The 70,761-nt window shown below is 35.1% G+C and overlaps 4 protein-coding genes across 4 annotated transcripts in view; 2 read left to right on the top strand and 2 right to left on the bottom strand.

Moving 5' to 3' along the window:
- The window catches only part of LOC126821582 (uncharacterized), a 9,807-nt gene extending 3,531 nt beyond the window's left edge, over positions 1–6,276 (top strand). Inside the window, exon 2 of the mRNA XM_050550039.2 lies at positions 3,502–6,276. Within this exon, the coding sequence (XP_050405996.1) occupies positions 3,559–4,872 (1,314 nt within the window). The 5' untranslated portion in view covers positions 3,502–3,558 and the 3' untranslated portion in view covers positions 4,873–6,276. The remainder of the gene's footprint in view (positions 1–3,501) is intronic.
- A 3,815-nt stretch (positions 6,277–10,091) lies between these two features.
- LOC126821529 (uncharacterized) lies at positions 10,092–33,081 on the bottom strand. The gene is made up of 9 exons (XM_050549979.2): positions 32,562–33,081; positions 17,971–18,058; positions 16,377–16,531; positions 15,467–15,776; positions 14,669–14,758; positions 13,450–13,571; positions 12,201–12,869; positions 11,500–11,630; positions 10,092–10,975 (listed from the first exon to the last, which is right to left on the bottom strand). Exons 1-9 carry the CDS (start codon positions 32,692–32,694, stop codon positions 10,832–10,834), a joined length of 1,842 nt encoding a protein of 613 aa, XP_050405936.1. The 5' UTR covers positions 32,695–33,081; the 3' UTR covers positions 10,092–10,831.
- A 5,632-nt stretch (positions 33,082–38,713) lies between these two features.
- LOC126821700 (uncharacterized) lies at positions 38,714–48,507 on the top strand. Its single transcript, XM_050550187.1, has 4 exons — positions 38,714–39,079; positions 39,843–39,977; positions 42,307–42,510; positions 44,761–48,507. Exons 1-4 carry the CDS (start codon positions 38,821–38,823, stop codon positions 44,922–44,924), a joined length of 762 nt encoding a protein of 253 aa, XP_050406144.1. The 5' UTR covers positions 38,714–38,820; the 3' UTR covers positions 44,925–48,507.
- Positions 48,508–50,890: 2,383 nt separating this feature from the next.
- Positions 50,891–65,517, bottom strand: LOC126809936 (M-phase inducer phosphatase 1-A-like). The gene is made up of 6 exons (XM_056098649.1): positions 65,371–65,517; positions 65,106–65,210; positions 64,725–64,814; positions 51,570–51,787; positions 51,302–51,419; positions 50,891–51,040 (listed from the first exon to the last, which is right to left on the bottom strand). The coding sequence occupies exons 1-6, from the start codon at positions 65,515–65,517 to the stop codon at positions 50,891–50,893; spliced, it is 828 nt and encodes a 275-aa protein (XP_055954624.1).
- Positions 65,518–70,761: the final 5,244 nt, after the last annotated feature.

Below are 70,761 nucleotides of genomic sequence, written 5' to 3'. Positions count from 1 at the left end.
TCAGCTTGTTATGGGCAGAGTTCTAGCAAATCGATGCCTGAAACACGCTGGTGGGTATGGACATCTAAAAGTCATCATCCCCACTTAAACATGGTAGTCTTGCTCAATGAATGATGCATTTACAGGGAACGTAAAAAGAGCTCATCAACAAGCCATCCAACTTACTCCGGGGTCTGTCATGTGTCTCATCAGATGCGCATACAAGAATGACACCTCATGCAGTACGCTTGCTTGTAGATGCACTACGGATGGCTTAGAATGTACAGTATTTTGTGCTTGTACTGTTTTAGGTTGCAGCCAGAAATACGACCAAAGGATTAAACTGGATATTGCCTAGTTTTGTGGGGGTTATTTTCGTGTTTTGTGGGTAGAATTTGTTTGTTTAAATGTTCACAAAACAGCCTGTGCCCTCCACCCTTTTAAGGGCCGGTTCATGTGGCCCTGGAGCCCATAATAGGCATGTATGTGATGTTATCACATCACTCATATGCTCCTTTATCCAGAAATATGTAGCGTGTCTCTAGATATAGTTTGGTTTGGTGAAATAATGGCCCTCAGCCGCCGCTAACGAGTTAAAGGGCCATATTGTTTGGCATTTTAGATTTTACTATCATCTAATCACCCCACAACATAATGAATGATTTCAGTGTATTCCTTGACCCGAGTAACATACATTTTTTAGACACCAAAATTATCGTCCTAGAATAAATACTATGGGAGTTATGGGGGATTATTTGAATTTCGCAAAACGCTCAAAGGTGACCAGAGTTCGTCCGGCAGAATCTGAAAAAGAACACCATAGCCATAGGCTACTAAAATCAATCCTAAAAAAAAGCTTTATAGACAATTTCCAGATTCACTCGCAATATTGAGGTTTGACGACCGGACTAACTGCTTTGATACCGAATAAGCGGGTTTGACGTGAGTTCTGGTGTCTTAGAGAACTAAGAATAAGCGGGCTGAGAACTAGTTTGTTTTTGTAACACTGACTGACTGGACATCAGAACTCACGTCAAACCCGCTTATTCAGTATCAAAGCAGTGTTTTGACGTCAAAATAACGGCAGTGTGACGTCATGACGTAATTGTGACGTCAGGACGTCACACCATGACCTGCTGGAAGTTGTTATGATAATTTTATTTTCCGATTCGTTGATATCACTTTTGTATCTAATGATAATACATTTATTGCTCTAAAACGAGCCGTTTCCAAGATATGGAAGCCAGAAAGTCCAATTGGCGGCCATCTTGGATTTATGCTAATTATGAAAAACGCTACAGGGTTCCAGCGGACAATTTTGAGTTGGGAGTCCTTTAGACACCTCTTTACTAGATTCCAGTGAAAGAAATTCTTGTTTTTTATTTCTCTCCGTCTAATAAGCGAACACGTCATTGTATGATATCTGTCTGAACAGTAGAAGGATACAGGACGTCAAACACAATTTTGCAGTTTTTATTCTGCAGTTTAAGCTAGCTTGTTGTATAGCTACGCCATTGTATTAATCGCTGAAGGGCACACTGACCAGGAGTGAACATTCGATAGGCCGCTACAATCACTGCTAGGGATGGCATCGGTGCGGCGGGTTAATTATCTCGCAATATCAACTTTTTTCCTTCTGCAAATTAATTCTATAACCTTTTTTTTTTTTTTTTTTGTTAAAGTTTTAGAATATTGAATAAAGGTGTTTGAAGTATTGAGGGTAAATGGGTATATAAAATGAACAAAAGGAACTATTCTGCCCGGCCCGTTAATGTGCAGAAACGTCTGTCTATTTCATTCATTCATTACCTCCAGCTAATGAAAAAACTGTGATTCAATAAAACTATAAATAACGAGTTATATAAATCCCTTTAGAATGGATAATTTGGTATTTTGTATGCAATGGTCGAACAACGAATCAATTCTTCAATCGGGAAAGAATTAAAGTACAATCGATTAGATATTTCGGAGATCATTAATGGAATATATTGCATTGGTTTCTATCATGTCAACCAAATTACATATCAGGAGCTAATCGATTGAATATTTAAATGGGTTCTTTCTAAGAATAATGAATAGTAAAGGTATCTTCGTAGTATTTGTTATTTCAAGATGCATTATGTAAGATTTAGATGAGTTCACCTTACTTATTATAATGGTCAAAAGTAGACAATGAAAAGGGAATGTATAGAAAATTTCAGACAAATTACTTTATACTGAGTTAATTAACCGATTATATTGTGCGGATGGTCTAATCCATTTACTACCTCGTGGTCTAAATGTCGATTTTGGGCTTGTCATGTGAATTATTTAGTGTCTAAATAATAATTCTTTAAACATTTAAAGCGAGAAAAAGACCTACAACAGGCATATTTTGTTCTTGCATAATGCATTTTTAAGTGTGCTCAAATGTCATTTACACCAGAAACATGAACGATATTCGTACACAAATATTTAGACCTACACTACTAACAGTGGCTCGATCAACCACTTGAATTAAGAGCTATATTTATTCAACTGCATATCTTATAGTAGATTTTAAATGTATAAAGATCTATGGTTTAATTCATCGACACATACTACTAACAAGTTGATATTTGTCATTTTTACCAGCTTACATGACTTTGTTTCAAAGTCTCGTCGACCAGTAGAGTGATAATTAACACGCTAGGGAATTCACATAAAGTTATGAATATTGTTATTATGGACATGCATAAAGGTTACTCATTGGCACACCTACTATTGTCTTGTATTGATAATGACACTGTAGATTTTTTTATATACGTTAATGCAAATATACCTATTTTTCTAAGTAACCTTTGTAACTGTTTTACGCGTGTTGTCCTTTTTGATTAAGTGTTTTGTTGACCTTGGGATTAACAATTGACAATTGCTTCATAACAGATGTGTTGATAAACATCTATCTTTTGTACTCTTATTGGGGTTTTCTGTTACTACTCTAGATTTAATGGAAATGTACTCAATAATAGAATACTAAATTAATAATTCAGATATATTATATTTTTCTACGCCAATGAAAAGTGTGACTAAATTAGTAATTTCTTTTTTTTTTAATCGTAACAATTAGAAATATTTTTACAATAAGTATGGAAATGTATACTTTTATTTTATTAGTTTTTTCATGCGAATAATCATGAATAACTAGAGTGCGCTTTAACTTTAGGATTTTGTACGATTTAATCTTTCAATTGGATTTGTCAACCATCCTACACAATGTTATCAATAAAATATATTGATAAGAGGAGATTGCGTTATTCCGTATTTAGTTGGTTAAACTTGCTTAGAGAAATAACTCCCCAACAATGGAAGTGGCATCATGTGCCGGATGCTTAAGCTTTATTTGGGAGTAGTCTTATGGCCTATAATGTTCGGGCTTTTGTCTTTTCCGTGTATTACCTAGGGGTCTAGTTTGTGGTTGTTTTGTGAGATACCGTTGTCATGCTATATACTATTAGAATCATTCAATAGGTATAACTATTAAAACTTAAATTTATATTTCAGGGAAAGATGAATATTTGCTGAAGGTCACATTGTCAAACTACTGACGAACAAAACAACATGTTTTGGTACGAAACCCAGTTCCGACATGCCGAGGCTGCTAGACAACGAAACAAGAGAGAGGAGAGGAAGCTCAAGATTGAAATTGAGAGAAAAAATGGAATGCAGGCTATATACAAAAGTGAGGTAGACGCCGTGTCAAAGGAACAGAGACGTATCAAACGTGAATTAGACAGAATACGTAAAAGCTCCGTGGGTCCGATAAACGTGTTCAATAAGAACACAAAGCCATACCCTATACATTCAAAAATGCCTGTACGTGCATCTAGATCAGTGAAACGTAAAATTTCTCGAATCGAACAAAGATTTCAATTCTTATCAGGTGAATGCGATCACGGGAAAAATGAACTTGAGAACGACTTAATGCGTGCTATTATGTTCATTGATTGTAAAAAGAACAGAAGCGAAAATAATGCCGTTTTTAGTCAGGACACAAAAAGTCATTTTAATGACCTAACAACAACCGACGATTCATCGAGCACTTCACAAAGACTTGTATTGGGCAATGATATTACGACGGGTGACAATAGCATTACACAGAGTGAAGTAGATAATACTTTACACGATACACAATCCATATCTAACGATACAAACGTACTCAAAGTGCTATCTTCAGAACGCTCAGTCTCGCCTGCACATTCGTGTATGTCAACTGAAGAATTGTCAAATATTGAACATTTGGACAACGATCAACTGACGCAGTTAAAGACCGACTATCATTCCTACAGAGAACCTGAAAGTGGCAGAACTACGGAATACGTAACAAAGCACCGTATTAAAAGCTTGGATTTGTCTCAGTTAGCCAGTTTGGATATGAAATCTGTGAAATCAAATGTTTCTCAGCGGCTTTTAGGAGCAAATCCACCGTCACAGGCAGATTTATCTCGAAGACGCGTTTCGGATGGAAGTTATTCTATTTCCAAAACTTCTTCAAGGGTAAAACAACCTACCACTGTGCCAAAGAGGCGTATTTCGGATGGAAATGTGCTTCCCAAATCTACAACTTCCGCCGTAATTGGATCATCTGTGTCAGTGGATGGCGAAACCAAACACCATACTCCGGAAGAACACCCGAAAGACAAAGATCGCCAGACACCATTAAAGAAGAAAGTTCCAAAACAGCCGAAACTTCTGTCACCAAAACTTGATGTAGAAGATGAAGGGGAAGATGAACGCGATGGAAGCTCGCCCAGAATCCTGGGGTCAACAGATGAGGCTTGGGAAATGGCACGAAAGGCTAGATATCTTCGCACGAATGATCCACGTCAGTTGGAACAGGAGCGGGAATTAAGTTTGAAGGAAATTTTTGACTGACAAGGGAAAATCTTTTGCCAAAACGACAGTGCTGTGATAAGTATGTTTGAATTATTATTATTAAGAGGGACAATTTTATCTGTTTCTGGTTGCATATGAAGGGGAGGAGAATCTTTTTCGTAAAACGGCAGCTTTTAACCAACAGCATACCCAAAAGCTACAAGGAATATATGAAGACGTTGTTTAATCTAAACATACTTAATTTAGTGTTGGAACATCCAGTGTTTGTTCAGACTTCAGGAAAGATAACAGAACTATTGTAAATAACAGGTATCATTTAGAGACCAACGCGTTTAAATAAATCATTTTTATCTTCTTGTTTCGTTTGATATTGATTTACCCTTTGAATATGTCCGGTCAAGTATGTAGGCTAATTAATAGTTAGTTTGAATGACCAACATATAGTTCAGACAATAATTGTGTAATCTTTCACGATCTAAATTATCAACATGGCGGTGTTAATAATAGTTATTTGGCTCAGCTCTTACTGTTGATCAAAATCAGAAAATTCTACAATTGTATGTTGCTAATTTTAGAATATAGCTCGTTCTATAAAAATAAAAATACAATTGTTTGTATTTGTTCATTTGGGCTTTTTATATTTCGAGACTAACTACCTATAAATGTCCAACTCTTTTGTAACTCTGCATTTGTTAGTAGATAAAGGTAATTCTGAAGAAGCCCATAGATTAACTTAACATGGTCTATGCATGCATGACTTTAGTTCATGTACACAAAGTTGTCAAATCTGTGAGTTTAAGTTTTATAAATAAGCCCTGGGTTAGGATTTTATATAAAAATGGGATTAATGCAACTCAACTACCCTTGAAGATTGCCAAGTGAACAAGAGTGATAAATTTAAGTAGACTCTTAATATATATATCTTATGCTCACTAAGGTTACTTGGTTAAAATACATCTCAGAACATAGCGAACTAACTGGTTGGTACATTTTATGAAATATTTATTACTTAGCTACGCCACTTTAAATAATTATTTAACCACCTAGTATAGAATATGATGAATACGTGTAGGTTAGTACGTATCTATATAACATAGCGTAAACATAAACATATAACTATTAAATATTACAATTTTAAACCTGATAAGGGGTTTAAGATACTCACCACTCGAAGTGCATATGATTTAAAACATTATAAATGGATTTTATAAAAGGAATAGTTATATCACTATGTAACAAACCCTTTATTTGTGTTATATCTTAGTCTTTGCTTTACGATTAATGAGTTTGTTTTGTATATAAAATTTATGCCGTCCTTATCAAATGTACATAGAATATCATTTATAATTGTTATTGTATATGATATATATTTTTATCATCAGTGTTTATATAAACTCAGTTTTTCTAATTTGTTAATCTTTATAAATAAAAATTACACCTATTTTTATGTATCCTTTTTATAAAAGCATAAGTACAGGTACTTGACGACCTGTTAGACATCAGATTTAAAAAGCGATTCTGAAGCCGTGGTGGCTAACCAGGAAGTATTGTGTTCGCTCCAGGTTTTGGGGGGAAAAGTTCCTGGCAAGGTCTGTGTATTATCGTTGGGATGGGATCAAAACACCAAGGTACAGTGTACACATTGGCGTGTACGTAAAAGAACCCTTGAATGTTGGAATTCGATATAAGAGTAAGCTGTAGCCCCGCCATCCAAACAGCATTTTCCTCATATCACACTGTATAACGTATGCCCGTCTTCATAAGCCAGGTCGTCGTCGGTTAAGAAAAGTAGGACGTTAAACCCCATTTCATTTCATTATACTGCAACTAGACCAAACTGTTACATTGCGGCCAATCGAATATTTATTGTGGATCAGTTGCAACTAGACTAGGCAATGGAGACTGCTATAGAAACAGAAGCACTCGGATTAACCCAAACGGTCTTCTCGGTTGGTAAAGGTTTGGGAGACAGCAAACCATAATGGCACATAACACAATTTGGATTTCGCATCGATGTGTGTTTTATTTGTGAGGTGGTTACCGTTTGTAATACGGGTTTTAAGTCATCAGATATAGCTTACGTTGAAAACAAGATTGGTTCAAAGCGTACACTACCACAATCAACATTTAACAACGCATTGGGGTGAGAGGGTGCAGGTCTCACAGAAGTACGTGTCCCTTCAAGGAGCTTGAGTTACCCAAAAATTTGAAATTTGAAAAGCATTTTTTACCCCCGCAGATTTAAAACCCCTAAATGTAGCGTATATGTGTACAAAGGGCGATAACTTCATTTTTGTTGGATGTAGACCATAATTATTTGTCCATTGATAGCAGTGTTTCTCCAGCTGTGGCACCTTCCTAATCTTTTGTCAGAAACTACGCTTTGCAACGCATGTCCTAAGTGGATCATAGTTTTGGATGTGCATGACCATCTGAAATCCGAGGCACCGCCATCCATGGTTTTGTTACTTTAAATTCCTAAATGAGTCGAATTTTCACACTCTTTTCAGATACTTTGCAAAAAGCTAACGCGAAACTGTTTCGAGATAATCTGACATAAACTGGCTATCACTTTAATTTTCTTATCTGAAGCGTATTGTAGACGTGACAAGATATCGGACTATAAGATATGGATTTAATTTTGAATAGCACGTTTGGTTTAATGTCATGTAACACATCCCCATAGTTCTGGACGTGTTTGATTTGATTAAAAATCCAGCTTTGGCTTTAAGTACAGCAATGGCTGAAGAAGGATTTCTCGAGCCCTTACTTCAGAAATATGAAAAATTTGTTACTTTCAGACAGATAACTCTGATTAAAATACAGATCTATATTTCGTTTCGGTTTTTTTTTATACTTTCGATGGCCTACACTACATGAAGATCTGACCGGTTGTAGCGATAAGTCGCATCAGAGGTCATAAGAGTGGATTTTGACCCTATGACGTCAGACATTTGATTAACCAATCAGCATTGATGTAACTAGTGGATTACTCACAGTTCCGTGCAAAACACGCCTAAAGCTCGCCGTAACAGACCGTTTCATTGGCTAATGGCTCACATCATTCAGAACACGTCAATGATAACAACTCTTCCAGATCCTATTTTGAACTATAAAAACGAAAGGAAATAGGATCTGTGTTTTACATGTAATTGGATAACTGTGTGCAATGCGATGTAGAAGATATCCGACCCAGAAGTATTTAGTCTAGTGTCTTGAAGTCGCCGGTTTACGTACAACTACAGATAAGATTTTGCATAGCACGCTTGTGCGCAAGTAAACAGACGTTGATTATTTATTGAAATAAATGATCTACAGTACAGATGAAATTAAATAAAATGGGATAAAACGTCTTACATTCGGGGCTAATGAAGTTTTGCACGGGCAGCGACACCACTGCCTATTCTTATTTCGAATTCTTATTTCGAAACTGTCAGGGTTTTTTTTTATGTAAACACGGGAACTTGGTCAGCAACGATATCAAACCCGGGACCTCACTCACTGAGCCATCCTTGCTCCTAAAATGCAGGTGGGCTTACAAACTCAAAGAAATTTGTACATTGAGTGGCATACTCCTCGCAGTGTTTCGTTTGATTAGACCTAATCCCACTCAAACACTGCTGTAACGAAAGCAAATTTCTCTTCCAAATTATGACTGGTCAATAGTCCGATTAATAACCAATACCCATCTGCGTAACAATATCATTCGAGTTTAAAGTAGCTAAGTCTCTAACTCAATATCATCCAAAGTCTTACACGTTGAAAACGCGAATTATTTGTTAATTCCAATCAATATTGATGTTTTGGTCTTACCGGGAAAAGGTAGGCTTCTGATATCCAATATTTAAGACAAAATAAACATTTTACCAATGGTACACGAATCGTGTACCATAGTGCGTTTCAGCGTCAGCGTCTCATGTCAAACGGTCACGCCATATCTTATCTGGAGAATATGCGCAATATACTGAAATAACCAGACGCTAGAAATTGCCATTCGGTTCAGATTCATGCCGTATTTCGCTGGACGTAACTGTTGTGAAATTAGAGTCAAAACGGAAACAATTGAATGTAAATCAGTTTATATACAATCAGATTGCATTATTATATAATTACTGCAACGAATATTCGATATTTTGCAGCATATATGTTTAACCATATCGTAATTTGGTCACTTGAATCGTGAGAGAAGAATTCGGTGATTTCGTTTTTAATGGTGTTCTAGCAGAACACTGAGTTCTAATGTCAGACACTGAAGATATAGGCATTGCGGCCTTTTCACTTGATTCGTGAGGAAGAATTCGGTAATTTCGTTTTTAATGTTGTTCTAGTAGTTTAGACATTGCGTTCTACTCTCAGACACTGGAGATACAGGCATTGCGGCCTTTTCACTTGATTCGTGATGAAGAATTCGGTGATTACGTTTTTAATCATAGGTTATCGCACTGTATAAGATCGATGAATCTATTCACCACAGTGGGTTAAATTTTATGATTTCTATTTAGTATTTCATTTGAGAAATTAAGGGCACACGTCACTTTTCCAGAATCCATTGTTGTTTAATTTATAATAAAAAGTATCAAATTATATCTTGTTTATTTTTTGTTTCATGACATTGGCTGCCGCTGCATCTAGTATCCGAACCCTGTCCTACTACATAAACAATATTGCTTGGAGACGAACAATACTTTCGCCGTTTTTAATACCTTAAATCACTGTCCAAAGACCAAAGTTTTAGGGAAGACCCCAGATTAAACGAAGGGCTGTCATGTTGCTGTAGGGGAAGAATAGACACACTGCCTCCAAAAGCTCAAAGTGATGCAATGTAACAAATCAATGTTCATTAATAGGAGTTATTTTCCTTGAATAGGACGACTCCCACCCCACCTCCTCTTTCAAGGCGTATTAGAATTTACTGCCTACATTCCTACATGTCTTCTCCAGGTGGGCTAATAAAAACGAGCATACGGCATGAAGTGTATTATGGAGGGAAAGGGGGATTGGCCCGAACAGCAACTGAACTGCGACTGTCAAGAGCCATAAGATCCCAGCGAAGTTTCTGGGCCAACACCGAGATCGAACTCCGGACCTCCTGATTAGCTAGTGAGCCAGCGCCTTATCCAACATGGCCCGTGGGATTCTTTTGTCTTTGTCAAGCATGCTATAGAATTGTGTCCTGTGGACATTTGAATGAAATGGAGAGGTCTGCAAAAGGTGTTGTATAATATAATTCAAAGATCAACAAAAGCACTCATGAAATAGATTAACAATATTTAATAATATACATATAATAGTTTAGTGTATGGGCAATTATAAAAAACGATTCCTACACAATAATATAGTAATATATACTAGGGCTATAGGACAACAATCAGCTAAGAATGTTCATATATGATAGAACTAGTAAAAACAAAAACAGCTGCGAGGAACGGATTAAAAACCCAGGAAAACTTTTTAAAACCCGTCGAATCCCGTAGTTTTACCATATTAATACCAAAACAGGCATATCCAAAACACACATCAAACGTAAGTTTTATTATTCAATATTCCTCTACAAAAGTATGACAATTTCTTGATCGGAACACGCAGTCAATATCCGGTTAGTAGCAGCGGTCGGAGGTCGAATTATTCGGGGCGTCGAAAATTATGAGACTACATTTACACCCAGTTTGATCGACACCCTATGTATTCGAAATAATCGCCAGTCATTTATATTTGACAGATTAGCTATAACACTTACATTGGCACCAATTTTATTCAAATATATCTACCGTTGCTGCCGTCATTTAAGTCAACCGAATAGGCATTATTGGTAACAACAGCCCGTCAACCAAGAGTTTGAAATGGCCTGAAGAAGAAATAAAGCAAAGGATTGTCAATTTGGGGGGCTGCAGAATGGGCTTTCGGAGATAGAAGCCCCGGGTTTTGATTTTTTAATTATTCCGAGAAGAAGGGCGAATTTGGAATTGGTATTTATTACATTCATTCTGTAGAGTAAAAATCATCGTGGAGCTATTAGAACTTTTAAATGGTCTAATTTATCAGGTTTTGGTGTGATGTAGCCGCCTTCATTTAACGAGTTTGTCAATGGCTTCTTTCTCTTCACATGCACACTACTACCGCGTTTAACTTGTAGTTGTAGATGCTGAAATAAAAAAGACAAGAAGAATATGTTATAACTCATCAAATAACAAGAATATTGTAAGCTGTCCTTGGACTCTATAGCATTTTGGACCTCAATATAATAATGATACATTAATTTTTAACACTCTGAATTCCACATCATCATTTTTAGGAAACTACAACCCCAACTTCTCTGGAAAATCCCGGTTAGCTCCCTTTACGCCTGAGTAATTTCCTATCACCCCAACCCGAACGGCACAACTCTTGAATGTTTATGCATACACAATCCACCCTGTCGGCACCTAGTTAAAGTTGGGTAAAATGAGATGCCGAGATAAACTGCCTTATTCAGCTGGCAATCGTGGGATCAAACACACAACCGTTCGGTTAGAGATCTAAGTCGCTAAAGCTATCGAACTTTCCTTGCTTGTGAATAAATTGCAGTTTAAACATAGGTCTTGTTATTTTCAGCGTCCATAGTTACCATTATATCCAACGTGTGAATAGATTTTTACGGTTGATATTCTATGAGAAAAATTAAGTTACCTCTAAATCAAGACGTTTCAACGGAGCTACTTGTGGGCCACCTTTAGGATTATCATAAGCCAGCCATTCTCTAATTCTTTCTTCTAATCCTATTAAAGCTTCATCATGTTCAGCTTTCCTTTCATAGTATTCTTTAAGAGATAATGAGAAAGTGACGTTCAGATAATAACATTTATTATCAATACAGAACACATTGGTAGTTTTAAAATAAGCTATCGCTTAGCTCTGAAACTACTTCTGCTAATAGTTACATGGGGTATTACATTGTATACCTTTTAAGGGTGTTTACTATTACATATTTTTTGCGGGATAGAAAGTGACACAAGTTTTTCAAAGACCCCTCACCACCCCCCCCCCAAAAAAAAAAACCACCAACCCCGCCGCCCACCTCCCACAAGTCGAAAATAAATTGCCGGAAGTTTTCGAAATTAGACCTGCGTCATAACCCGAGTAATGTGTATTTGGACTAGTTCAAATATTGACGAAAATAATGTCATAAATAAATATATAGAAAACAATGCCGTTTCCAAAGGCTTCGAATTTAGCAATCATTTCGCACACATTCCTTGCCACCAAATTCGCACTTTTTGTGAGGAGTACCGTTTCCAGTCACGCCCATTCCTGGTTGACTGAAATTTCAAATATGAAAACGAAACGAAATATTGATAATCAAACCGACTAGGGCTAGTGTCTTTACTCACCTAAAGCTTCTGGTGAATTTTTACGATCATAATCCTCATCATAATCCATAGGATTAACAAAGTTCCTGTACGAGGCGTTATCCATGAAATTTGGTGTTGCTAATTGTACAGAGCGACTTGATTTAGCGGCACTCGCCGGGCGTTGGCCATAGTTACTCTCCGATGCCGACCCACTTTGATATTGTGATGTTAAAAGTAATGTAGGGGGTATAGCACCGTGACCTTGTATTCGTTCCAAATCTTTCATCTGTTTAGAACGCAATTCATTTCTAGTTTTCTCTTTCCGAATACGAATCAACCGGAAAACGCTCCCAGGCCCAAAAATATCTATTAAAGGTCCTTTGTGGTTTAGGAATTCTCTCTCTGCCTCAGCCACTGTGATGTCTTTAAATTCTCGTTCTACCTCTCTAACTGGAGGTGGTCTGTTGCGAGATTTGAGTTTATCATAAAGATATGTTAATAAAGGTATTTCCTCTTTATTTTTTAACAATGAAATTCGTGTTTTTAGTTTCACAGCTAGTTGGTTTGTCATTCGATCTATAGTTTTTGGATGTTTCTTCGAAAATAATCGTTCATAGTGTTTAAGTTCAAGAACAAGTACTTCCGTTTTTTCTTTACAAACCGCCGTTTGCATGTAGGTATCTAGTTCCATTAATATCTCTACGTCACCTGAATATTAAAGCCATATAAATGTATCGGTAAGAGTACGAAATATGAAACCAAAAACACAAAAACTATCTGATAAAACTTACTATGCCTGCAATCTAATGAATTACTCCAGGAAATTAGATGCTGTAATTTTGACAAAAACAAAACAATCAGAACCTAATAAAGTTGGAGCCTTTCAAAGTTTCGGCGGAAGGGGTGTTAAATTATCTGACAAAGGGCATTATTTAATAAATCGGTAAGATTAAATACGACCAGTTTTGATAGAAAAATAAATTCCGACAAAAAGTTAAAAAAATTATTACACTTCGAGAGCGGTCAAGATTTCAGTCAGGGGAAGTAACCCTTGTAGCGATGGGGGTGGGGTGTTTTTTTTATATACAAATCAGTAACCTTGAATATACTGTAATGAATTTTGTTCAAACAAACCGGATTATGAATAGTCAGCAACAGATCAAGAGGTTGTTTGTTATTAAAGGAATATCAGATAAGGGGGTTAAAAGCTCGATTATATTAAAGAGCCACAGAACTCACACGAAGATATGATCTGTTGCTATGTAAATAGTAGTTTAAGTCAACTTACCAACGCTTTCATTTATTCCAAGATAGCATAGCTTCATTGTTTTAGGATTATCTCGTCGTTTTATATGACTCGAGTATTGAACTTCGGTTGGAGGTCGAACTTTCCCAACTTTTTGTATTAATCTATTAAAATAACAAGAAAATTACTAGTTTATTTATCAATATTTCATAGGAATAAATGATAGATAATAATAGGTATAATACAGATATTAACATTTATAGATGTTCAAAGATGCAATTTTCAAAAACCTAGCGTTGTAATACTAGTCGAGGCATCGTGTATTTTTTATCCTAATTCATTCTTACTCATACGCGGCTCATTTCGTAGCACTACCCTGTGCCACATATCTTTAATTTTGGTCTGATCGTCTAGTGGTTTGTTTCAATGTGGCGTGGATATTATTGTAACGTACTTTTAGGCTACACTTTGACTTCAACATTGTGTTTTCCCACGATACCCAAATCATATTTATGTAGCATCAATAACAATAGTTTTGATATACATTTTATGTCAATGCAGTTAAACAATAGTCTACATTACACTGCCTAAAGTAGCTAAGTCTCTAACTCATTATCATCCAAAGTCTTACACGTTGAAAATACGAATTATTTGTCAATTCAAATCAACATTGATGTTGTGATCTTACCAGGAAAAGGCAGGCTTCAGATATCCAATATTTAAGACAAAATAAACATTTTACCATTGGTACACGAATCGTGTACCATAGTGCGTTTTAGCGTCATTGGCAACAAGTGACCAGAAAGAACGAGGATTGACATACTCAACTGGAGAGCCTGCTTAATAGACTGGAATAACTAGACGCTAGAAATTGCTATAGGGATAAGACACATGGCTTATTTCGCCGAACATAACTGATTTGAAATTAGAGTCAAAATGGAAACAATTGAATGTAAATCAGTTTATATACAATCAGATTACATTATTACATTGCGACACATTTGGTCAATTTCTATTTCCCAAATATTAGCGATTTAGCTCCTTTAAAATTATCATTTTTTTTCACAGAGGAATTACTTGCCCTTTAATTTTTTTTTAAACACCCGTTGGCTGTTCGAATATTTTTCATTTAGTGCAATCGACGAACATCATGGTCACCGACTAAGAAAACTAAAATTTAAAAATCATCATCACAAAATATATGTGATTAGTTATTGATGTGATACGTTACTGTGAAGTAAAATTTCAAAAGAAAGCATACCTCTCTGCTTCATTGTCGTTAGCCTCCATGAACAGCTTCTTGTATTGGGAGGGATGTAAAGATGGATCCATCTGAATTTCAACCTGACCACTATGAAAAACAAAAAAGAGCTATGAAACTTTAAAAAAAAACAAGCTAATTTATTTTATACTAACATCTCATAGATTCTATATGAAGCTGGAAACGTTTTCTAGATTCCTAGGGCTTTTATCGTTGATGTCTGCAGTTTCTTACATAATTAGGTATCAACAGAATGCATTAGCTGTGTGAACTACCCAAACAGAAGTGCTCTAGAAATAGTTAACATACCATATCTCTGTCAAAGAAACCATCCATTTTAGTTAATAAGTTCAAACGCCGGATGCTTTTTTAGTCAAAATTATGAACGTCGTTACATGTGTAGTGTTGGTTATTAAAACAAACACAACCATAATATCTATAACAACTGGAACCACTTTTGTATTTAAAATGTTAGCATAGCTAGCAACTGTTGTTGTGCATGTAATTAAAACCGTCTACTCAGTTAGCATCGACTTACAATTCTAACTCATTGTATCATTTAGCTATAAAAGTAGCACTAGATCTCTCATTCTTTTGAAATATTCATATAACTCTATTTATCCAGAATTTCGAAACTTCCCAAAAACCCATTTCCCATACCAAATTGGAATTGGGATTACAATTATCCTTGAGGCTCCATAAAGTTATGACGGTTATCACTTCAGCTCGTCGACCACAGGTCAATTTTTTAATTCTTTTAGATTAAAATGGGTTGTCATCCTTAATGCGGGTACTTACCTTATTATAAAATAAAGTATATCTACTGGATCACCTTGTCTAACTAAAACGCTGTCGTAACTAAACGTCTGGGTATACAATGCCATAGACAGCTGTACACGGTATTTAGGAGCCCAGCTTCTGAACACTGAATTCATCTTGATGAAATCTGATTTCTTTTTTCTTTCTTGGAAGATGACATCCCTGATAGATCTGTTATATAAAGCTCTATCTATAATAACTAGATCTGTTGGTACATCTGCTATAATGGAAGCCGTTCTGAGCAAACCTTCCCGTTCCATCGCAACCTCCCCCACCGGTACTCCACCCCCTGTGGAAAAATCATTAATTCTAATTATGACCTTTTTTCTAAATCTACATTGATAATGATGCTGGTATTAATGAAAGTTTTTTTTTAAATTATTACAAAATAAATGTTGTATTTTTTCGACGAAATTAAAACCCCTAATTGATCTACCCAAAGTTAAAATTTTGTGGATAATCACCAATTATACATAACGCAGCATCACTATTTGTAACGTATGCAAATGAAATGAAATGAAATGATATGGGGTTTAACGTCCTACTGTTTTGCTCCGACTGGGCTAATGAAGTAACATATTCAAGTTTGCCTCACATATTAATAAATTATTTAATAATGGCATGTTTTGTAGTAGTAAGGAGACTTCCTCATTCCCAGATTTTGCATATCTAAATGTTATTTTAACATTCTTTACAGAATGTAGACTTGCTGTTTCATCCGATGCGGTTGGCCCATTGATTCTTTATGAGTGTTTCGTAGGGTAACATTTCTACTGTGCTTTTATCTTACTGAAGTGGGATGGATTGTGATCAAATGTATTATTCGTTTAAAACATAGCAAAACATTCCTGATCAAATTCGATATAAATGGTTAGTATTGAGATCTTACCAAGACGTACAGCACACAAGCCCAGTTTACTTCGGTCCAGTTTCCCTCCTTCTTTGTAAACAAACTGAACTTCGACCTCATTGTTCTCATCATCGACATCCTTATCTTTATTTAAAATATAGATAGCTAATTGACCATCTAATATTAAATAACAACTAAAATAGAAAAAAAAATAAAACGATGAACGTCGGATATATTTCAAGCAAGGAACGGAGCTACAATTGTTACTCATCATGTTGTTCTTGTTATTTTCATCTTTGGGCGATAGTGGGGGGTTGGCTGGCCGAATGGTTAGCAGGTGCGCGTTGCATCAGAAGGTCTGCCATTGAGACAACTGGCGTTGTTTCGGTTGTACGTAACAAAAAGTACCGGTGCCTGTACAATCTCTCGGTCCCCTGGTCCCCGCCCCCACTGCTAAAGACCCTTACGCGCAAGCGAATTATTGAAATAAAATTGAACCATATGTTAGTCCAGAATGGCCTAGATTGTGTCGAGTGGACATTAAAAACTCTCTCTTTGGGCGATATTCCGCCAATTCATATACGATCGACATGTAACTTATTCCTTGGAAAATTTCGCATCGATGGACCCACTTCGATTTTTGAAATGAATTCACAATTCCAAGATGGATGAGACGACGTCATACTCGCTTCCTGGTCTATAGTAACGAGTGTTAAATACTAAAGCGTTTGGGGTAAAATTTAAAAACGTATGGTTTGTAGTTTTTACACAATCTTAACCCACAACTCAACGAGTGTCGTGCACCATGGTGTTAGTTTAGGTATATTCAATGGACCCGATATTTCATATTAGACTTTAGATAATGTTGGTGATAGAAATTTAAGTGGTAGATTTGGTTTCTGTGATTGCTTGGTTGATATCAGTTATATTTCAGTAAATAAAATTGGTTATTTCTGAGTGGAATGCTATTAGATACCATTATTCTCGTCCTGTGCAACTATCTGAAACTCTTTGATACATTTCGTACTAGCTGTTTGGAATCTTTAATATTCAACTTAGGCTATACCTTCGATTTCTGTATAACCCATCAGATCGTATATTGAAATAAGGTTGGGACTGAAAACCCGCATTCAACACTCCATTTTTAGTTAAATAAAAGAGGTCCAGCTTTTTGAAGTTCTTGTTTTGTGGCTGGAGTGTTTTGTTGGGGGGGGGGGGTATATTTGACAGTTGTGTATCAATGAGTGAGTTGTTTATCAATGAAATGAAATGAAATGGGGTTTAACGTCCTACTGCTCTGCTCCGAACAGTGTGCTATAAGGGAATGTTGCCCGGACAGCCTACTCTTATATCGAATTCCAACTGTCAAAAGATCTTTTGCGTGCACGCCAATTGTACACGGAATCTCGGGTTTTCGTCCCATCCGAACATCACTGACAAGGGGGGGGGGGCACGCCGGGAAATCTGGATGAACTTTCTCCGCCTGTGCAGGGATCGAACACCCGACCTCCAGGCTAGCGAGCCAGCGTCTTACCCACTTAGCCACTGTGACCACCGTTGTTTATCAAATGGAGGTAAAGTGGGTGAGTACTGTTTGTTTGAAATAATTTATATTATCTATCTGGATACTCACCAGTCTCCGACTTCTCCTTGTTTACATATAATATCATCAACTTTTTTTCTTTCAAACCGACAATTTTTTATTATATCCTTTACAGATTCTGAAAAAAAATAAAATCATAAAGTATAATGAACATTATTTCAACCACTCCAAGATGCCAGAGGATCTATCAATAATTCTCGCAGATGGAATACTGTACATATTGGTGGAAATTGTGACCTTTATAATTAAACCAAAATGTAATTTGAAATAAGTTTCTTAAACTAATTTTAAAAAATATATCTTAATGTCGTTTCGTCTGAGTTTCTAAATCGAGTCAGGTAAAATATAAAATCTGGGATATAAAACGAAATTGACACCGCAAAATTATTTGACCCAAACGTTATTCAAATTAATAGAATTGATATCTGTAGATTTCATTCCGTATTATTAATTCTGCTATATCATTTTTACAAACGAGCCCATTCTTTAAGAAAGTAGTTTTATACCCATATGTGCTTTTAAAATTACATAGTAACAACAGTCTTTAAAGGGACCATCTCGATTTAACAAAGTTTAAAAAAAAAAATTCGTGTACGTATGAAATTTAAGCGCCAAAATATAGAGGAATGGTGTATTTGCCGTGTCTCAAAATTTCCACTCAGAATATTGAGTCGTTTGGACGTGAACTTCAAAACCGCTTATTCGGACACGTAACCCTTTTAAAGTTTCGGGTGATCTTTTTGTTGGGTCACCTGATAATCCATTGCCGTCCCTTTAGAGGTCTATACAGTGCATGGCCCACGTGATGTACTTGATAACGAAAGGTAAATTTCACCTACACGTTATTTTTATAAAATAAAAGTCTATCCAGACACCGTATAATACAGCTTGGGACACCATTCTGCATTTCCAGATGAAGACTGACGGGTTTAAGTTGTTTGAAAACGTATCACTTATATTGAGTTAGTTGCTCGGCCCTCAGGTAGAGGGTTGTAAGGGCTTTTAACACAAAATTAAGCAGTTTTAATTTCCAACAAATATAGCTTTTGGTGATTGCTCGGAAAGTCTGGGTGAGCTCTAATGAATTTCGCCCAACACGCCCTTTTTTTATAACGACCCAATTCTTTTACGTCATAGACTGAAATTATAATGCTACATTCTCATCGGACTCACTGGTTTCGTTATCTGAGCTAGAATCTGAGATCGATGGATCATCTACATATTGCGCTTTTCGCAGTAACTTTTCCTTATCGGGTTGTCTTTCCGGAATTTGCCAATTGTCAAGTTTTTCTAAACGCAGATCTTGTGCATGCGACTTTGTTGTTTGGCCTGTTAGGTTTTATGTATTGAACGTTTGTTCAATTATCCGATAATATGGAGTCCATCTTTCATGTAATTTATGTTTCCGAAGATGACTTTTATAATACAACGTTTTTACACTGCGTTTTCCTTAAGCTTTTGTTAACTAAAAGAAGAGCTTGATACTGATTTTGCAAGGCTATTTCGTGGGGATATACGTCGAGGTTTCAAAATACAGGATCACGATTATACAATAAGTAAAAAGGGGAAAACTTTGTAGATTCATTTAAATTAAGTCGAATAGCTGCAAAAGTTTGATTTAAATATAAATCCCAAGTGTTATAATTTTCTGCGATCTTTTTAGACAATACATCCCGAAGTGTACGATGAAAACGTTCTACTTTCACATTACTTTGCGGTTGATAAAACGAGCTAAGGACATGTTTAATATACTTTATTCCTTAAGCGTGTTATTAATAACCTTATTTACGCTGCCGTTGTCTGTAACCAATTTCAACAGACGATATCATAGAACTGCATAGGTGGAATTTGTTTAGTTAAAGACCTCGGTTGACATAGCACACATTCATTTACATGGTTATGAATGCGGACATACATGTTTGGGAAGTAATAATGTCTTTTAATAGTATCGTGAATTTTATCTACGCCTAAATGTCCGTTATCATCATGATATTGTTTTATTACAGTATTTTGAAGGTGTTCAGGTATGTATAACCGCACTGTCGGGTCATCATCGGGACTTGAAATGAAATGTCGGAATTATCCATATTTAAATTTATTTTAGCAGGCAAATCTTTATCTGGAACAGTACAATTTACATATCTATGGGGATCAGATTCATTTGAATTGAAGGCACTAATCTCAAACATATTATCACTTGCGCGTGGTTCAGTTGTTTTACAGGAACCGTTATTATCATTTGATGCTTGTTATGACGGAACACTAGAGAGGAGATCGGCTATAGAGTTTTGTTTTCCGGGTATATATTCAACCGTCAGTTACATCCCGTAATTCCCAATGCCCATAACTGCATGTATTTTCTTATTTTGCATTGGTAATTCCAAAAGATATTGTAGAGGCTTATGATCAGTTCGGATCGTAAATTTGCCATTATATAAATAGTAATCTAACTTTTGTAACGCATAATGGATTGCATAAACCTCCCTCTCTACCACACTCCACTTCATCTGTGAATTCGACACTTGTGAGACAAAAAGAAAATTGGTCGTTCAACTTTGTCTCTGTTTTAATCCTTATGTACTTGGAACAAAGCTGCACCTATAGCCATATCACTCACTCACTTCAGTGTAACGTATATACGGTAAATTAGGAAATGAAATGAGATGAAATGGGGTTTAACGCCCTACTGTTCTGCTCCGAACTGGGCTAATGAAGACGGGCATACGGCATACAATGTGCTATGAGGGAAATTTTACCCGGACAGCGGCACTATGGCCTACTCTTATATCGAATTCTAACTGTCAAGGGATCTTTTACGTGCACGCCAATGTGTACACGGGCCCTCGGGTTTTCGTCCCATCCGAACGACTAGACAGCTGTCCTTGTCATGCCCTCCGTCCTGCATAACTGGCAAGGGGGAACAACCCTGGAAAGCCTGGGTGAACTTTCTGGGCCGAATGCAGGGATCGTACACCCGACCTCCGGTAAATTAGGATCTGTGTAAGTTAACAACGGAATCGTCGTTAAACTTTCTATCAGAAATTCAAAAGCGCAATTTTTTAACAATTTGGTACAAAACGTCTATAATAACTATACATTCCCATAAACTCCTAACCTCGTTTACCGTACGAGGTTAATCCATGCCCTGTATCACACCAACCCTATACTGATCCGTTTTAATTTCTCTAGGAGTGATCACAAATCCTAATTATTTAGTTTGTTGTTAAAAGAAATTAAATTTAGGGGTGGGGTGGGGGGTAATTTCAGCACATGTTGTCTCAATCTATCAAATACAACTTTTAATATGTTCATAATGTTCTCGTTTTGAACGAAGATAAAATCAGGATAGTATATTGATGGATATTTTCACAATGATAAGGACTTTACCAAAATATCACTGTTTTTTCTATACAGTATATAAACACATCAGTCAATTTCATTTTTGAGTACGTGGGATCTGACTCTAGGGAAAGTGTGAACCTAATAATTAGTTAAAGATACAATATGGTTGCAAAGACCATAGTATTACATTAGTTAACCATTTGTGTCCACTGGACGTTAAATAGCATTCTCTTTCCCCCTTTTTTTCTTACGATTGTTTTTTAACCCTTTGCATATAACATTATAGATATCTAGACCTGCGTGGGATAATCAACGAAGATTAAGTCAGGGGACACCGTAACCAAGTTGAGAAAGTGTAATATAATCTTTTGTAAGAAGAAACGACTGACACATGTAAATTTTCTACTTATGGTACATGTATATAGATACATTACTTAACCTCATATTGACCTCTTGAAATCTACATTTCAAAAGGAGGGTGCTTTTATTTCTATGTACAGTATGACAAGTGTATGATCAAGGACATATTGCTGATCAGTTTTCAGTAAAGATAAAAAAAATCTGAGCACGATTCGTCCTTTTATCAATGTTTAATCTGCAATCAATGAATGGTTAATATCGATATTTTCGTACTTATACACTTATTATCTGGACAATAAATCAAAGTATCATAACATAACACCTTAAAAAGTCATTCTAACTTTGAAATTGTATGTGGGACACCCACAATCAGTAACGAATCTGGAAACTGTGAATAGGGGTGGGGTGGAAGGTCCAAATCTAGGGCGTCATCCACAATCCCACCCCATAATGAATGTCAACGAAATACGTAATAAAATGCATAAAAAATATAATTCTGAGCGCCCCGGTAGAACATAGATAGTATTGCCTATATAGTTGTTCGCCGGAAAGCAGATTTGTTCAAGTTAACATAAAGTTCATTTAAAACTAAGATTGTTATTGATTTTGTTATTATTTTTGTGGGAACCTTAGTGGCGCTTACTTGGTCCCAGGGGCGCTTATCCCCCATCCCCACCCAATTAATTTCGCACCTACTCACAATACCAGACTGACAATCATATAGGTCAGAATATCTGTGCAAAGAATAAATGTTGCAAGGGAAGGGGGAATCAGGATTATTAAATTGGATTCATTCATTATATCGTCCGTCCATCCTTCCTGTTATTTCTTCTAGTAAATGGATTTTAATAAAACTTGGAATATATATTCACTACGTTCATTATTACAGTTACTCGAATATCGAATATGCGAACGACTAGACAACACTCTGAATGTCAACACCGAAGTTACTACCAAATGGGTACCGGGCTTGAGAAATCATAAGGTTATTCACGTCCCACGCCAGGATTCAAAGTTGGTATACCTAAGTCACAAGTCCAGTTCCTTTACAGCTAGAATACCGCGGTTCGGTATGAAACACAATAACTTTACTTCTACTGGACGGATATTGTAAAACTTGAAATCTATCCACTAGGCATTGTGTAGAAATGAAATGAAATGGGGTTTAACGTCCTACTGTTCTGCTCCTATGCTGGGCTAATGAAGACGGACATACGCCATACAGTGTGCTATGAGGGAAATTTTGCCCGGGCAGCGGCACTATCGCCTACTCTTATATCGAATTCCAACTGCCAAGGGATCTTTTACGTGCATTCCAATGTATACACGGGACCTCCGAAGGACTAGACAACTGTCCCTGTCAGGCCCTCCGTCCTGCATCACTGACATGGGGGAACCACGCCGGAAAATTCGGATGAAGTTTCTCGGCCAATGCAGGGATCGAACACCCGACCTCCAGGCTAGCGAGCCAGCGTCTTACCCACTTAGCCGCGTGATCCCCCCATTGTGTAGAAGTTTATAGAGAATACTATAACATTCTTATACAGCATTATGGTGTGTCATTCCATAATTTCTTAATTGAAATCACATACAATATCCGGTATGTTTCCGAATTATTGGGGTCGCGTGGGGGGGGGGGGGGCGGCATTATAAGATCAATTTTATATTCGTTCCGTAGACTGCACATGTATCCAAAATAAATCACAGTGGATGTTCCCTTCTACAGATAAGATGAATATTATGATATGTGAAATCAATTGTGGCCATTAATAAAATTTTGACGGTGTTGACTTTGCAAAAGTTTACCTGCGACTTACAAGTTAGTAAGGTAAATAAATTTACTTTTATAGAAAGCCACTCGCATAAATCGTGGAACATATATACAACATAAGTGTATAAAAGATAACCTTTCACTCAGCTAGAGAAAATAACTTTGTTCCCATATTTATTTGTTTTTCTTATTTACACAATGTTTAAATCAAGCGAAATTTATACAAACACCATAGAGATCACTTATAATTGATTTATTGTCGATAAAATGCCTGTCATCTGGTTTACTGCCCTTTCAGTCAACCCTTTAAATTGTTAATTCATATCTCAGCACTAATAATTGTAGAGTAAATAAAAGAAAACGAGCGCCTAAGAATAGACGTGATTATTCATTGTATATGGGATATGGAGATATGTCTACCTAGATAAGAACAATGGTAACTTGTATACATGTATAATGAAATTGGGTTTATGATATATTATATCCTAAAGAAACATGTAATAACATGCACACGTGATATACAAGAGGACTGTCAACTTTCTGTCCTCACTGTTGTTGACAATACAAATTAGCTGGTCTTCAGTTCTTCTTTTAATAATATATGTCCACAGCGACAAGGATGTATCACAAGGATCCCAAACATGACCCTTGTCATTCATACAAAGTGCAAATATCACGATCAAAAGTTTTATTTGTTTTAAACGACATGAGGTTGAACTTGCTATTGATCATAGATTCTATTTGATTATCTATTGACGTTTTATTATAATCGTTACATAATTTATCATTCATTTCCTGCACTCAGAACAGTCGTCAAGCAATCTATGAATATTAATGTCAGTTCATTTAAGACACTCAATAAAACATCTTGGTTAAAATCAATGGACACAGTTGACCAGAGTGGTACTTATTGACCGATGTTTTAACGCACCAAATATTATATTCAAGCAATTTTCAGGGGTATATCAAATCGTTTCAATACGTGCCATTTGCTTACAGGTATACTGAACTACCGTTCTTTTGGTGTTTATCAGTCCTTTAATTGATCATTGCTATTGATAATCAATAGGGTTCTTTCTTGCAAAAAGGAGGACAACCAAAATAAATTCTAGAACGATAGGTAGCCTCTATTGCGTTAACGAGAAATATGAACAACATGCATTTTGTTGTTCAGTATATTTAAGTCAACAAGTGTCGGTTCTCAATCTGCGAACTGATAAATTTTATGACATGATTAAAAGAAGATACACTGCACGGTAAAAATAATCTAATATTCCTAAGTACAGCTTAGGTCAATACATATCGTCGGTGCTTTGGTAACCAAGACCTTTCCAAACTTAATATGTTAAAAAAAAATACGACTGCTAACTGTTCTTTAAGCTGTTAATACTACACTAACAACAACTAGTCTCTCGTGAACAGCTTTAATCTCAGTCTACTCATTGAATCTAAATAACCCAGCAACCCATTGATTATTTACATTAATGTTACGAAGATCCCCAAGTCTAATACTCAGTTTCCTTATTTAAATTTAACCAAAATAGTAATAATAATTTAGACGATTATAGGAAAATTGAATGTCATCTTGTCTCGATGTTGTTGGGGAGAAGTAAGATATTCGTCCATCATGAACTGGCTAGATTAAAATGTAACTTACGTAAGAGTTGGTCGATTTTACTACAAGGGCAATGTTGGTATCCACCAACTTTTGATATATTATAGAAATGATTAAACAGTTTACAAGTATAATCTTAACATTGAAATATTTGCCATGGTTGATCCTTAACAAAGATTTTGGAAAGGTGGATGCGAGTGTGATTTAGATGACAAGGTATCTCATTGAGCTGTTTGTCGTAGGCCTGTTTCAGCCAGGAGTGGGGTGAGTGGTCTAACGAGTGCGATTTAGATAACACGGCCTCTCCTTGGACCAAGTGTGTAATTTCGACCCAATAGGCCGCTGCAAGCAACAAGTTGTAGGTCTGTAGTCGCCTGCCCAACCTCGTGGGGTTTCTCTGGTTTCCTCTTAGTGTCAAAACCATGTGCACCCAAGCAATGTATTACAATACAGAAATGACCTAGTCGTATTGATTGAGGTTTATCACCATTCACCAGTCCGCGTCTCGATCTCCATCTCGAAATGTTTTAAAAGATGATTTGAGGAGCTGTCATTTTTATTTCTCTATTACCAGAATATAAGTTGGTGGCCATTTCCTTTAAATACAAGTCGTATCATAAGTGGATAAGATGTGGAAATGGGAAAAAATTCCTTGGCGCACAACCTTCCTGGCTTCAGAAAAGTCGTGATTTTTTCAATTCTTTATATCTCATTAAGTATGTTTGGTTTGGTATTGTGTAGCAACCCGTCTGATCATAAATCTTGCCCTGTCATTAATAGGTTAATAATTTCATAAATACTGTTCTGTTCGGAGACGGGTGAGCTACATTAAAATTGATCGATAGACAAGGATCGTCTGAAGTAAAAGCCACTTCATCAAAGTGGCGACATCAACGTTTGCCTGCACTGCCAGCGCCTAGTGCTGTAAAATTGTCGTAAGAAAACTCTTATAACGTAAATCCTAGTTGTTGCCATAACACGATACAAAATTATGTCTGGTCACCTACAGAAAACTGAAGGGTTATTATGAAATGTTACAACTGGTTTTAATGCATGTAATTTGCTATTGAGACAACAGCAATGTGTTTTAAAGGTACAGTATCCCGTACTTAAAGATGCATTATGTAAGATTTGGATAAAGAGCTGACAGTTCTCGCTATAATAGTTAAAATAAATAGATAATGAAAAGGGAATATGTTGAAAACTTCAGCCAAATTACTTCATTCTGAGCGGCGTTATTGCTACCTTTGTTACGATTATCTATTTTTAAATTAAATCATTAACTGCCAATCGTATTTAAATCAAAACTATCCGAAGTTCTAAAGAGTTGAATATGGGCACAGCATGTAAATAAATGTCTAATTAATGATTTATATAACATTAGGCCGAACGATATACAAAACATGTATTATGATCAGCTAAATTTCGGGTCGCCATCTTTGTTGTCTGAGGACTGAAGAAATGAAATAAAATGAAATGGGGTTTAACATCCTACTGTTCTGCTCCGACTGGGCTAATGAAGACTAAGCCACGTCGGAAAATCCTGATGAATTTCTCCGCCAATGCAGGGATCGAACACGCGAGCCAGCGTCTTACCCACTTAGCCACCGTGGCTCCCTGAAAACTGAAGGTTAACTCATTTATATTAATATGTTAGGGCAGATCACTATCAATTTCCCTTAAGACTCCGATATTAATTCTGGTCTCTATGCAAGGCTCCAACTTTTTCCCAAATTTTCTACAGTCAGAGAAACAAATGTCTTTACTCCAAACTTGGTATGAGGTTGACATCCTAATTTTGAGTTAGACAAACTAGAAGTAGCATACTGAAAACTAGTAACTATCACCGTAAGAGACCTCTTAACGCTGTTATCCTTCCGCCTGCATATTTTCCCAAACCTTTCAGAAAATGTTAATTTAAAGTCTCTTTTTTAATTCAAAACAGAAACACAAATGGCCATCCAAAAGGGGGCAGGGAAGGGAGTTCTAGCCAGAATTTCTCCTGTCCACTCTATGGCAAATAAAAAAACTCCTTTCTTCTTCAATAACGTTGATGGCAGGAGTACTATGAATACTAAATCTATGTGTTTTTGATTGATCGGACATTTTACACAAGCGTGTTTTATAAAATACGGATTGATAATAGCACGGAATTCCCCCGTGACAGAGAAGCATGACGGGGGGGGGGGCCTGACAGCTGTCTAGTCGTTCTAATGGGACGAAAAACCGATGTCCCATGTACACATTGGCGTGCACGTAAAAGATCCCTTGACAGTTGGTCTTCGATATAAGAGTAGGCCGCGGTGCGGGCAAAATTTCCCTCATAGCACACTATATGGCGTATGTCCGTCTTCATTAGCCCAGTTCGAAGCAGAACAGTAGGACGTTAAACCCCATTTCATTTCATTTGTACGGAATTCGTTGATTCTCTAAAAGTTGACAGGGTCCTTTAAAGCATAATATAAATAGTAAATCACAAATATTTTTGTTATGGTATGTATTAAATATGCTAAAAACATAATCTCGATTCCAGTCTATATAACTCAACAAATCATAAAATAAGGCTATTTTCATTTCTTAATATGACGAAAACAAACAAAACTCCATTGTTGAGAAAATAACAATGAATATAATATACATATAGAAGAGGCTTTCTGAATGGATGTGGCTGACTACAATTTTATATACAGATTACAATAGGATAAAGTCATTTGTATACTATATTATGTGTATGAATTATTAGAACGTGTAACTCTTTATAACAACATATTATACGTCTGTGTGAAATAACCAAACACCTATATCTGATTTATTTTACGATTTTAGCACCTTCTTGTAACATCATATAACACCCAATAACATCCGTACAACTCTTTATTAAAAGTTTTATAGGATATGTCTTAGTAAGTTAATAGTTTGTCTTGTTTTCTTACACCTAGTCCCAGATCGCTGACTCTTTGCTTTATTGTTTATATGAACATTTTGAGAGCTGGTGAACAGAAGGTACGGTGGGAGCCGAGGTTCTTTTTGCTTAGTTTTCGGAATCTTTGACTTTTCTGGGGATTTTGGCAATCTTCGAATTGATATTTTTCTGAAACAGCTTAGATTATGTTTCTTTCAGGAGATGTGTCCCAGTTCTTTCTACGAAAATTAGAAATGCTGACACGTGCTGTTCTGTTGATTTATAGATAACATTTTCTAATTTAACTCAATGGAAGATCTAAAATGCATCTTGGAAATAGTAAAAGATTCAAGTTTTGAACAGTGTATGGAGAGGAATATTAGAGGCATAATTGGTGTGACGATCCTCAAGAATAGACAAAACAAAGGGTCTTATCTTGCTCATTGGCCCCTAGCCACCATCCACATCAACAGCCATGTAAATGGCTGGGGAAAATCATCACTTTGAACTTGATTATGCCTAATGACAGTTAACAGTGTTGAGTTGATCTTCTCAGTCAGTTCTCTACCCATATGAGAAATTTGTTAATTTCGGTATCATTCAATAGTTAAGCAAGAACATGCATAGAAAATAAAATTGACAAACCAGACTTTAAAGCCCTTATAAAGGGCTATAATAGAGTTTAAGATAATGAAATAAGATTTCGAATTAACCTAATTGAATACTTTATTTTGACCTAAATCAAAGCAATTTAGAACCTCTAAAATGGTATTTTTGATAGACATGTTCACGACCCGTTTTCTTGTGCCTTTATTACAATTATCATGAACACTTAATCTATATAATCTATATAACCTATTAGCTCAATAGGCTATGAGCTAGGCTATATCTTTTTATGCTTCCATATTTACCAAGACGGGAAACGACATTCATAAAAACCTCAAACGGACATCATTCATTATATTAAGTCACTAATCAAAGCTCAATTAACAATAATCTCTAGTAGCTCTATTTGAGTTTGCTTAATATGTCATTAAGTTCTTGAACTTATTAAACGATTTTTTCATGCATTGTCATTTTATTTCACTTTGAAAGTATTGATATTAATATAAACATTGATCTTAAAGTAGAATTATGCTAGTTAGGCAAGTGCAAAATGAATTGTCACCATTGCTTGTATGTTGTGTATTCAATCCTAAATATTTTGTGTTTTAATGGTTTTAAAGAACCTTTCTCGAAAATATGACATACATATGTCACGCCATGTTCTATGATCCTTTGTGGTACAAACACTAACCGATATACAGGTTATACTTATTACTTATTTTATTGTATAAAAGTTATCAAAATATTCTTAATGTAGTGAACTTTTGAATGCTTAAACGCGTATATATTGATCTATTGAACCCTGTCAATAAGTGCGTATTAATCTCTTAATTGTTACTTTCTTAACAAAGCTAGAATCATTGCAATACGTGAGACACCAACGTTGTTATTTAGCTACTTAATTCGTCTATAGAAATTCTTTAAGCACAGAAATAAATGAACTGGGAATTTCCTATCAATCCCTTTTTACTATTCCTTTTTTATATTCAATGCCGTTTTTGTGGTTGAAAATAGTAGATAATCGATTCTTCCCGACAAATGATTTTCATATTTTAATATATTGTGTCTGGCTATCAAGTATTTAGCCTGTAATTATCAGAGTTTAATTATAATTCTAATATTGACGACAATATTTGTAATGATTCTAGTGTATTTCGAAATTGGTATATTACTTATCTGTGCGACATCAGGACCATCTATCTAAGTTGGTTTTATTCTCTATTATTTTGTTCTGTTAAATTCTTTTCTGAGAAATTCTAACCTTCGAAAGTGATTTGTAAATCGTCGTGAACTATAAAGGCGTGGGAAGAAATATATGTGTATTAAAATCCGAGATAAGACTTTTAGTAATGTGTAATGTGATTTAAGTAGTATTTGAGTAAAAATTAGTGTCTTCACATTATGTGGTGTTATTTATCTTTAGTATCATGCGGATGAATATTTTAATAATAATCGAAAAATGAAAACAAAAATAAAATAATATGAAATGGACCATATGATGTCCATCGTCCTGTTTTGCTTTTTTGGTCACTTTGAGACCAACAAGGTATTTTGCCTTTAAACAATAAAGGAGATTTCCCTGTAAATATAACGGAATGAATGAGGTTAACGTTTTGTCAACACACCATTTCGGTCATTTTGAGACTCAGACATGATAATTTCAATTTTAATATGCAATGCCAGTGGCGGAGAGATTTTGTCATCGAGTCCCAATTAGCAACGGGTATTGTACATACAAAGGACTTTAACAAATCCCACAGGTTCTTCTCGACCCAACCGGACACGCCGCTACTGTAAATGTTATAATGTAATAGTTAGCTGATTATACTTGATGTAATAATTAGTTTAAACATATTTTATTTTATTCATTGAAGGACAATAGGATGAGACATAAGTTTTTTTTAACTTATTAAGTCTTCTCCTTTATATAAATTTATTAATCATAAAGCATACTAGTATTACAATAAGATACATTTATATGAAATATGAAACATGAATAAATGTAATAAATGTATTCTTACTTTTAATAATAATATTTAGAATTCATTCAAAAAATTTGAAGCTACCATGGTTTCCATGCGTATAAGTATTTGTATCAGTTGTTATAGTAATATTTATCATTGTAAATATAATAATGAGGTATTCTGATGTGATGATATTACTTATAATAACATGTGAATGAGTATTTTAACAGCACTGTCATATCTAGATGTAATAATGAGATGTGATGATCACAGTGGTATGCATGTGTATTTTTAACAGCATTATAGCTGCAATATATTCTTCAAAAAAAAGTAGGAGATATTGAAATGCAAATACCTATGCAGGTTGTGATATGACAAATAGTCATGGACACTTGACATGCTTTGCGAGTGTGTTCAGATGAAGAACTTATCGCCCCAACAGAACGACTGAGCTGCACGTGCGACACGCAATAGCGCCATACACGTGGGAGGGGTTCATTGCCAAATTTGACACGTCAAGGAAGGGTTGATGAAAACTGCCGCGTGCTGGTTTATCCTATCCATGTTGCTTTCCTATCCGTTCTTGCATAAGAATTACTGTTTAGCGTATCTTTGCTTTAATTTGCTACGTGCTATTGGCATGCTTCAAATGGGTTCTACACAGCGAGCAGTAGCCAACATGCTTAATGTGTCACAGCCTGTGATCAGCAGACTGTGGAACCGGTACCAACAAACACACAATGTTGATGATAGACCTCGTTCAGGTCGTCCTAGAGCCACTACACAAGCCCAGGATCGATACATTCGTACACAAGTCCTGCGAAATCGAGACAAACGGCCAATCAGCTTTACGTAAACTTGTAACAAGTTACAGGAATTCGAGTTACACTCCAAACGATTAGAAATCGGCTACATGCAGCCCATTTGTATGCGCGAGGACCGCGTGTTGTGCCTCTATTAACTCGCCAGCACATGCAAACAGGCGTCAATGGTGTAGGCAGCGTAGAAATTGGGGTAATCGTCGATGGGCGCGTGTATTAAATTAACATTTAAACATTGCATAAAAGTCTCTCTGGTTTTTTTATGAGAGTGCCACTTCTAAAATCATATTTAATATCATTTCTGTAATAAATCCTACTTTACATTGTTAAATGTGTACTCAGTAGGTGGATCATTTTATGTAAACATTTGTAGTATACACAAATTATAAATTTAACCATAGATATCATACAAGTGTCCCGTCAACGGTATTTTAATTACAACATTAGTTATTTATGGAAGGTAAGTACTCCCAGTTTATGGCTAATATTTTTTTATAATTATTATAATGGGAAAAATAATTTGACTGAAGTTCTCCACATTTCAAGGGATCTAATAATGTACAAGCGAACCATCGGATAATCCCCCTAGGCATCTGTGATGTTCCCATCTTCCCCAAATAAGATTGTTTTAAAACAACTTATTATCGATATGTTCACATACAAATGTTTTCGATTTAAAGGTTACACAGCTCTAAGTCAATAGTATCCCAAATTATTCGACGTAAAATTCACGAATAAGAATTCAATATTGACCCATTTCAATCAATGGACTCCTGATATCTAATATTTAAGACCAAAAGATCATTTTAAAACCAGTCACCGTCGTCATGTTCTCTGTGGTCTTGATGAACAAAGCAAAACATCTCCCACTGAAGTAATTAACAATGTCTGATCCATAAATGACGACAAGAAAAATAGATAAACTTACGATGGACTAACAAGGCGCAACCGACTATCATTCATTTTGGACCGCCCACGTATTTCACTTAACGTAACTGATTAGAAGTTACCATAATTGAATGTTGAATTAAAAAATGAAATGTAAATCAGTTTGTATTATTCATCTTCATCTGTTTTAAAGTTCCAAACAATTAAACTATACGTCTTTTAAAATTATTTCATGCTGTTTTCATATATATTTAAAGTAACCATATCGCACCTTTGAATAATTTAATTACTGTATAATTATTATCGGATTAAAATCTGATAATAATTACCATAACAAATTTTAATATCCTACCTGCTCCTATGGTACTTAGTAACTGGAACCTTTTCTCAAACCAGGTTACCAGGGGTTGAATTCTAAAGTCATCTTCTCGTGCTTCAACAGGTTTAGACAGAAGCGTCACAATCCTTTCATACACATTGGACATGTTTCTTTCTTTAATACTATATTAAAATAGTTATGACTTTCACTTACACTGATCTTTTATCACAGGCAGACGACAATTTCTCATAATATGAAACTCTGAGAACTTATCCAATATCATTCATATTTAAGAGTCGTGTCCTTCAAACACTTTTTTATAGATTATCGACTATAGCTTAAACATCGATTAGCCGCTCATCCAACAATTCAAAAGAGTTTAAAATTCAGAGACTGACTGCCATGTTAGATCGAATATACTCCTTTTAGTCAGTGCCTATGTATTGCTAACGGTGTTTACACATAGTAATAAATGGATGTCTTTGTGTATAGGTTAATAAAGATCTCCCCGTATGAAGTATTCACTGAGATAGCGTGTTATAAGTTTTACAATAAGTCGGGTCTCAACAGAACAAACAGGACTATAAACACCCAATGTCAACAAATATACCAACGATAAATAGTAAGCTCGCCAACAACGGTCTGTTGAGTGACTATTTAACGAATTCCTATGTGGGAGCCTAACTCTACTAAAACACATTTAATAAGCATATCTGTGATTTAAGGTAGAGATCGTATTGTTCTATAACGTCTTCTGATCACGGACTGGTTGATCAAATATCGATTTATGTGTATCAATATTTTTCATAAAAGCAGCACTGTCTCTAATTAGTCCATAAAACTGTTCGTTTATGATTAATGCCACACGAACCACTGAAATCTGAGACACGGCATATTGTCATTACAGTTGAAAACTTAGTTACCAGTACGTTGCCGATATTGTGGGGAGAGAGAGAGAGAGAGAGAGATGGAGTTGAACGTCCACTCGACACAAACTCAGTAATTTCGGGACTAACACATGGTTCAATTTTATTTCAATTATTCGCTTGCGCGTAGGGGTCTTTAGAAGTGGGAGGAAACGGGAGGACCCGCAGAAAACCCACGAGGTTGGAAGGCGACCCTACTCCTTGTCAAGTACAACCGGGAAATCGAAACCACGCCAGTTGACTCAATGATAGACCTTATGATGCAGCACACGCTAACCATTTGGTCACGCCCCCCCCCCCCCCCCGAATCTGATTAAAATAATATCCTATTTCGTTTCGTTTTTTTTATAGTTCAAAATTTTGTTTTAATTGTTTATGAACATCCCTCTCTAACTAAAGGGTCACAGAATATGGGAATATTTCAATGATACCAACATCTCAAACTTCAGAAGCATCATACAAATTAGTATTACAATCCTTGTGCTGAAAATTTCCTGAAAAAAATGTAGTCAAAAAAGTAATTATGACAGAGTTGACAACATAAAGGAGGCCTAAAAATAACATTCTATTGTTCTATAATTAACATAAATGCAAGAAACACCACGAATCCTAGATTTTGATAAAATATTGAACATTAAGCTGAGATTTATACATCTACACCATTTTTATATTAGGGTGTGGTCTCATTGTCCCGAAATGTCTCAGGGTTCTAAGTTTGACTTTAAACAAAAAGGGTTAAAAAGCCTTGACATGTACAAAATAACTATTTATTGGTGTAAAATTACATTCCTAGCTGTAATTCAACCACAAATTCCAATTACTATCATTTAATTGTCAACACAGGTGCAATTAAATCTCTCAGAACACGTTTTTTTTAAAAAAGGATGGGGTGGATCGTTTATAGCCTCTCTTAATGGAATGGCGGAATGAAAAATGTCTAGAAAGGCTTGAATATTGCTTTCTAGATAAAGGAAATGCAAGAATTTAATGTTCAAAAGATGCAAAAAAGGCTTGTGCAGGGGAAAATAGTGGCAAAATTGAGCCAACCCCTGTTTTGAACATTTTTTAAAAACCCACCTGCTGTACATTATTAACACAGTGTTACCAATTTTCAATTTTATGTAGGAAAGCTGGGGCATTTTCTTATAGAAACTTAATGATCCCATCTAAGTTATATTAGACATTTTGACTCATTTGAGTGGTCATGAAAGGATTAATTTCTACATCGAAATGGTGGGAATCTGGAGATTTTCTGTAAATATTCCTGATTTTTAGACAAAATTTGGTCAAATTACAATACTGTTCTCTTTATCTGGGCTAATGAAGATGGGCATACGCCATACATTGTGCTATGAGGGAAATTATGCCCGGGCAAGGGATCTTTTACGTGCACACCCATGTATACACGGAACCGCGGTTTTTCTTCCCATCCGAACGACTATAGACACCTGTCCTTGTCAGGCCCTCTGTCCTGCACCACTGAGAAGGGGAAACCCCCGATGAACTTTCTCGGCCAATGCAGGGATTGAACACGCGACCTCCAGGCTAGCAAGCCGTAGTCTTACCCACTTAGCCACCGTGGCTCCTTTAGGCATAGTTTAATGTTATTTTTGAAATATTTTCCACGTTACAAGCGCCTGTTTATTCCATATAGATGTGGCAACTTATTCCGTGCAAATCTTCACAACAGCCAATATTCGATCAGCAACATTTCATTTTACGTCTACCGCCAGCTTGTTGACAGCAAAATTACTAATTCAGTAGAAACCTTGATGGTAAAATATTTTATTTGTAAACGATTTTTTAACTACATCTATAAGTACAACTGATTTAGAAAAAAGACATAATTAAGTTGGCTCATATTAAACAATATCTTAAAATATGTTGGTACAAATAAAAAAAAATATCTAATTATTTGCAGGCAAAAACTCTTATAACATTTGCTCGACCCCTACCACCACCCCCACATGTTTGTATGTCGAAAATTTCGAATTGATTTTGGCGCCATTCAAATTCCCATTACGGTTATGTTCAATATGAAATATGGGCATATAAAAATATCTAACTATTGTTTAATATGGGCGTATAAAAAACTAAATAATGTATAATAATTAGGGAAATACAAATATAAATTATAATCTCTTATCTATAAGTAAATAATTGATTAAGAAATAATATAATTTATTTGGACTGATGAATTATCAGTTGGGCCACATTAAAGATACATTATGGTATATTCGATAACGAGTTGGCAGTTAACACTATAATAGATTAAAACTATATAATGTAAAGGCAATTTGCTGAAAATTTCATTCAAATTCATCCACTATGAACCGCCGAGAACTAAGCATTGAAATTACAACCTAGCCTCGATCACCATTACTAAAGTCAGTACGATAAACAGCATAGTCTCGATTATCCATTTAATCGTTAACTCGTGAAGGAAGGTTATGCAGTAAATCGGCTCATAATCCACAAAATATCGCAGGCTAGCGATGCCATCTAAAGTTGATTATGGTCTGGATAGGTTAATTAATGTCTAATTAATAATTTAGATAACATTTCAGACCTATAGAAGACCTGCAATAGGCAGATTTAGCTCTTGCATAATGTATGTTTAATATAGGTGTATAAAAAAACTAAATGTATAATAATTAGGGAAAAGCAATATAAATCATAATCTCTTACTTATAAGTAAATAATTGATTAAGAAATAATATAATCTATTTGGACTGATGAATTATCAGTAGCCCACATTAAAAAATATTTTGAAATATGAGGGTATAGGTAAAAAGAAAAATCTCCTCGACCCCACAACCAACCCCACATCACCATAACGGTTATGTTCCAAGTTTAGGAAAATGGTAAATTTAGAATTTTATTCTGTAACCTGAAATGTGGGCATATAAAACTATCTATCTATTGTCTAATATAGGCGTATAAAAAAACCTAAATAATGTATAATAATTAGCATACTCCTCGCAGTAAATAATTGATTAAGAAATAATATAATCTATTTGGACTGATGAATTATCAGTTGGCCCACATTAAACAATATTTTAAAATATGAGGGTATAGATAGAAAAAAAAAAGTCTCCTAGACCCCACAACCAACCCCACATGTTTAGATGTCGAAAATGATTTAGACCCCATTCAAATTACCATAAATAGGTAACACCCCCCCCCCCGCCCCATCGATCACATCATGTTGGTATGTCGAAAATTTCGAAAGAATTTTGACCCCATTCATTTTCCCATAACGGTTATGTTCCAAGTTTAGAAAAATAGAAAATTTAGAAGTTCTGTAACATGAAATATGTGCAAATAAAAGTATGTAATTATTGTTTAAATCATGTTCAGTAATTAATTTGTCCAATACATTAAAATATGCTATTTTGGCAGGCTGATTTAATTAAGTTATTTACATATCAAGGCGTAATATATAAAAACAGAAAATGGGTAAAAACAAAAACCAAAACGAAAAACAAGTTCTTGTATATCATTATGTCACTTTAAAACACCATGTTAAAATTCACACATGAGAAGAGAGGGCCATCACTTGTCCCTCGGTCATAATAAACAGGAGGTCCAGCTGATTGATGTTTGGTGTCATCACTGCAGATAGAAAAAAAAAACGTGGGGAAAACGGATCTGTTTGCTTTATGTGGAAAAGCGAAGTTCTCGCAGTAAAAACCACATAGGTGGACCAGTAGATTATTTCCATATTAAAAACTGTCCGTGTGATTATTTCCATATTTAAAACTTCAAGTCCTTAAAAACAGTTCACCACTTCAGCATTTCAAATCATATATAGTCTGCAGTCCATTAAAGTTTTCCTTGTTGAGGATGACTCTTCTCAGACAAAAGTTACCTGAAAAGGGAAAGAAGAGCCGAGCCGGCAGCAACACAGAAGTATTTAAACATTTATAATACATACATGACATTAAACTTTTAAACACAAATAATATAGATTTATATGTACTGCCTATATTAATAAATGGTTGGATTATGTTATCCAAAGACAACTGAGCATATAAAAATGAATATTTATATCAATCTTTTTAGGATTTTCTGACAATCTCTAGTGTCTGGTATTATCATATTGAGAGCCAACTACGCAACACTAATTGGAAAGTTGGGTGCTTAATAGTTAAAGCATTCGCGTTGCATCATAAGGTCTGTCATTGGGTCGAGTGTTGGGTTTCGATTCTCCGCTTGTACGTGACAAGGAGTAGAGTCGCCTGTCCAACCTCGTGGGGTTTCTCTGGGTCTTAAAGACCCCTACGCGCAAGCAAATTATTGAAATAAAGTTGAACCATATGTTAGTCCTGATATGACCTAGTTCGTGTCGAGTGGATGTTAAACCCCATCTCTCTCTCTCCAACCCTAACTCGCATTTAGGAAGGGGTGGTAGAATTTTCCTAAGTGTTCTGAACAACTGGAGTGTTTACTCACTATTGGCCTTATATTGTAAAAAAAATCATATCGCTTTACAAAACCATGCATATAATAAGGACCTTTGTCCTGCAATACCGACATGGAGAAACCGCGCTGCAAAATCCCGGGGAACATAATCATAGTATTGTGAGGAATATGGCCGATAACCCGACACCACGACAACCCGACATCACGACATTTTAACCCGACAATAAGACATTTTTTTAATGTCATGGTGTCGGGTGAAAATGTCGTATTGAGGGTGAAAATGTAGTGATGTCCTATTGTCGGGTTGTCGTAGTGTCGGGTTAAAATGTCGTGATGTTGGGTTGTCGGGTTGTCGCCTTATGAAGGGCGACACCACATCACGACATGATACTAATCAGCTACCATACTTTTCTCCCCTTTTGCATGCCAATTTTTGTTAATTTTGTTGTCTAGAATGGACGAATGGGTTTGAATTAACATTTTCTGCCAGGTTTTGTTAAATATTTATTATTTTGAGGCGGAAGGATAACGGAGTTATCAGGTCGGTTACGGTGATATGTACGGGTTACATGTTTTTAGTATGCTTCTTCAAGTTTGTGTACGGTATCTCAAAATTTTGGTGGTCAACCTCATACAAATTTTAGTGCAAAGACATTAATTCATTTGTCTGGAATGAATTCAACCCAACGAAAATTTTGGGAAAAGTTGGATGTGGCCAAAGAGGCCAGAAGTCAATGGGGATATTAATGGTGGTCTGTTACCTGTAGCCTATATGATAGAATTACGTCCCATTAGTAGCCGATCTCGCTGGCGAAGTTCACGTTTGGTGTCGATCATGTGACATTTGGTATTTCCTTGGTGTGGAGGAAAATAATAATAAATATTTCGTATATTTCCTAAAGTAGATCTATCACAGAAAAACATTAAAGTGAAATGTGAAAATGACAACAGTTTTACTTTCCTTAGTTATTTTAACATGGTTTGCAGAAGTTGATAGTCAAAAATGTGTCTACAGAGACCCGTGTACCTGCAGTTTTGACCATTCAGCAGAAAGCGTAAATTTCGGAGTGGAAGGAGGTGTCATTGATCTCCACAGAATATCAGATGATGGAAACCCACTATTTCTAGATCCCAGAGAATCTGGAGGGAAATTTTATGAATATAGTCCATGTAGTGCTCATCCATGTCCAACTATAAAAGGTTAAAAAAAGAATATTTAAGGAGAGAGAGAGAGAGAGAGATGGGGACTAACATATGGTTTAATTTTATTTCAATAATTCGCTTGCACGAAGGGGTCTTTAGCAGTGGGAGGAAACCGAAGGACCCGGAGAAAACCCATGAGGTTGGACAGATGACCCTACTCCTTGTCACGTACAGGGAATCGAAACCACACCAGTTGACTCGATGACAGACTTTATGATACAGCACGCACATTTCATCCAACCCTCCTATTTAAGGATTGGATTAATAAATAAAACATTCTCTAACTCATTATTATCCATCATAAACATCGACATTAAAAACACGAATTAGAATTTAATATCAATGGTCCATTTCAATAAATATTGATGTTATGGTTATAGGCTCCAGATATTCAATATTTAAGACACAATTTAATTACCTAGTTCCCTACTAAGAAAGCTCTAATTGGTAATCTCTTTAATTTATCCTGGGTTTTTTTTTTGGGGGGGGGGGAGTGTATTAAAAGTTCATTACCGGTATATTTATAATAGGCAAATCAAGTCATGGAATGCTATTTTATGCCTATAAAAGTTGTTTCGATGAAGATTTCAGAGTAAATGCCAGAATATGTCCACCACCACTCTTATTAATTGTTATTACACAGTGGATATAGTTTACAGATTAGGTTAGGTTTAGTTTAGCTAGTAGAATGAATATATATGTATATAGATTATATCTATCGTTAATTTTATACTTTTTTAATGATTTTCATTTTTTTCAGATTCATCTCTATGTTTGACAACTAAGAATACAAAGAAAGTCCTGGACTTGGGTGATTTGAAGGACATGACTTTCACTACTACTGCAAATAAAACCACAGGGAAGCTCCATACATCAATGAAATATAAGGCATCAGGTAAGATAGTACATATATATAATATAATGCTTAATATCGCCTTGCATTGACTGAGGGGTTTGTATAATTATCAATTATTTTTGTATTTCTATCAGCCATCAAGCATTTTATTTCAAAAACAATGTAAAGCCTATAATTCTGGCCTAGTACGTTTTAAGCTAGAAGGAAATGACCAACAAGAGAGAGAGAAATGGGGTTTAGCGTCCACTCGACATAGACTAGGTCATTTCGTGACTAACATGTGGTTTAGTTTTATTTCGATAATTTGCTTGCGCATAGGGGTCTTTAGCAGTTGGAGGACCCGTGGAAAACCCACGAGGTTGGACAGGCAACCCTACTCCTAGTCACGTACAACCGGGGATTTAAAACCACGCCAGCTGACTCAATGACAGGCCTCATGATACAGCGCGCACGTGCTAACCATTCGGCCATCCAGCCCCACCCCCACCAAAAAGAGGACCACTGACTGTTAAAAATATTTATATAGATGTTTGTATTGACCTATATAAAAAGGACAGTTTAAAAACAACAACTCCCAATACTCATAAATTTATGAGTATTTGTTTAGTAATATACCAATTTACCAAAATATTAGGTATGCATTCCTTTGATCTCAAATTCAGTGTATGTTTAGAACAATTATCCATAGTTTGAATGGTACTGGTACTAGAACAGTACTGGTAGGATTCTGAGATCATAGTCTAACCCCTGCTCTTTAGATCATAAAGTCTGTCGTTAAGTCAAGGTGTAGGGGGTTTTTTTTCTGGGGCCTTCAGACCGGTATCCTTACACCTATAAAATTCCCACTCACAAGCAAATTATTAAAATAAAAGAATGGTATCATATGTTAGTCCTGAAATGACTTATTTTGCGTTGATTGAAATTTCTCTCTCTCTCCCTCTCACTCATTTCAATTGATGTTCTCTAGCAGTATATTAACCAAGAAAGGGAAGTAACTATTCATGTCTACTATGTTCGCCTGTACATTTGTATCAGTTTTTTATCCACCAGCTACACAGATGTATCAGTTTTTTATCCACCAGCTACACAGATACAACCTTTGCTGCTCTTTTAAGGTAGTTTTGCTGATCCTCTCCACCCCGATTCCCAACCATCCCCACCCCATTTTCAAAGTTTTTATACGCCCACATTGAAATGTGGTCGTATATTGTCGTCGCCCCCGTGCTTGTGGGCGCTCTAGAGGCTAAAGTTAATATCCGATTGACTTCAAATTTATACACAGTGTTTAAGGTCGTGAGACGAAGAAGCCTATTGATTTTCAGCGATTTCCGATGATTACTGCCAGAGCTATGGCCCTTGATCGCTTCAAAAAATCTTGTGGACGCTCTAGAGGTCAGAGTTAATATCCGATTGACTTTAAATTTATACACAGTGTTTAAGGTCATGAGACGAAGAAGCCTATTGATTTTCAGCAATTTCCGATAATTACTTCTAGAGTTATGGCCCTTGATCAATTCAAAAAAATCTTATGGATGCTCTAGAGGTCAAAGTTAATATCCGATTGACTTTAAATTTATACACAGTGTTTAAGGTCATGAGACAAAGAAGGCGATTCATTTTCAGCGATTTCCGATAATTATTGCCAGAGTTATGGCCCTTGATCACTTTGAAAAATCTTGTGGACGCTCTAGAGGCTAAAGTTAATATCCGATTGACTTTAAATTTATACACAGTGTTAAAGGTCATGAGACGAAGATTTTCGATAATTACTGCCAGAGTTATGGCCCTTGATCACTTCAAAAAATCTTGTAAATGCTTTAGAGGCTAAAGTTAATATCCGATTGACTTTAAATTGATACAGAGTGTTTGAGGTCATGAGACGAAGAATCATATTGATTTTCAACGATTTCCGATAATTACTGCCAAAGTTATGTCTCTTGATCACTTTTAAAAACATTGTGACCCTCTAGAAGCAAAAGTTATCATCCGATTGACTTCAGATTCATACACAGAGTATAAGGTCTTGAGACAAACAAGTATATTGATTTGCAATGAATTTTTATGACTTGAACAGCTAAATCCATGATGTTAAAAGTTTCCTATACTAAACGTTAGCATGGGGCAAAACTTTATAAAAACCAAACCAATTCTAATGGTTTTCTGATAATTACTTAATGAGTTGTTACTCTTAATCAGATTTTAATGTATTATAAATGTTTCATTACCGAAAAAGTAAAAATATGTGACAATTCTTGTTGACTGTCCGGACGATTTAGCTGCTGTGGGCGTATGTTTCGTTGCCTAGCAACCTATCTTATATAAACTTAAATGATTGTATTAATAATAAACTTGTCAATGTTTTGTTCAGGCACAAATATCACAAGTATTGTTCATCTCATCTGTAGTGAAACTAATGAGTTTCGGTTTGAGAAGATGACATCTGACAGTAATTATGAATTCACCCTATATTCACCATGTGTTTGTGTAGATGGTTGCCTAGCACCAGGAATTAGTGCCGGATCTATTATTATTATACTCTTCTTCTCCTCCCTTTTGCTTTATTTTGGAATTGGTAAGTTGAAAGATAGAGGCAGCATATATATGCCCAGAACTCTCAAGAAAGCAGGGGACTATTAAAATGGATCTGTGGGACAATAACTCTCCTTCTAATTGAGCTAGAACATTCAAAGTTCAAACTTGGTGTAGGTGTATATTAGGTGAATGCCTTGATGGAGTTCAAAGATGAGCATTTTCTGCTTACATTATGCAGAGATAAGCAATTTCATTGGTTGATGCTTTGGGACACAATAACTTTAGTTCTAATTAAGTGAGAGTGAGAGTATTGACTAAGTTCATTAATGAGCATTTTCGGCTCAGGGTAAGCAGAGTAATAAGCAATTCCATTGGTTGAGACTTTGGAACTCAACAACTTTGGTTTTAATTGAGTGAAAGGGATGAAACTTTGTGTATAGTTTCATTAGATCAATACTTTACTTAACAAAGTTAGATGCAGAGCATTTTCTACTTTATTAGATGCAAAGTAAAGACTTCAATCTGATTGTTTGAGACTTTGAAACACAATAACTCTCAACTCTTAATTGAGGTCGAACGTTCAAACTTGGTGTAGGTGTCTATTAGGTGAATGCCTTGAAAGAGTTTGATCATGCACATTTTCCACTAAGATAAAGCAGGGATAAGCAATTTCATTAGGTGAGACTTTGGAACACAATAACTTTAGTTCTAATTCGGTGAGAGCGATGAAACTCCAAGTATAGATTCATTATATCAATACTATGACTAAGTTCGATGATGAGAATTTTCTGCTTAGGCTAAGTAACGATCAGCTATTTAATTGGTCAAGACTTTGGAACATAACAACTCTGCTTTTAATTGAGGTAGAATGTTTAAAGGAGTTAAATCGCTAATATTTGGGACCAAGAAATAGACACATATGGGTCGCAACACATATAATAATGTAATATGAATGTATATTAATTGATTTGCATTCAGTCGTTTCTGTTTTTTACTCTTGATTTCAAATCTGTTATGTTCGGTGAAATACGCCAGAAGTCTCAGTCGAATGGCAATCTCTAGCATCTGGTTATTCCAGTCTACACCTATAGTGTTTATTGTGCATGCTTTGGAACATAACAACTCTGCTTTTAATTGAGGTAGAATGTTTAAAGGAGTTAAATCGCTAATATTTGGGACCAAGAAATAGACACATGTGGGTCGCAACGCATATAATAATGTAATATGAATGTATATAAATTGATTTGCATTCAGTCGTTTCTGTTTTTTACTCTTGATTTCAAATCTGTTATGTTCGGTGAAATACGCCAGAAGTCTCAGTCGAATGGCAATCTCTAGCATCTGGTTATTCCAGTCTACACCTATAGTGTTTATTGTGCATGCTCTCCAGATTAGAATTTGGTGTTACTGTTTGACTTGAGGAAAATGTCTAGCCTCGTTCTTCGAGTCCCTTGTTACAAATGTCGCTGAAACACATTATGATACATAATTCGTGTACCAAGAGTAAAATGTTTATCTGGTCTTAAATATGGGATATCAGAAGCCCATCTTTTCCCGGTAAGATCACATCAATGTTGATTTAAATTAACAAATGATTTGTATTTTCAATGTTGATGACTGTGGATGATATTGAGTTACAGATTAGCTACTTTAAACTTGATGTAGATCTTCATTAGGTGAATGTACGATCCCTGCATTGGCCGAGAAAGTCCATCCAGATTTTCTGGCGTGGTTCCCCCTTGTCAGTGATGCAGGACGGAGGGTCTGACAAGGACAGCTGTCTAGTCATTTGGATGAGACGAAAAACCGAGGTCCCATGTACACATTGGCGTGCACGTAAAAGATCCCTTGACAGTTGGAATTCGATATAAGAGTAGGCTGTAGTGCAAAATTTCCCTCGTAGCACACTGTATGGCGTATGCCCGTCTTCATTAGCCCAGTTCGGAGCAAAACAGTAGGACGTTAAACCCCATTTCATTTCATTAGGTGAATGTCTTGACTAACATGATTAACATTTGTCGTTAAAGCTAAGCAGAGCTAAGCAGAGCTTAGCAATCTCATTATTCGATGCTTTGGGACAATATAACTTTGTTTCTAACTGATGAATTTGTTTAACCAGTTCTATCACATGTAATAATGACTGACATCAATATTATCCTTTAAATGGGAGTATTAGTGAATGAAGTAGAGATGTGCTTAGTGAAATGGGATCCCAGGGAGAACTTCTTGTCAGTATCGTTAAAATTGTCTCTAATAGTCTTTTTCATCATTTTAATTCTTTCCTTTGTAGGTTGTTTGTATAAAAAGGTTGTGTACGGTGCCACCGGACAAGAAATTGTACCAAATAATAAGTTTTGGTTTTCATTGCCTGGCCTTGTCAAAGATGGATACATATTTTTCATTAGTCCTTGCTTGGGTGATCGAGCAGAATATCGTGTATATGATCGCTTATAAATGATGTTAACCTTGCCTCAAAAATATCTATGATGTCTATTTTTTGTACATATTCTCTCTGCATACAGTAATACTAGATTAGTATGAGATTTCTGTATTGTGAATTACACTGAGATATTCTCATTCTAACCTTAGTACTGTTTTATGCACATATAATTTTTAACCCCTTTCAGGGGATGTTTGGACTAAGGACCCCACCCATTCTGAAGAATTAATTTTAGCAATATGTGAAAAGTAAATATTCTATATGTTCTATGTCTTTATGTAATTAAAAATGTTCCTTCTCTAAAATTATTAATATTTATTTAACTTGTCTTACATAAATCACCATATGTTTGGTGCAATATAGCCCGGTGGGTGTTGACGTGCCATAAAACCACATTTCATTTCATTTCATTTGTAAAATTATTAGAATCTCACAATTATTGCTAAATATTAGAGTTTTTAAACTCTAATTGAATGATTTTTATTACTTAAAAGTAATAAAAATTGTTTAATGCTATTTGGTTGGTCAAAGAATTAAAGCAACAAATGTCACTTTCTCTCTGTTAAGATTATCTTTCTGCAGTTCAAGCGGGTTTATTTAAATTGGGCTATTTTCCTTTTATATTTTGCAAGAAATTAAAACCAATTAACTTCTGTGGGTCCGCATATAAGCCTCAAAACTTGAAACTGAGAAAATAATTTAAACAGTCCAATACCAAATTTATGATTTATTTTTTGTATTTATTGATGTGGAATATTATGATAGAATATGTTACTGGCTAATTTAAACAGTCCAATACCTAATTTATGATTTATTTTTTGTATTTATTGATGTGGAATATTACGATAGAATATGTTACTGGCTATTTTAAACAGTCCAATACCTAATTTATGATTTATTTTTTGTATTTATTGATGTGGAATATTACGATAGAATATGTTACTGGCTAATTTAAACAGTCCAATACCTAATTTATGATTTATTTTTTTTTGTATTTATTTATGTGGAATATTTTATATACATCTTATCTTTTATACATGTAACAAATTTTCTACCATGAAGATGGTTGTAAGGTTTATGTTTGAATCCAAAGAATTGGTCCTTACTAACTAAGAGATCATAGGGTAGATCCTAGTGCTGGCCGAGAAACCCCCTCAGGACCTTCTAACCTTCCCCTTGTCAGTGATGCAGGATGGGAGACCTGACAAGTAGAAGCATCTAGTCATTCGATCAGATAGGACAGAAAACCATTTCCTACATGATTACTCATTCGAGTACACATAAAGGAACACTTGACTCTTGAATTTCGATGAAGAATTGGCTAAAAAAACAACTTTCTGGACAAAATCTCTGTCGCAGCACACTGCCTGTCTCCATTAGCCCTTTTGGTCCAGATAATTAAGTCTCATTTTTTATAATTTACTTATAATATCTTATATAAGTAAGAGTAATTATTTCCAGGTACTTAATATTGAGCATTAATCAAACTATTATGTAAACTCATATTATCATATTTTATACATATTTTTGTTTATGACTCCTTTTGAAACCCAAAGCTTTGTGAAAGAAACCTAAGATGATCAAAATAATTTTTTATTTTTTATTTTTATTTTCATTGTTCAATTAGTAAGTTTTTTTGTCAGCTTTAAGATTGTTATAACTGTATTCTTGTTTTTTGCCCCCGCCTTTTGAAAAAAGCAGGGGACTATTAAAATGGGTTCGTCCATCGGTCTGTCTGTCCGTCACACTTTTTGTGACACAATAACTCTCCTTCTAATTGAGCTAGGATGTTCAAACTTGGTGTAGGTGTTTATTAGGTCAATGCCTTAATGGAATTCGAAGATGCGCATTTTCTGATTAGGTTAAGCAGATTTAAGCAATTTGATTGGTTGATACTTTGGAACACAATAACTTTAGTTCTAATTAAGTGAGAGTAATAAAACTTGTCGTATAGTTTCATTACATCAATTCCTTTGACTAAGTTCGATAATGAGCATTTTCTGCTCAGGGTAAGAAGAGCGATAAGCAATTTGATTGGCCGAAACTTTGGAACACAATAACTCTCCATCGAATTGAGGTAGAATGTTCAAACTGGATGTAGGCGTTGATTGGGTAAATGCCTTGATCTAGTTTGATGATGAACATTGCCTGCTTACGGTAAGCAGAGATAAGCAATTTGATTGATTATGCTTTGGGACACGATACTTTAGTTCTAATTAAGTGAGAGTGATGAAATTTGGTGTATAGTTTTATTACATCAATACCTTGACTAAGTTCGATAAGCAATTTGATTGGTCTAGACTTTGGAACACAATAACTCTCATTCTAATTGAGCTAGAATGTTCAAACTTGATGTAGGCATTCATTGGGTGAATGCCTTGATCTAGTTTGATGATGAACATTGTCCGCTTAGGGTAAGCAGAGATAAGCAATTTGATTAGTTGATGCTTTGGGACATGATAACTTTAGTTCTAATTAAGTGAGAGTGATGAAACTTGTCGTATAGTTTCATTACATCAATACCTTGACTAAGTTCGATAATGAGCATTTTCTGCTCAGGGTAAGCAGAGCGATTGGTTAATGCTTGATGCTTTGGGGCACAATAACTTTGGTTATAATTGAGTGAGAGTGATGAAACTCTGAGTATAAATTCATTACATCATTAGCTTGACTAAGTTCGATGATGAGAATTTTCTGCTTAGGCTAAGGAGCGATAAGCAATTTGATTGGACAAGGCTTTGGAACATAACTACTCTGCTTTTAATTGAGGTCGAATGTTTAAACTTGATGTAGATGTTCATTAGGTGAATGTCTTGACTGAGTTCAATGAATAAGATTTCGAGCTAGAGCTAAGCAATTTCATTGGTTGATGCTTTGGGACAAGATAATTTTGATTCTATCAGATAGAGAGTGATGAAACTAAAGTGGATAGTTGATAATAAGTTTGACTGCTTGATACTTTTTAAAAAAATAAATTTGCTATAAATTAATATGTGTCATCTATTTATTTGGGGATTTTGGTGGGGGACATCAGCCTCACTGTTGGCTTGTTTGTTGGGTAGTGGGGATGCACTAATTGAAAAACTTGGGTCTTTCAGTGTAAGCCACATATTTATGAGAAGATCTGTTTTGCAGAATATAATCATTTGTTATTATGTTAACATTTACATCCATTATTTATAAACATGCTTTAAATCTGTCCAAAACTCAACTTCTATTGATTTGATATGATTTTTGTATCACGCTTGAGCATCTTTTTTATTTAATTTGTGATTATTTTTATCGTTTGTTCAAAATTTAGAATTACGTAATTTAATAACTCTCTTTTACCTCCTCATGTAAGATCTGATATTAATACACCATAAAATTATAGCTTTAATGAAAGCTATCATGTTCCAAAAGCTCAAGGTTGTGTGGCCACCTGCAATTTATTTCATGCTGACATTTATATTGTTTTTTTCAGAAAACCATATAGTGTTGTAATTTTTATTGACAATGGTATTTATTATAACTGACAAATCTTGCTGTTATTTATGTTATTGCTTTATAATGCTTTATTAATGTTGTAACAAGCATATTTAATATAACTAAATCGTTTCTCTCCTCTTTTACCATTTAGCCTGTTTCTAGTCATAAAGATTTTACAGGTACCAGTTCTTTCATTTAAAGCAAATGAAATTCTTTCATTTAGGTCATGGTAATGACATGGTTTGATCTGGAGTATTATTTCTATTTCTAAGGCAGGTTAATTCGATCGTCAGTGCACATGTTTTAACACTGCACTTCCCAGACGAAACGTGCAGTTTGCGATGAAATGCGAGGGTGAGATGTTCACAATCAGAAGTATAGGTCGTGAACAGGAGAAAACATGTATTTCTAATGGAAAGGTAGCAAGAAGGTGATGGACAAGTCAAGAACATAAGATTATTTTCCTCGACTTATCCATCCCGTGTCCATCTTTTCTCGTAGTCTGGCCTTTGACTTCTTGTCCTATTTACTTTCCCTCGAGTTCTCAAATAAATGGCTTCCACAAAATATAAATTAAAATTTCATTTATTTACACTTTATACAACACCCACTCGCAGCTGCCAGTGTAATTGTGAAAAAAAACGAAACAAAAATGTATATGCGCGTTAATCAGATTGTATGTATCAAGAAGTAGCTTCGCCTGCATGATTACCCTCATTGGGTTTTTTTCCAACTTCTAAAGATCCTGTCCATACCTGAATTGTTGAAATAGAAGTATATCGTATGTTAGTCCAAAACTGATCTGGTTAGTGTCGAGACATTTTTCGTACTACCGAGTTCTGAAAATGAAAAATATGTAGTAAAGCGCTCTGAACGGGTGCTGACATTGATGAGGTCATAAATGGGGAGCAAAGCGAGTTACCCTCATGATGATGTATCGTTCCTGAACGCGTCAGAGATTTCGGTCTGGATAAGCTCACCCAGAGCAGCATTTATATGACACGATAAGGGCAACATGGACTCCTCCACCTTCCAGTACCCTTGGTAGATTCCTCCCTCGCCCTAAGGGTGGACAAAGCGAATAATCCACTGGCGGTCACACATCTCTTAACTTATAACGAGGACAATCAGTCAAATTGAACTCACATATACACAGACGGATCGCACAACCCCGGGAATGGTACCGGATCTGTATTCCGGAAAAGAGTTACAGGCTGAAAATAGACTGCCAAAACATGTGCTCTGAGTACACATTGGAAATGTATGCGATCAAGGGTATCCAGCCAAAGGTCAGAGGCCAACCGACTCGCTCTGAAAGGGTCAAAACTGACATTGCCAAGTGTCGAACTCCCTTATAGTATGGACGAATTTAAAAGTATGGTTGCGTTCCACAACTGCTTTGAATGGGAAAACGCCCTTGCATAACTCAACACTTATAGATTTAGATCCGACACGGACGTAAATGCTAATTATCAAATAAGGGAAATCTCTCTTCACTCGTGATCAATGCACAAGATAATATTTTAGCAATTGCCAGTGGATCTTTTACGTAAACTGCCAATTTGTACACAAGAACTCGGCCTTCCACGACATCAAAACAAGTTTTCCATCACCAAATGTATAGGGATTCTTCCGCGCTCCATCCGAAACCAAAGGCACCTCTTTGATTCGTGGGTCTAGCACTGCAGCAATTTCTATCTTTTTACGGAAATCATTGTCATCTAGTTGCTTTCGTATAAGCAGAAAATAGTCTCTTCGTGTTGGTGATGAATGTAGGTTCAGCCAGCTGTTTCTTCATGACGAATCCAAGTATATTCACCACAATGACATAATATATGACGTTATACAGTGAGTTTCGCTACACATTTGTTCAGATAGACATTTTCCACTTGTTCGCTCTGCACGTGGTGCGTTTAATTATTTGATATTGTTTATATTTACCAAATACATTTTGATGTATCTTCGACCGAAAGTCTAGAGTAGGCCTACTGCCATAATTATTATAACACGGACGTTCTACTATAAATATGAGTGAGTGTGATTGAGAATGAGAGATTAGGTCGTTTCGCGACTAACATATGGTTCAATTTTATTTCAATAATTCGCTTGACCAATGAATTTTTCTTTAATTAGCCAACAAACCGAAATCAGAGAGGTGTTGGTATTTGGCTTGAATATTGTGTATCTTGTCACCTACCAGTCTGTTCAAGTCTTTTAATATCTTAACAGATGAGAGAATTTGAAATTATTTTCAAAATCACATTCTTTCAAACATTCCAGTGGATTACATTGTACATGTAATATGATACGGTTCCAATAACTTGATTCCTTAATGCTGAAGCAATCCAGCGTTCACGAATGAAGGAAAACACAGAATACATTTCACCTGATTTTTTTACTTTTGAAGAGTTTTGATTTATTCACATTTACAAAATAAATTATAACAGAACAACAATATTTACAGTAAAATCAATTTCAAACGTAACAAATTTATATAAATAACAATTACAGTTTAAAACCTAACAACGCGTGACATTGTTTTACTTTTTCCTCTTGTTTTCTCTCTTTCCGTCTGTGATTTGGTTACCGTGCGAATATGATGTAATTCTGATCTATAATCTTCATGTAGCATCGGAACATAACTAGATGGATGGCACAAATCCTAAATATATAATTGTGAAGATTGTAAAAAAGAACTTGAAAAATGCTCATTGATATTAAGCAGTGTATTTCCGTATTCAAAGCCGTTTAGCATTTGCTTTAAATGTAGGTGGACATATACTTTTAAATCACTGAATATCTTAACAGCAAAGAATGACATGGAGATGAGTATTGAAGGAGTTAGTATTTATAAAATATTGAAACTCCTCCTTACTTTGAGTTACGTCAATTTAAGCAGATAATTGAATTGTTAAAAATGTACCTGATTATGTTCGTAGAAGGTTTTGTAGCCTCCATGTAGAATATAGACTTCTGGGTAGTATAATCTTGGATAGTTTTGAGAGTTTAACACACGATCTTGTGATCTCAAGTAACGTAATCTGAAAGAAACAATTTTGTTCACTATTTAGCAGGATTATCAATGCAAGGCCTAGCTTTGTTGAGATATTTCAAATTGAAAGAATTATTCTGTGTTTTATTTGGAAAAACCAATGATTTTGAATAGAACATTGGGTTTATAATCTACTTACAATGTAGGGGCCCTCTGGGATGAAAATTCACAATGGAAGATAAGAATCTGGGGTCTGTTTTTTTCTGAGCGTTGTAATAAAACATCAATAGATTGTTTCGTATAAATATTAACTGCGCCTTGTATGTGTCCTCCGTTATATTCATATGGATATCTACAGTCGATGATTGTGAAGCTAGTATGAAATTGGTTATACTCTCCGCCGAATAGATCTGTAAGCTGTAAAATAAAGTAAATGAATATTGGATACACATATTGTAAAATTTACGGAATGAAGTATTTTTGTCACATGTTTAATATTCTTTAACGATCTCCTGAAGATAAAGGCTTATTGAGACAGAAGTGGGGATAACTTGGTCAATCAGTTTTAATAACTTACTATTTGGGTTGTGATTGATTTGAGATCTTTATGTTTGCCACATATAGTAGGAAGAGTGTATGGTCTGCTACAATCAGCTATCAATTCTTCACTGTCTGATAATCTTTCTACGGCTAATTTAATACGATCAGCATCTCTATCCCGCATTTCTTCTTCTACAACTTGCACTAGTCTATTTTCTTTCGTTGTTCGACTTGGGAGTAGGCAGTTTGATTTACGCAATAAAGTAGGCGACGACTTCATTTCACTTTCTTCCATGCATCTCCGCATGTTCAAAGATAGACTACGACGAGGACCTTCTGGTTTTCGAAGCTTAAACTGAAATAGAAGGAAAACAGAATTTTGTCGTTAACGAAAATAAACACAATTACGAAATCAGTGTAATTAAAACCAAATTAATATACTTAAAACAAAAAGAAAATATTCTTACTTCAACATCCATGTTTTAAAGACAAAAATGTATTACACAAGCAGAAGACTGAAGACAAGATACGAAATAAAACATTATGCTATCACACGTAATATATACTGATACCCGTACAATCAATGAGTGAATTAAATCATCATTGATCATTGAATAGTAATCGATTATTGATTACTTATGATTGATTTGTGACCTAGTGCTGATTGTTTATCACTTATCAATGAGCGCCAATCGCTAAGTGATTGATAATGTGCATATGAACTGTCTTAACGAATAATGAAAAGATTTATTTGTTTAGTTTCGTAAATAAGTTTATTTTGATCACTTATCAAGTATTTCTTGATTTCATTTCAAACAGTCAGTTAAGATTGTTTGTAAAGACTGCATGTGACAGAATTTATATTCGAAATAATCTTTCATTTTGTATCGGCCCCTGATTGTACGAAATATCACGTTTTAGTCATGTAACAGATGATCATATTATTAAAGATGCATTATGTAAGATTTAGTTTAGTTAAAAAAGTGATAAATATTCATTCATTTTGATTCACTCACTCCTTTCGTTTGACACTTATCTCTGATATCATAAACTAGTGATTTGGCGACAAGCGGTATCTGGTAAGCTCTATTTATCCCGATGATCAGTGACTGGAATATTCCCAGACTGCAGTTCCGGAAGTCAATTTTTCAAATTTTCGGTGGCTTCGTTGAGGTTGGCAAGTCTGTTCGTTTGACACTTTCCTCACTGGTCGGATAAACTAGTCCTGCAGGTGACAGGCGATATCTGGTCAATTCTATTTATCTCTACAATCGGTAACTAAATACTGTACGAGTGTATTTCCGACTGTTTATTTTCCAAATTTTTCCGAAATTTACTTTGGCGCACAGAGCCTGAAATACTGCCAGACTGCATTTCCGACAGACTGTTTTTCAAAAATTTCTGGACGAGCCCCCCTCCCCATACCACTTAACCTTGGACTTTTCCCCAGCTTTGCCCCTCCAACCACCGGCGGCTCGCTCCGTCACTGCATGTGACAGGCTATTCTTAATTTTTCTAGAAGACATTTTCCACTTGTTGCGTTTATTATTTGATATTGTTTATATTTACCAAATACATTTTGATGTATCTTCGATAGGAAGTCTAGAGTAGGCCTACTGCGATAATTATTATAACACGGACGTTCTACTATTAATATGAGTGAGTGAGATTGAGAGAGAGAGTGTGAGAGTGAGTGTGTAAGAGAGAGAGGGTTGGGGGGGGGGGGAGTTTATCGTCCACTCGACATAAATTAGGTCATTTCTCGACTAACATATGGTTCAATTTTATTTCAATAATTCGCTTGACCAATGAATTTTTCTTTGATTAGCCAACAAACCGAAATCAGAGAGGTGTTGGTATTTGGCTTGAATATTGTGTATCTTGTCACCTACCAGTCCGTTCAAGTCTTTTAATATCTTAACAGATCAGAGAATTTGAAATTATTTTCAAAATCACAAGGCGTATCTGAATAGCTCTACAATTTCGATTTTTCTAAATATATTCGATGCCATTAGCATGCGAATTACGAAAAGTGGACATTTGCAAAACACAGTGGACAATAACACTCTTGCTGGCTTGACAGCTCCAGAAAATAAAAAATAGCCTTATTCTAAGTAATAGATGTGTTAGTGTCCTACCTTTTGTGTAAATTATCCATTAAATCCTATTTTACTTGTCCAGATGGTTCAAAAATATTTTTAAATCCATGTCACATTTGAAAAGCTTTACGTCAGGCTTTTCAAATCATTTAGTTGAATTTTTCCAATTTTTTAAATTAGGTGTGTTAAGATGAAATTTGTATCATCAATTAATTGGAATATTGTAAAATAGTGCATGCAATTTGTTGACCAGAATAAAGATTGGGACATATTATTCAGTTACAACAAGAGTGGTATTGAGCCTTTAATCCAGAACAAATGCTTTCAAACATTCCAGTGGATTACATTGTACATGTAATATGATACGGTTCCAATAACTTGATTCCTTAATGCTGAAGCAATCCAGCGTTCACGAATGAAGGAAAACACAGAATACATTTAACCTGATTTATTACTTTTGAAGAGTTTTGATTTATTCACATTTACAAAATAAATTATAACAGAACAACAATATTTACAGTAAAATCAATTTCAAACGTAACAAATTTATATAAATAACAATTACAGTTTAAAACCTAACAACACGTGACATTGTTTTACTTTTTCCTCTTGTTTTCTCTCTTTCCGTCTGTGATTTGGTTACCGTGCGAATATGATGTAATTCTGATCTATAATCTTCATGTAGCATCGGAACATAACTAGATGGATGGCACAAATCCTAAATATATAATTGTGAAGATTGTAAAAAAGAACTTTAAAAATGCTCATTGATATTAAGCAGTGTATTTCCGTATTCAAAGCCGTTTAGCATTTGCTTTAAATGTAGGTGGACATATACTTTTAAATCACTGAATATCTTAACAGCAAAGAATGACATGGAGATGAGTATTGAAGGAGTTAGTATTTATAAAATATTGAAACTCCTCCTTACTTTGAGTTACGTCAATTTAAGCAGATAATTGAATTGTTAAAAATGTACCTGATTATGTTCGTAGAAGGTTTTGTAGCCTCCATGTAGAATATAGAATATAGACATCCATAGATTGTTTTGTATAAATATTAACTGCGCCTTGTATGTGTCCTCCGTTATATTCATATGGATATCTACAGTCGATGATTGTGAAGCTAGTATGAAATTGTTTATACTCTCCGCCGAATAGATCTGTAAGCTGTAAAATAAAGTAAATGAATATTGGATACACATATTGTAAAATTTACGGAATGAAGTATTTTTGTCACATGTTTAATATTCTTTAACGATCTCCTGAAGATAAAGGCTTATTGAGACAGAAGTGGGGATAACTTGGTCAATCAGTTTTAATAACTTACTATTTGGGTTGTGATTGATTTGAGATCTTTATGTTTGCCACATATAGTAGGAAGAGTGTATGGTCTGCTACAATCAGCTATCAATTCTTCACTGTCTGATAATCTTTCTACGGCTAATTTAATACGATCAGCATCTCTATCCCGCATTTCTTCTTCTACAACTTGCACTAGTCTATTTTCTTTCGTTATTCGACTTGGGAGTAGGCAGTTTGATTTACGCAATAAAGTAGGCGACGACTTCATTTCACTTTCTTCCATGCATCTCCGCATGTTCAAAGATAGACTACGACGAGGACCTTCTGGTTTTCGAAGCTTAAACTGAAATAGAAGGAAAACAGAATTTTGTCGTTAACGAAAATAAACACAATTACGAAATCAGTGTAATTAAAACCAAATTAATATACTTAAAACAAAAAGAAAATATTCTTACTTCAACATCCATGTTTTAAAGACAAAAATGTATTACACAAGCAGAAGACTGAAGACAAGATACGAAATAAAACATTATGCTATCACACGTAATATATACTGATACCCGTACAATCAATGAGTGAATTAAATCATCATTGATTATGGAATAGTAATCGATTATTGATTACTTATGATTGATTTGTGACCTAGTGCTGATTGTTTATCACTTATCAATGAGCGCCAATCGCTAAGTGATTGATAATGTGCATATGAACTGTCTTAACGAATAATGAAAAGATTTATTTGTTTAGTTTCGTAAATAAGTTTATTTTGATCACTTATCAAGTATTTCTTGATTTCATTTCAAACAGTCAGTTAAGATTGTTTGTAAAGACTGCATGTGACAGAATTTATATTCGAAATAATCTTTCATTTTGTATCGGCCCCTGATTGTACGAAATATCACGTTTTAGTCATGTAACAGATGATCATATTATTAAAGATGCATTATGTAAGATTTAGTTTAGTTAAAAAAGTGATAAATATTCATTCATTTTGATTCACTCACTCCTTTCGTTTGACACTTATCTCTGATATCATAAACTAGTGATTTGGCGACAAGCGGTATCTGGTAAGCTCTATTTATCCCGATGATCAGTGACTGGAATATTCCCAGACTGCAGTTCCGGAAGTCAATTTTTCAAATTTTCGGTGGCTTCGTTGAGGTTGGCAAGTCTGTTCGTTTGACACTTTCCTCACTGGTCGGATAAACTAGTCCTGCAGGTGACAGGCGATATCTGGTCAATTCTATTTATCTCTACAATCGGTAACTAAATACTGTACGAGTGTATTTCCGACTGTTTATTTTCCAAATTTTTCCGAAATTTACTTTGGCGCACAGAGCCTGAAATACTGCCAGACTGCATTTCCGACAGACTGTTTTTCAAAAATTTCTGGACGAGCCCCCCTCCCCATACCACTTAACCTTGGACTTTTCCCCAGCTTTGCCCCTCCAACCACCGGCGGCTCGCTCCGTCACTGCATGTGACAGGCTATTCTTAATTTTTCTAGAAGACATTTTCCACTTGTTGCGTTTATTATTTGATATTGTTTATATTTACCAAATACATTTTGATGTATCTTCGATAGGAAGTCTAGAGTAGGCCTACTGCGATAATTATTATAACACGGACGTTCTACTATTAATATGAGTGAGTGAGATTGAGAGAGAGAGTGTGAGAGTGAGTGTGTAAGAGAGAGAGGGTTGGGGGGGGGGGAGTTTATCGTCCACTCGACATAAATTAGGTCATTTCTTGACTAACATATGGTTCAATTTTATTTCAATAATTCGCTTGACCAATGAATTTTTCTTTGATTAGCCAACAAACCGAAATCAGAGAGGTGTTGGTATTTGGCTTGAATATTGTGTATCTTGTCACCTACCAGTCCGTTCAAGTCTTTTAATATCTTAACAGATCAGAGAATTTGAAATTATTTTCAAAATCACAAGGCGTATCTGAATAGCTCTACAATTTCGATTTTTCTAAATATATTCGATGCCATTAGCATGCGAATTACGAAAAGTGGACATTTGCAAAACACAGTGGACAATAACACTCTTGCTGGCTTGACAGCTCCAGAAAATAAAAAATAGCCTTATTCTAAGTAATAGATGTGTTAGTGTCCTACCTTTTGTGTAAATTATCCATTAAATCCTATTTTACTTGTCCAGATGGTTCAAAAATATTTTTAAATCCATGTCACATTTGAAAAGCTTTACGTCAGGCTTTTCAAATCATTTAGTTGAATTTTTCCAATTTTTTAAATTAGGTGTGTTAAGATGAAATTTGTATCATCAATTAATTGGAATATTGTAAAATAGTGCATGCAATTTGTTGACCAGAATAAAGATTGGGACATATTATTCAGTTACAACAAGAGTGGTATTGAGCCTTTAATCCAGAACAAATGCTTTCAAACATTCCAGTGGATTACATTGTACATGTAATATGATACGGTTCCAATAACTTGATTCCTTAATGCTGAAGCAATCCAGCGTTCACGAATGAAGGAAAACACAGAATACATTTAACCTGATTTATTACTTTTGAAGAGTTTTGATTTATTCACATTTACAAAATAAATTATAACAGAACAACAATATTTACAGTAAAATCAATTTCAAACGTAACAAATTTATATAAATAACAATTACAGTTTAAAACCTAACAACACGTGACATTGTTTTACTTTTTCCTCTTGTTTTCTCTCTTTCCGTCTGTGATTTGGTTACCGTGCGAATATGATGTAATTCTGATCTATAATCTTCATGTAGCATCGGAACATAACTAGATGGATGGCACAAATCCTAAATATATAATTGTGAAGATTGTAAAAAAGAACTTTAAAAATGCTCATTGATATTAAGCAGTGTATTTCCGTATTCAAAGCCGTTTAGCATTTGCTTTAAATGTAGGTGGACATATACTTTTAAATCACTGAATATCTTAACAGCAAAGAATGACATGGAGATGAGTATTGAAGGAGTTAGTATTTATAAAATATTGAAACTCCTCCTTACTTTGAGTTACGTCAATTTAAGCAGATAATTGAATTGTTAAAAATGTACCTGATTATGTTCGTAGAAGGTTTTGTAGCCTCCATGTAGAATATAGAATATAGACATCCATAGATTGTTTTGTATAAATATTAACTGCGCCTTGTATGTGTCCTCCGTTATATTCATATGGATATCTACAGTCGATGATTGTGAAGCTAGTATGAAATTGGTTATACTCTCCGCCGAATAGATCTGTAAGCTGTAAAATAAAGTAAATGAATATTGGATACACATATTGTAAAATTTACGGAATGAAGTATTTTTGTCACATGTTTAATATTCTTTAACGATCTCCTGAAGATAAAGGCTTATTGAGACAGAAGTGGGGATAACTTGGTCAATCAGTTTTAATAACTTACTATTTGGGTTGTGATTGATTTGAGATCTTTATGTTTGCCACATATAGTAGGAAGAGTGTATGGTCTGCTACAATCAGCTATCAATTCTTCACTGTCTGATAATCTTTCTACGGCTAATTTAATACGATCAGCATCTCTATCCCGCATTTCTTCTTCTACAACTTGCACTAGTCTATTTTCTTTCGTTATTCGACTTGGGAGTAGGCAGTTTGATTTACGCAATAAAGTAGGCGACGACTTCATTTCACTTTCTTCCATGCATCTCCGCATGTTCAAAGATAGACTACGACGAGGACCTTCTGGTTTTCGAAGCTTAAACTGAAATAGAAGGAAAACAGAATTTTGTCGTTAACGAAAATAAACACAATTACGAAATCAGTGTAATTAAAACCAAATTAATATACTTAAAACAAAAAGAAAATATTCTTACTTCAACATCCATGTTTTAAAGACAAAAATGTATTACACAAGCAGAAGACTGAAGACAAGATACGAAATAAAACATTATGCTATCACACGTAATATATACTGATACCCGTACAATCAATGAGTGAATTAAATCATCATTGATTATGGAATAGTAATCGATTATTGATTACTTATGATTGATTTGTGACCTAGTGCTGATTGTTTATCACTTATCAATGAGCGCCAATCGCTAAGTGATTGATAATGTGCATATGAACTGTCTTAACGAATAATGAAAAGATTTATTTGTTTAGTTTCGTAAATAAGTTTATTTTGATCACTTATCAAGTATTTCTTGATTTCATTTCAAACAGTCAGTTAAGATTGTTTGTAAAGACTGCATGTGACAGAATTTATATTCGAAATAATCTTTCATTTTGTATCGGCCCCTGATTGTACGAAATATCACGTTTTAGTCATGTAACAGATGATCATATTATTAAAGATGCATTATGTAAGATTTAGTTTAGTTAAAAAAGTGATAAATATTCATTCATTTTGATTCACTCACTCCTTTCGTTTGACACTTATCTCTGATATCATAAACTAGTGATTTGGCGACAAGCGGTATCTGGTAAGCTCTATTTATCCCGATGATCAGTGACTGGAATATTCCCAGACTGCAGTTCCGGAAGTCAATTTTTCAAATTTTCGGTGGCTTCGTTGAGGTTGGCAAGTCTGTTCGTTTGACACTTTCCTCACTGGTCGGATAAACTAGTCCTGCAGGTGACAGGCGATATCTGGTCAATTCTATTTATCTCTACAATCGGTAACTAAATACTGTACGAGTGTATTTCCGACTGTTTATTTTCCAAATTTTTCCGAAATTTACTTTGGCGCACAGAGCCTGAAATACTGCCAGACTGCATTTCCGACAGACTGTTTTTCAAAAATTTCTGGACGAGCCCCCCTCCCCATACCACTTAACCTTGGACTTTTCCCCAGCTTTGCCCCTCCAACCACCGGCGGCTCGCTCCGTCACTGCATGTGACAGGCTATTCTTAATTTTTCTAGAAGACATTTTCCACTTGTTGCGTTTATTATTTGATATTGTTTATATTTACACAGAATACATTTCACCTGATTTATTACTTTTGAAGAGTTTTGATTTATTCACATTTACAAAATAAATTATAACAGAACAACAATATTTACAGTAAAATCAATTTCAAACGTAACAAATTTATATAAATAACAATTACAGTTTAAAACCTAACAACACGTGACATTGTTTTACTTTTTCCTCTTGTTTTCTCTCTTTCCGTCTGTGATTTGGTTACCGTGCGAATATGATGTAATTCTGATCTATAATCTTCATGTAGCATCGGAACATAACTAGATGGATGGCACAAATCCTAAATATATAATTGTGAAGATTGTAAAAAAGAACTTTAAAAATGCTCATTGATATTAAGCAGTGTATTTCCGTATTCAAAGCCGTTTAGCATTTGCTTTAAATGTAGGTGGACATATACTTTTAAATCACTGAATATCTTAACAGCAAAGAATGACATGGAGATGAGTATTGAAGGAGTTAGTATTTATAAAATATTGAAACTCCTCCTTACTTTGAGTTACGTCAATTTAAGCAGATAATTGAATTGTTAAAAATGTACCTGATTATGTTCGTAGACGGTTTTGTAGCCTCCATGTAGAATATAGACTTCTGGGTAGTATAATCTTGGATAGTTTTGAGAGTTTAACACACGATCTTGTGATCTCAAGTAACGTAATCTGAAAGAAACAATTTTGTTCACTATTTAGCAGGTTTATCAATGCAAGGCCTAGCTTTGTTGAGATATTTCAAATTGAAAGAATTATTCTGTGTTTTATTTGGAAAAACCAATGATTTTGAATAGAACATTGGGTTTATAATCTACTTACAATGTAGGGGCCCTCTGGGATGAAAATTCACAATGGAAGATAAGAATCTGGGGTCTGTTTTTTTCTGATCGTTGTAATAAAACATCAATAGATTGTTTTGTATAAATATTAACTGCGCCTTGTATGTGTCCTCCGTTATATTCATATGGATATCTACAGTCGATGATTGTGAAGCTAGTATGAAATTGGTTATACTCTCCGCCGAATAGATCTGTAAGCTGTAAAATAAAGTAAATGAATATTGGATACACATATTGTAAAATTTACGGAATGAAGTATTTTTGTCACATGTTTAATATTCTTTAACGATCTCCTGAAGATAAAGGCTTATTGAGACAGAAGTGGGGATAACTTGGTCAATCAGTTTTAATAACTTACTATTTGGGGTGTGATTGATTTGAGATCTTTATGTTTGCCACATATAGTAGGAAGAGTGTATGGTCTGCTACAATCAGCTATCAATTCTTCACTGTCTGATAATCTTTCTACGGCTAATTTAATACGATCAGCATCTCTATCCCGCATTTCTTCTTCTACAACTTGCACTAGTCTATTTTCTTTCGTTATTCGACTTGGGAGTAGGCAGTTTGATTTACGCAATAAAGTAGGCGACGACTTCATTTCACTTTCTTCCACGCCTCTCCGCATGTTCAAAGATAGACTACGACGAGGACCTTCTGGTTTTCGAAGCTTAAACTGAAATAGAAGGAAAACAGAATTTTGTCGTTAACGAAAATAAACACAATTACGAAATCAGTGTAATTAAAACCAAATTAATATACTTAAAACAAAAAGAAAATATTCTTACTTCAACATCCATGTTTTAAAGACAAAAATGTATTACACAAGCAGAAGACTGAAGACAAGATACGAAATAAAACATTATGCTATCACACGTAATATATACTGATACCCGTACAATCAATGAGTGAATTAAATCATCATTGATCATTGAATAGTAATCGATTATTGATTACTTATGATTGATTTGTGACCTAGTGCTGATTGTTTATCACTTATCAATGAGCGCCAATCGCTAAGTGATTGATAATGTGCATATGAACTGTCTTAACGAATAATGAAAAGATTTATTTGTTTAGTTTCGTAAATAAGTTTATTTTGATCACTTATCAAGTATTTCTTGATTTCATTTCAGTTAAGATTGTTTGTAAAGACTGCATGTGACAGAATTTATATTCGAAATAATCTTTCATTTTGTATCGGCCCCTGATTGTACGAAATATCACGTTTTGGTCATGTAACAGATGATCATATTATTAAAGATGCATTATGTAAGATTTAGTTTAGTAAAAAAAAGCTGATAAATATTCATTCACTTTGATTCACTCACTCCTTTCGTTTGACACTTATCTCTGATATCATAAACTAGTGATTTGGCGACAAGCGGTATCTGGTAAGCTCTATTTATCCCGATGATCAGTGACTGGAATATTCCCAGACTGCAGTTCCGGAAGTCAATTTTTCAAATTTTCGGTGGCTTCGTTGAGGTTGGCAAGTCTGTTCGTTTGACACTTTCCTCACTGGTTGGATAAACTAGTCCTGCAGGTGACAGGCGATATCTGGTCAATTCTATTTATCTCTACAATCGGTAACTAAATACTGTACGAGTGTATTTCCGACTGTTTATTTTCCAAATTTTTCCGAAATTTACTTTGGCGCACAGAGCCTGAAATACTGCCAGACTGCATTTCCGACAGACTGTTTTTCAAAAATTTCTGGACGAGCCCCCCCCCCCCCGTACCACTTAACCTTGGACTTTTCCCCAGCTTTGCCCCTCCAACCACCGGCGGCTCGCTCCGTCACTGCATGTGACAGGCTATTCTTAATTTTTCTAGAAGACATTTTCCACTTGTTGCGTTTATTATTTGATATTGTTTATATTTACCAAATACATTTTGATGTATCTTCGATAGGAAGTCTAGAGTAGGCCTACTGCGATAATTATTATAACACGGACGTTCTACTATTAATATGAGTGAGTGAGATTGAGAGAGAGAGTGTGAGAGTGAGTGTGTAAGAGAGAGAGGGTTGGGGGGGGGGGAGTTTATCGTCCACTCGACATAAATTAGGTCATTTCTTGACTAACATATGGTTCAATTTTATTTCAATAATTCGCTTGACCAATGAATTTTTCTTTGATTAGCCAACAAACCGAAATCAGAGAGGTGTTGGTATTTGGCTTGAATATTGTGTATCTTGTCACCTACCAGTCCGTTCAAGTCTTTTAATATCTTAACAGATCAGAGAATTTGAAATTATTTTCAAAATCACAAGGCGTATCTGAATAGCTCTACAATTTCGATTTTTCTAAATATATTCGATGCCATTAGCATGCGAATTACGAAAAGTGGACATTTGCAAAACACAGTGGACAATAACACTCTTGCTGGCTTGACAGCTCCAGAGAGGTGTTGGTATTTGGCTTGAATATTGTGTATCTTGTCACCTACCAGTCCGTTTAAGTCTTTTAATATCTTAACAGATCAGAGAATTTGAAATTATTTTCAAAATCACAAGGCGTATCTGAATAGCTCTACAATTTCGATTTTTCTAAATATATTCGATGCCATTAGCATGCGAATTACGAAAAGTGGACATTTGCAAAACACTTAAAGGGACAATACCACTCTTGCTGGCTTGACAGCTCCAGAAAATAAAAAATAGCCTTATTCTAAGTAATAGATGTGTTAGTGTCCTACCTTTTGTGTAAATTATCCATTAAATCCTATTTTACTTGTCCAGAGGGTTCAAAAATATTTTTAAATCCAAGTCACATTTGAAAAGCTTTACGTCAGGCTTTTCAAATCATTTAGTTGAATTTTTCCAATTTTTTAAATTAGGTGTGTTAAGATGAAATTTGTATCATCAATTAATTGGGATATTGTAAAATAGTGCATGCAATTTGTTGACCAGAATAAAGATTGGGACATATTATTCAGTTACAACAAGAGTGGTATTGAGCCTTTAATCCAGAACAAATGCTTTCAAACATTCCAGTGGATTACATTGTACATGTAATATGATACGGTTCCAATAACTTGATTCCTTAATGCTGAAGCAATCCAGCGTTCACAGAATACATTTCACCTGATTTATTACTTTTGAAGATTTTTGATTTATTCACATTTACAAAATAAATTATAACAGAACAACAATATTTACAGTAAAATCAATTTCAAACGTAACAAATTTATATAAATAACAATTACAGTTTAAAACCTAACAACACGTGACATTGTTTTACTTTTTCCTCTTGTTTTCTCTCTTTCCGTCTGTGATTTGGTTACCGTGCGAATATGATGTAATTCTGATCTGTAATCTTCATGTAGCATCGGAACATAACTAGATGGATGGCACAAATCCTAAATATATAATTGTGAAGATTGTAAAAAAGAACTTTAAAAATGCTCATCGATATTAAGCAGTGTATTTCCGTATTCAAAGCCGTTTAGCATTTGCTTTAAATGTAGGTGGACATATACTTTTAAATCACTGAATATCTTAACAGCAAAGAATGACATGGAGATGAGTATTGAAGGAGTTAGTATTTATAAAATATTGAAACTCCTCCATACTTTGAGTTACGTCAATTTAAGCAGATAATTGAATTGTTAAAAATGTACCTGATTATGTTCGTAGAAGGTTTTGTAGCCTCCATGTAGAATATAGACTTCTGGGTAGTATAATCTTGGATAGTTTTGAGAGTTTAACACACGATCTTGTGATCTCAAGTAACGTAATCTGAAAGAAACATTTTTTTTCACTTTTTAGCAGGTTTATCAATGCAAGGCCTTGCTTTGTTGAGATATTTCAAATTGAAAGAATTATTCTGTGTTTTATATGGAAAAACCAATGATTTTGAATAGAACGTTTGGTTTATAATCTACTTACAATGTAGGGGCCCTCTGGGATGAAAATTCACAATGGAAGATAAGAATCTGGGGTCTGTTTTTTTCTGATCGTTGTAATAAAACATCAATAGATTGTTTCGTATAAATATTAACTGCGCCTTGTATGTGTCCTCCGTTATATTCATATGGATATCTACAGTCGATGATTGTGAAGCTAGTATGAAATTGGTTATACTCTCCGCCGAATAGATCTGTAAGCTGTAAAAAAAAGTAAATGAATATTGGATACACATATTGTAAAATTTACGGAATGAAGTATTTTTGTCACATGTTTAATATTCTTTAACGATCTCCTGCAGATAAAGGCTTATTGAGACAGAAGTGGGGATAACTTGGTCAATCAGTTTTAATAACTTACTATTTGGGTTGTGATTGATTTGAGATCTTTATGTTTGCCACATATTGTAGGAAGGGTGTATGGTCTGCTACAATCAGCTATCAATTCTCCACTTTCTGATAATCTTTCTACGGCTAATTTAATACGATCAGCATCTCTATCCCGCATTTCTTCTTCTACAACATGCACTAGTCTATTTTCTTTTGTTATTCGATTTGGGACTAGGCAGTTTGATTTACGCAATAAAGTAGGCGACGACTTCATTTCACTTTCTTCCATGCATCTCCGCATGTTCAAAGATAGACTACGGCGAGGACCTTCTGGTTTTCGAAGCTTAAACTGAAATAGAAGGAAAACATGATTTTGTCGTTAACGAAAATAAACACCATTACGAAATCAGTGTAATTAAAACCAAATTAATATACTTAAAACAAAAAGAAAATATTCTTACTTCAACATCCATGTTTTAAAGACAAAAATGTATTACACAAGCAGAAGACTGAAGACAAGATACGAAATAAAACATTATGCTATCACACGTAATATATACTGATACCCGTACAATCAATGAGTGAATTAAATCATCATTGATTATGGAATAGTAATCGATTATTGATTACTTATGATTGATTTGTGACCTATTGCTGATTGTTTATCACTTATCAATGAGCGCCAATCTCTAAGTGATTGATAATGTGCATATGAACTGTCTTAACGAATAATGAAAAGAATTATTTGTTTAGTTTCGTAAATAAGTTTATTTTGATCACTTATCAAGTATTTCTTGATTTCATTTCAAACAGTCAGTTAAGATTGTTTGTAAAGACTGCATGTGACAGAATTTATATTCGAAATAATCTTTCATTTTGTATCGGCCCCTGATTGTACGAAAAATCACGTTTTAGTCATGTAACAGATGATCATATTATTAAAGATGCATTATGTAAGATTTAGTTTAGTTAAAAAAGCTGATAAATATTCATTCACTTTGATTCACTCACTCCTTTCGTTTGACACTTATCTCTGATATCATAAACTAGTGATTTGGCGACAAGCGGTTTCTGGTAAGCTCTATTTATCCCGATGATCAGTGACTTGAATATTGCCAGACTGCAGTTCCGGCAGTCTATTTTTCAAATTTTCGGTGGCTTCGTTGAGGTTCGCAAGTCTGTTCGTTTGACACATTCCTCTCTGGTCGGATAAACTAGTCCTGCAGGTGACAGGCGGTATCTGGTCAATTCTATTTATCTCTACAATCGGTGCCTAAATACTGTACGATTGTATTGCCGGCTGTTTATTTTCCAAATTTTCCGACATTTACTTTGGCGCACAGTGCCTGAAATACTGCCAGACTGCATTTCCGACAGACTGTAATAAGGGACTCGAAAAACGAGGCTAGGCATATTCCACAAGTTATGTCAAACGGTGACGCTACATCTTATCTGGAGAGCATGCCCAATAAATACTATCGGCCTAGACTGGAATAACCAGACGCTAGAGATTGAAATTTAATTGAGAATACTGGCGTATTTCGCCGAACCTAACTGATTAGAAATTACAGTAAAAACAGAAAGGATTGAATGTAAATCAATTTATATACATTACATTATTAATTTGTATGCGTTTCGACCCATTTGTGTCAATTTCTAGGTCCCAAATATTAGCGACTTAGCTCCTTTAAGATATTAAAGGAATTGAACGGTCTGGTAGGTGACAAGATACACAATATTCAGGCCAAATACCAACACCTCTCTGATTTCGGTTTGTAGGCTAATCAAAGAAAAATGCATTGGTCAAGCGAATTATTGAAATAAAATTGAACCATATGTTAGTCGCGAAATGAAATAATTTGTGTCGAGTGGACGTTTAACCCCATTTCTCTCCCTCTCTCTCTCTCAATCTCACTCACTCATATTTAAAGCAGAACGCCCGTGTTATAATAATTATCGCAGTAGGCCTACTCTAGACTTCCGGTCGAAGATACATCAAAATGTATTTGGTAAATATAAACAATATCAAATAATTAAACGCACCACGTGCAGAGCGAACAAGTGGAAAATGTCTATCTGAACAAATTGTTGGCTGAGGATTAACTGGTTCTATGTCCACTTTTCACTAAAAATGAGATATTTGCATAAAAACTATCTTTGAATCAACAGGTGCTATGTACTGTGAGCATGATTTAATTCAGAAGCGCCCTCTAGGTTAAATTGCCAAAAAACACATAGGCCTTTGTTTAAATTTCAATCCATTCCCCCTCACAAAGTTCTATGTCCACTTTCACCAATATAATTCCTGGGTCTGGTGTCATGTGGTCTTTTGACAAAATGGCCGAAAGAGACACCAGCATGGCTGTATTTCTAGAGCAGAAAACTTGCCGTATGGCCCTCAGAATATTGTCCCAGAATGAAATTCTTAATCTGTCAGAAAGGTAGATTGTTAGGCAATTTAAGACAGCTTAGGCCTAATGTTTTGTTGAAACCCTATTTTTATTTTGAATGATCGTACACAGTAGTTCAGTGCATAATGATGGAGATGGAACTAGTTGACATCAAGCCCAAGGGATCTTTTACGTACATGCCAGACACGGGAACTCAGTTTTTCGACCCATCCGAACGACTAGACAGCCGCTTCCTCCAGCCTAGCGAGCCACTTGGCCACCATGGCTCCCTACCATCATAGGCTTACAGTGTAATATATTTATGATCTTTATCAAATATACATGTCCTTGGCGGTAAGCTAAGGGTGAGGTTACCTGTCCAATCAGTGGACAATGCTTTCTCTTCGTTAAATTTTGGGCCGGAAAAGGCTTTTTGTTTTAATGCTTGAGAGTGTTATGTGGTACTTTTTCCGAAATCATATTTTTGTAGCTATTCAATAAATTGACACTCATGGTTGATCTTCGTCAGGCGAAAATGTAGCATGGATTTCAATAGTAATTTTCATGAATTAAACCCATTTTGTTCTCCTGTAAACCAGAGTAACTTTAGACCTAAGGGGTTACTTTGGCATAGGCTAAATATGTTTTACACAAATAGAAGGATTCTGAACCTGTGACAATGTAATTCCTGGGCTAGAGTTGCTCCAGTTTACGGTTAGGTTTTTTTTTTTAAACAATGAGGCTGCATATAGAACTATGTGATTCGGATCGTCTTGAGACACAAGGTTCTACCTCCTAGATAGAACTTTGTGCCTGACAAATTCATAAAATTTTGTAAGTCACAAAGTCCCATCTCCATTTATCGTATTTCGGTTTGACCAGATCGGATACCACTGCATTAAAAAGCACCGCACACCCTGCCAGCTGCTTATATTGTCAACAGTGAAAATTTGGTAAAAATTCAATGAGTTTCAAAATACAGCGATGCAAAACTTCACACCTATTTTTCTCAGTTTGACAAAAAGTGGACATAGAACCAGTTAATCCTCAGCCAACGAAATGTGTAGGGAAACTCACTGTACAACGTCATATATTATGTCATTGTAGTGGATTTACTTGGATTCGTCATGAAGAAACAGCTGGGTGAACCTACATTCATCACCAACATGAAGAGACTATTTTCTGCTTATATGGAAGCAACTACTAGACGACAATGATTTCCGAAAAAAAGATAGAAATTGATGCAGTGCTAGACCCACGAATGAAAGAGATGCCTTTCATTTCGGATGCAGCGCGGAAGAATCCCTATACATTTGGTGATGGAAAACTTGTTTTGATGTCGTGGAAGGCCGAGTTCTTGTGCACAAATTGGCAGTTTACGTAAAAGATCCACTGGCAATTGCTAAAATATTATCTGGTGCATTGATCACGAGTGAACAGAGATTTCACTTATTTAATAATTGATTAGGAATTATAATAAATTGAATATAAACCACTTTAAATATATTGAAAATATTCGAATAGCATTCGAATAGCATTCGAATACTATTCGAATACAATTTCAAGAACATCGAATATTCGAATAGTATTCGTGTTCTAATATCCGAACACTAATTCACTGTCAAATATTTGTTGATGTCATTATTTCGACAAATTACTCATTTTTTTAAACTATAATCAGAGATACAATATGCTAATGTAATTATATTTTGGGGACAGCTACGATATATTAAATAATTAAGAATAGCCCTGGAGGGACAAAGCTGGGGAAAAGTCCAAGGTTAAGTGGGCAAAGGCGCGAGCTTCAACTAGGGGTATGGGGGGGGGGGTCTCCTCCAGAAATTTTAGAAAAATAGTCTGTCGGAAATACAGTCTGGCAGTATTTCAGGCACTGTGCGCCAAAGTAAATTTCGGAAAAATTTGGAAAATAAACAGCCGGAAATACAATCATACAGTATTTAGGCACCGATTGTAGAGATAAATAGAATTGACCAGATACCGCCTGTCACCTGCAGGACTAGTTTATCCGACCAGAGAGGAAAGTGTCAAACGAACAGACTTGCGAACCTCAACGAAGCCACCGAAAATTTGAAAAATAGACTGCCGGAACTGCAGTCTGGCAATATTCAAGTCACTGATCATTGGGATAAATAGAGTTTACCAGATACCGCTTGTCGCCAAATCACTAGTTTACGATATCAGAGATAAGTGTCAAACGAAAGGAGTGAGTGAATCAAAGTGAATGAATATTTATCAGCTTTTTAACTAAACTAAACTAAATCTTACATAATGCACCTTTATTAATATGATCATCTGTTACATGACTAAAACATGATTTTTCGTACAATCAGGGGTCGATACAAAATGAAAGGTTATTTAGAATATAAATTCTATCACATGCAGTCTTTACAAACAATCTTAACTGACTGTTTGAAATGAAATCAAGAAATACTTGATAAGGGATCAAAATAAACTTATTTACAAAACTAAACAAATAAATCTCTTCATTATTCGTTAAGACAGTTCATATGCACATTATCAATCACTTAGAGATTGGCGCTCATTGATAAGTGATAAACAATCAGCAATAGGTCACAAATCAATCATAAGTAATCAATAATCGATTACTATTCCATAATCAATGATGATTTAATTCACTCATTGATTGTACGGGTATCAGTATATATTATGTGTGATAGCATAATGTTTTATTTCGTATCTTGTCTTCAGTCTTCTGCTTGTGTAATACATTTTTGTCTTTAAAACATGGATGTTGAAGTAAGAATATTTTCTTTTTCTTTTAAGTATATTAATTTGGTTTTAATTACACTGATTTCGTAATTGTGTTTATTTTCGTTAACGACAAAATCATGTTTTCCTTCTATTTCAGTTTAAGCTTCGAAAACCAGAAGGTCCTCGCCGTAGTCTATCTTTGAACATGCGGAGATGCATGGAAGAAAGTGAAATGAAGTCGTCGCCTACTTTATTGCATAAATCAAACTGCCTAGTCCCAAATCGAATAACAAAAGAAA

Source organism: Patella vulgata, chromosome 1 (assembly GCF_932274485.2).
Source record: "Patella vulgata chromosome 1, xgPatVulg1.2, whole genome shotgun sequence".
NCBI classification, from domain to species: Eukaryota; Metazoa; Mollusca; class Gastropoda; family Patellidae; genus Patella; species Patella vulgata.
This window is presented reverse-complemented; position numbering and strand designations above follow the sequence as displayed.

Coding starts and splice junctions, on each gene's coding strand:
- LOC126821529 (XM_050549979.2), bottom strand. CDS start 32,694: ATGTCCAATGTGTATGAAAGGATTGTGACGCTTCTGTCTAAACCTGTT. Junction 18,059..32,561: donor ACTAAGTACCATAGGAGCAG/GTAGGATATTAA, acceptor ATTTTTTTTCAG/AATCTGTAAAGGATATAATA. Junction 11,631..12,200: donor AAATTCACCAGAAGCTTTAG/GTGAGTAAAGAC, acceptor TATCTCTTAAAG/AATACTATGAAAGGAAAGCT.
- LOC126821700 (XM_050550187.1), top strand. CDS start 38,821: ATGACAACAGTTTTACTTTCCTTAGTTATTTTAACATGGTTTGCAGAA. Junction 39,978..42,306: donor AATGAAATATAAGGCATCAG/GTAAGATAGTAC, acceptor TGTTTTGTTCAG/GCACAAATATCACAAGTATT. Junction 42,511..44,760: donor TTTGCTTTATTTTGGAATTG/GTAAGTTGAAAG, acceptor TTTCCTTTGTAG/GTTGTTTGTATAAAAAGGTT.
- LOC126809936 (XM_056098649.1), bottom strand. CDS start 65,517: ATGCGGGATAGAGATGCTGATCGTATTAAATTAGCCGTAGAAAGATTA. Junction 51,788..64,724: donor CCTTCTACGAACATAATCAG/GTACATTTTTAA, acceptor TTTATTTTACAG/CTTACAGATCTATTCGGCGG. Junction 51,420..51,569: donor TCCCAGAGGGCCCCTACATT/GTAAGTAGATTA, acceptor TGTTTCTTTCAG/ATTACGTTACTTGAGATCAC.